The sequence below is a fragment of the Bidens hawaiensis genome, unplaced genomic scaffold, assembly GCF_021521415.1.
Source record: "Bidens hawaiensis isolate Kalapana, Puna unplaced genomic scaffold, B.hawaiensis_p1.1 tig00031098_1, whole genome shotgun sequence".
NCBI lineage: Eukaryota > Viridiplantae > Streptophyta > Magnoliopsida > Asterales > Asteraceae > Bidens > Bidens hawaiensis.
In genome coordinates this window covers 1666-73754 of record NW_027495208.1, presented here as the reverse complement: position 1 = coordinate 73754, position 72089 = coordinate 1666, and the positions used below count along the sequence as shown (strand labels likewise).

General features: G+C 40.1%; 4 protein-coding genes and 1 pseudogene across 5 annotated transcripts; 1 reads left to right on the top strand and 4 right to left on the bottom strand.

Moving 5' to 3' along the window:
• Positions 1 to 31881: 31881 nt before the first annotated feature.
• LOC143581552 (zinc finger CCCH domain-containing protein 48-like) lies at positions 31882 to 33912 on the top strand (annotated as a pseudogene). The gene is made up of 8 exons (XR_013143850.1): positions 31882 to 32268; positions 32349 to 32444; positions 32542 to 32631; positions 32717 to 32818; positions 32906 to 33051; positions 33137 to 33316; positions 33408 to 33505; positions 33583 to 33912. The product of XR_013143850.1 is annotated as a zinc finger CCCH domain-containing protein 48-like (transcript).
• Positions 33913 to 49353: 15441 nt separating this feature from the next.
• On the bottom strand, positions 49354 to 50355 carry LOC143581551 (uncharacterized). Its single transcript, XM_077064313.1, has one exon. It carries the CDS (start codon positions 50353 to 50355, stop codon positions 49354 to 49356), a length of 1002 nt encoding a protein of 333 aa, XP_076920428.1.
• Positions 50356 to 51105: 750 nt separating this feature from the next.
• Positions 51106 to 52107, bottom strand: LOC143581550 (uncharacterized). The gene has a single exon (XM_077064312.1). The coding sequence runs from the start codon at positions 52105 to 52107 to the stop codon at positions 51106 to 51108; it is 1002 nt and encodes a 333-aa protein (XP_076920427.1).
• A 2693-nt stretch (positions 52108 to 54800) lies between these two features.
• Positions 54801 to 55619, bottom strand: LOC143581549 (uncharacterized). The gene has a single exon (XM_077064311.1). It carries the CDS (start codon positions 55617 to 55619, stop codon positions 54801 to 54803), a length of 819 nt encoding a protein of 272 aa, XP_076920426.1.
• A 1343-nt stretch (positions 55620 to 56962) lies between these two features.
• LOC143581547 (uncharacterized) lies at positions 56963 to 57379 on the bottom strand. The gene has a single exon (XM_077064310.1). It carries the CDS (start codon positions 57377 to 57379, stop codon positions 56963 to 56965), a length of 417 nt encoding a protein of 138 aa, XP_076920425.1.
• Between the last annotated feature and the right edge of the window lie 14710 nt (positions 57380 to 72089).

Below are 72089 nucleotides of genomic sequence, written 5' to 3'. Positions count from 1 at the left end.
CCTACCTCGATAAATTCGTCATCGTGTTTATTGACGATATTTTGATATACTCGAAGAGTAAAGAAGAGCACGAGCAACACTTAAGATTAATTTTAGAGCTTCTAAATCAGGAGAAGTTGTATGCAAAATTCTCCAAGTGTAACTTCTGGTTACAAGAAGTGCAATTCCTTGGTCACGTTATAAACCATCAAGGAATACACGTTGATCCAAGTAAGGTGGAAGCAGTTAAGAATTGGCAAGCGCCTAAATCGCCAAAGGAAATCCGCCAATTCATGGGCTTAGCTGGATATTATCGTCGATTTAGAGAACTTTTACAGCATCGCCCAACCTTTAACCCTTCTGACCCAAAAGGATCGAAAGTATGAATGGGGTGAAGAGCATGAAACGGCGTTTCAAACGCTAACACAAAGATTGTGCCAAGCGCCGATCTTAAGTCTCCCCGACGGAGACGATGGTTTTGTCGTGTATTGTGACGCATCCCGGAGAGGGTTAGGATGCGTGTTGATGCAAAATAATAAGGTTATAGCCTATGCTTCTCGACAGTTAAAAATACACGAGAAAAATTACACAACTCATGACTTAGAACTGGGAGCAGTTATCTTCGCACTTAAAATCTGGAGACATTATCTCTACGGTACAAAGTGCACCATCTTCACCGATCATAAAAGTTTGCAACACATATTCGATCAGAAAGAACTGAATATGAGGCAACGAAGATGGGTCGAGTTGTTAAGCGACTATGACTGTGACATCCGTTATCACCCCGGCAAGGCTAACGTCGTAGCCGATGCCTTGAGTAGGAAGGATCGGGTTAAGCCATTGCGAGTGTGAGCACTGGAAATGATAGTCCAGTCGAACCTTTCGGACCTGGTTCGAGTCGCTCAACACGAGGCGTTGAAAGAGGAACAATTGGAAAAGGAGGGACTTTACGGTAACGAGAAGAATTTCGAACAGCGCGTGGACGAAAGTCTCTATTTCAAAAATCAGATTTGGATCCCGACCCTCCATGACCTTCGAGAATTAATCATGGACGAAGCGCATAAATCGAAATATTCCATACATCCGGGATCGGATAAGATGTACAAGGACGTGAAGGAGTTCTACTGGTACCCGGTATGAAAAAGGATATAGCCACATACGTCGGCAAGTGTACGACGTGTGCGAGGGTTAAGGCGGAGCACCAGAAACCCTCGGGGATGTTACAACAACCGGAAATTCCCGAATGGAAATGGGAGCAAATCACGATGGATTTTGTGACACATCTCCCTAAGACGTCCCGTGGACACGATGCAATTTGGGTAATCGTGGATCGACTAACCAAGTCGGCACATTTTATTCCGATTAGAAATAATTATAACACCGAAAGACTTGCGCAGATTTATATAAATGAAATTGTGTCTCGTCATGGGGTACCCATCTCAATCATCTCCGATCGAGATAGCCATTTCACCTCCAATCTTTGGCAAGCTGTACAAGAAGCACTGGGAACGCGTATTGATCTAAGCACAGCTTACCACCCTCAGACCGACGGTCAGTCTGAGAGGACCATCCAAACACTGGAGGATTTGCTTCGTGCATGCGTACTGGATTTTAAGGGAAATTGGGATCAACATCTCCCACTCGTTGAATTTTCCTATAATAAAAGTTACCATAGCAGTATAAAGGCAGCACCTTACGAAGCATTGTATGGACGGAAGTGCCGATCACCACTCTGCTGGACTGAAGTGGGCGACACACAGGTTATTAAATCAGATCTGGTCCAGGAAACGATCAGCAAAATCCTTGAAATTAAGAACAATCTGAAGGCCGCACGGGATCGGCAGAAGAGTTATGCCGATACCCGTAGAAAACCGTTATCATTTGAGAAAGGTGATAAAGTGTATTTGAAAGTATCACCTTGGAAAGGAGTAGTCAGATTTGGAAAGGCGGGGAAGTTAGCCCCTAGATACATTGGACCATTCGACATTACTGCAAAAATCGGTCCTGTAGCATACCGATTAGAACTGCCTGATGAATTAAGTGCAGTTCACAACGTGTTTCACCTGTCGAACTTGAAAAGGTGTCTGTCGGATGAGACATCGGTGTTACCACTAGAGGGTGTCCAATTAAACGATAAGCTTAATTTCGTAGAGGAACCCATAGAAATAGTGGACGGGAAAATCAAGCAACTTAGACACAATAAGATCTCGTTGGTCAAAGTTAGATGGAACTCGCAACGAGGCCCAGAATATACATGGGAACGAAAGGACGAATTTCGGAAGAAATACCCCCACCTATTTCCTCAAAAGGAAGTAGTTGACGCGTAAAATTTCGAGGACGAAATTTTTGTAACGGGGGGAGAATGTAACGATTCCGGCAAATTCAGGTATACCCTAGCCGGTATATACTATTTATGTTATTTAATACCGAATGTATGAATTATAATGTATTTATACGAGTATATAAGATTCACAGTACGAATTATACTCGAATGTACAGCTAGTCGTATTGGAATTACGATTAACCGATGAACGATTATTGAAACCCGAACGAATCGGGGATTACATTATAGACGAAATATATGATGTTTAGTAAGGTTTACGAAGTATTAAGGCTTCGGGATAAGTGAATTATTGCACAGAAAAAGGATTTCGATTTATTGGTACGTCGGTACGATAAACGAAACCTTTAACATCAAACCAAGCAAGAGAAGATCGATCAAGCCGAAAAAGATGCACAATGACCGACAATATGATGTGTTAAGTCAATAAATGTCATGGTTTAAGTTTTTAAAGTTTTTAAATCGGTTTTATATAAATTTTATTTTTAAGCCGAAAAACGACCGTTTTGGCCTCGTTTTGAGCGGAATTAAACGTTTACCCGAAAAACGAACTGAACCAGATTATCCACAACATTATCCGGATTACACAATCCGAATGTGTGGCCAAGATTTGAGATGTGGGCCCCACCCCACACCATAACATGGACCGATCGGTCCACTTTCCCCACTTTAACATTTCATTTTCTTTTTTTTTAACATTCCAACTCTCCAAATCCTCTCAACCCTTTACACATTCAACCAAAAACCTTTGATTTTTAAGAAGAACCACAAGGTATAAACATGTTGTTATGGTTTAATCTTGGTTTTTAATTCCAAAATCTTGAGAAAATGAGGTTTCAAGTGAAAAATGGGTGAAAACCCGAGATGAAACCGATTCTTGCATGATCAAGTGATGTATACAAGTTATACAAGGGATCTTGGTCCAAGAAAGGAGTTAAAAGAGTCAAAAACGAATTTTTACGGTTAATATCTTTGTTTTGATGTCTTAACCGAAACCATGAAAGAAATGGCTTGATTGTGGGTATAACTTGCTTGGTGTGGTGTTGTTGTGCTTGTAGGTGTTGTATCTAGTTGCTAGCAAAGGATAGAAAGCAAGATCTTTGCGATCTAAAGCTAGAAACACAAGGTAGTTCGGTTTTTTCGTATGATTTGTATGATTTGGACAGATTGTGGTAGATTTAGAGTTGGGTCATGAAATTTCACAGAGATGATCTACACATGAAAATATGAGATCGGTGAAAATTTGGTAATTTTGGATAAAGGATGAATATTTGGTGAATTTAATGCTCGGTTTTGGCTAAAAATGGTGTAAAATAGCTAAACATCATGACAAATTCTGGAAAAATTCATATAAGCTTTTTATAAAATATAAAAGTCACACACAAAATTTCAGGTCCATTGGTGAAGTCTAAGTAGGCTTTTCGGTAAAACGAGTTCTAGGGTTTTCTAGCTCGGTTTTGGTGAAAATGGCATGAAAAATGAGATTTTGGTTCTGGAAAAATTACAGGGAAGTATGTGGATGGCAGGGGTCATCCCAGAAAAATTTGGGATTTTTCTAAGGTCGTTTGGTATTTTCGACATATTTGGTGTTTAAATGACGTTTAAAAATAGATGAATAAATGTTAAATATAGAAATTAATTCTGGAAATATTTTTATAAAATTCCTTACTGTCAAAAACTGATTTGTGCAAAATTTCAAGATCCGAGACTAAGCGGATATTTATTTGTGCTAAAAAGAACATAAAAACAAACTTTTAAAGCTTAAAACGCGTAAACCGGTAAAGTTCGCCTAAGCGAGCTGACCGGTGTATAAAAACCTTAAAAATGGACTATTTTCATGAAACTAAGTTAATCAAGTAAAAATAAATCATCCGAAAATAATTCGGATGATTTGGGTATTTTTACCCGATTTAGCAGTTTCCGGTGTATTAAAGACGGAAACGGGCCCCGCGGCCAAACGGGGTGTCTAAACCGAGCTCTAATTTCACCACTTTAATTAAAATATCAGTAACAACTATTTTCGGGTCGTATGTGACCAAACTCATTTTTGAAAACATAAAGACGGATAACCGTGCTAGGCACGCAAAACGAGAAAACAAACTAATGGTAGTTTTGACTAAAGAACTCTAAGTGATATCACAATCTAAGTCCTGAGAAGTGTTTCGGGGTTAACATTGTTCCCGGATCGTGTACGGTACTGGGTTAACAGTGTCCCCAGACGTACCGGTTAACACGAATTTAAGTTATATTAATAGAAATTGTGTAGTAACGACTTAGGGATCGTATTACAGATCCGGACCGGTAGCCGCGCACAGTATTACATCTTTACTCACGAAAAGGTGAGTTTCGCGAGCCCCTTTTTACTGAACTGTTTTAAATATTTTCCCGGGGCGGAAAGCATGTTTTTTTTATCAAAGTGTTTAAGTACATGCCGATCACATGGAAATGAAAGTATTTATATAATGTTTATTGTACGGGAATCGTACGGTAATGTATTAAGATGGTAATTGTCTGAGTTGCTAATATTGTAAGGCCCGAAACAGTGTTCTGGGTTAACAGTGTCCCCAGAGGTTATTAAATGTATTTCTGGGTTAACAGTGTCCCCAGAGGTTATTAAATGTGTTTCTGGGTTAACAGTGTCCCCAGAGGTTATTAAATGTGTTTCTGGGTTAACAGTGTTCCCAGAGGTTATTAAATGTGTTTCTGGGTTAACAGTGTTCCCAGAGGTTATTAAATGTGTTTCTGGGTTAACAGTGTCCCCAGAGGTTATTAGATGTGTTTCTGGGTTAACAGAGGTTTCACTTGTAGACTCAGCATAATTACATCGCTAATTTATGATTATTATAATGATATGTCATGGTTCATTTAAATTAGTGAAACTCACCAACTATTCGTAGTTGACCCGTTTTCTTTACATGCTTTCTAGGTACACCCAAATTGGAATGAGTGATACGTGCTTGATGATGTGTGCTATTTTGTGGAAGCTTAAGGGTCTATATTTTGTATTAAACATGTTAAAGTACCATCGGTAAAACTTATGTGATAACGCCTAGACGGTAACGAAACTCGGAACAATGTAATACGTTTAAATTAATGTAGTGATGTTTTCTTTATAAGCAATGCTGTTGATATCAGATGTGTCTGTTGCATCCCGTTTACGTTTCCGCTGCGGTTACGGGGTGTTACACTTGCCAATTCTTAATTGCTTCAACCTTACTCGGATCAACGTGTATTCCTTGATGGTTTACAACGTGACCGAGGAATTGCACTTCTTGCAACCAGAAGTTACACTTAGAGAATTTTGCATACAACTTCTCCTGATTCAGAGGCTCTAAAGTTATTCTTAAGTGTTGCTCGTGCTCTTCTTTACTTTTCGAGTAGGTCCAAAATATCGTCAATAAACACGATGACGAATTTGTCGAGGTAGGGTTTACAGACTCGATTCATGAGGTCCATGAACACTGCCGGCGCATTTGTTAGCCCGAACGGCATAAATAAGAATTCATAATGACCGTAACGAGTCCGAAACGCTGTTGTTGCAACGTCCTCCTCTTGGATTTTTCACTTGGTCATAACTAAATCTAAGATCAATTTTCTAAAAATTAAATCGCCCCTTGCAGTTGGTTAAACAGATCATTTACTTCGAAGAAGTGAATACCTATTCTTGATCGTCACTTTAATCAATTCTCCCTAATCAATACATTTCCTAACACTTCCGTTCTTCATTTCCCAAATAACACTGGTGCACCCCATGGTGACTAACTAGGTCGTATAAAACCTTATCCAATAATTCTTGCATTTCAGTTGGTGCAAGTCGGTAGGGTGCTTTAGCAACAGGGCCAGCTTGAGGCATTAAATCGATTCTGAACTCGACCCGTCGGGTTGGCGGTAATCCAGGAAGTTCTTCTGGGAAAACTTGTGGAAATTCGCGTACCACCGGGATATCTTCTATATGTTTTCTTTTAAATCGTACACTTTTCTCTGTATCTACTCGCTTCATCGTCCGAAAGAGAGCTTCTAATCATCTTCTTTTCATATTTGATTTCAGCTTCATATTGAGTTAGCCAATCCATGTTAACTATTACGTCAAAACTTCTTAACTCTACTGGTCGTAGGTCAATAAGGAAAGGTTAATCGTTCAGAATAATAGGACAATTCCGAACAATTTAGTTAACCATTAGGGGTTTACCGTTAGCGATTCTACAGTATAGGGTTCTATAGTTTCACCAATCGGTATCTTTCCAAATGATAGGAGGTTAACAGGAACTAACTTCTATCGGCGACCGTAAAAATATCACTGAAGCCTATTGATTTAAAACTACAACATATTTAATACCATCTTTGGATCATGACGTGCTTTATTCGAATTACTCACAAAAGCACGGCTCCTTGCTTGATCAGAGGTTGATGCTTGTCATGAGGTTCGTCTTCCAACGACACATTGGTTCAACTTTGGGCGATTTCTCTTGAAACGTTATGTACTGCCACATTCATAGCAAGTACAACTGTTTGGCATAATTTGATTTTTTTGGATGGATTGTTATTGAAGCTGTTGGGTTCGGAGTGGTTGTACACGAATGGGTTGGGGTTGCCGGTTCACATGGCTTCAATTGGTTCTACAATTAGGGCATTACGTCCATCTTTACCACACCTGTGGCCTACTATCACTCGACATTCCTCTTCCTGCCGATAACCATATTTTCCACATTTAGGGAAGGACCCTTCATGCGGTTCATGTTTTCACACCAGAACTAGTCTTAGTATAATTCTGGGTTGTAGGACATACCTACTTATTCAAAAACCTATCTTGCACTATACCTTTATCATTTCTCTTCTTTAACACTCGACGTCTCACCTAACGTCCTTCCAGTCCGCTTCCCATAGAGTCAAATATATCAATGCTGGCTTGTGACACAACCCTTTCCAAAGGTTGTATATTTTACAGGATTGACTATACTCCTTATCGATGGAGTTAGTCCCCAATATAGCGCTCACTTCGCTTAGTTTCAGGAGTAAGTAGCCATGTTACCAGACATGACAATTCCTTCAAACGATTAGCGTGTTCTAAGTGATCAGCACGCAACATTTCTATCATCCATAGCTCAGTTCCCAATCTCTCAACTTAATCACTCGAATAAAAGTGTTCTAGCCCAAGAATTTTAAATTCCGACCATATCATCTGAGTAATAATTTTCTAACTATAATTTTGTACCATCGTGTTCCATCACGATACAACATAATCTACCAACATATCTGTAGCATATTTCACTACACAATGTTCTAGATTCTTACCAATATCCTTAATCATTTCGCTCTTTTCTATCCCCTCGCTAATCTATTCCTCCTCTTACCATCAGTAAACTATTAACAAATTCCTTAACACAACCAACAAACGTATCCTTCATACCGGATCTAATTCATTACGACTACTATTCATGTTTAGTTTATAACTAATACCTGTAGTCATAATAGTATTCGGTGGGACATTATCACTCTTAGTAATACCACTAAGAATTGAAATATTCATATTCATGTGATCGCTCGATCTATAATTCTGCGATCATATTTGCATCAACACTAGCAGTGATCTGTGATATGACATTCGGTATCATCATCTCCTATCTTTGAGCAATCAACTGAATCATATCAATCTCCATCATTGGAGTTACTCTTTTTATGTCATTCTGCCGTACCCATCCCGTACGCAGTAATCAATACTAATCTCACCGTATAACTCGTTACCATCTCAATCATAACAGCAGGTACACATACACACCAAATATTATCATACATATTACACATACCAGTATCTAGTATATATGTTCCACAAATATAATAACATATAGACTTAACCGGACGTCGGTTAACGTTTAAATATGTTTCATAACCCTTGTCACCAACTGGCATATAGATCTTTCTCAACAAAGATTAATGTTTAATATGCTTGATTTCAATATCCTTCTGCATGTCAGCATAACCGATACATGCTCACCTTGAGCACCAAACGATTACGTACCACGGAGTTATAATATCCGTGTCTATTTGTATATCCGGTATACACGGTATACCACCTACGAACGAATAACCAACTATGCTATAATGATTCCAACACCTCTTTGTGTATGGGTAATCATTCTATTCGAGTATACATGGATATAGGCATCTAACGGATGTAAGGATAACATAGGGAGTTGCAAGGTTCAAGGTAATCGCGCAACCCATGTTGCCTTCAAATATTATCAATTACTATTATGGGAAACTCTATCACTTGCTCAGTCAATGTCCTCGGGCGTTCTAGGTTCGCTAAAATCGGTAATTCTCGATCTGGAGGTGGTATGTCTCATATGTTTGAGAGTGAGAAATACACATTTTTTTTTTTGGAATAAGAATGGGTTCAGGTACAGGTCCGTCCGTACGTGAGGGTCGGCGGTTCGGGTGAACATAAGGGGTTATTAGGATATACGGTACCGGTGTTGGTAGGGTAAGGGATTTATCAATTTTGGTTGGGAGTGAAGGTTACTAGATATTTCTGGTTAATGTCAAACGGGATATCTAACTTGGTACTATCATAACTATGGCCCGATAAGTCAGACTTATCATCAACCGATGCTCTAGAAATTTCAGCATCCTCGGTACTTTTATTATTTCATCCCCCGATTCCTTATCCGGGTCCTATTTCTCAATACATGTACCCACAAGATATGCATATATATATATATACACATTAGCACACATAAATTATATTATATACTTTACACATATGTTGCCATTTTTACCTATTAATGTACCCCGTGACTTCCCCTGAATTCCCTCGTGCGGACAAGTCTGTTATTATGTTCCGGACCATAATAACTCACTTGTCCATCCAAGTTCATCCAGAACTCGTCACTATAAATTATTAGTTGATATTCAGATCCTATAATACTTGAGCTACTGGTTATATTTTAGGTATCTTTTAAAGACATCCTAAATCCTTATAACCAATGGCTCTGATACCAACTTCTGTAACACCCCGTAACCGCAGCGGAAACGTAACCGGGGCGCCACAGACACCTCTGATATCAACCACATTGTTTATAAAGAAAACTGATGTCACACCCGGCCCTGAGCGGCGGAATCAGCCGGGCGCGCACGAGTGGGGATTGATAATTAAGCACGGGCCATTGCAAAACATTCAAAGATTTTTATTGCGCATGAGGAGTTTAGTACAAACACATTACATCGTTCAAAGATTACAAAAAGAAACATCCAAGTATAAAACTGAAGATTTCCTCGCTATATCCCCTTGCGCGGCGGGTAACCGTGCACATCGAGGGGATAAAACCAAAATCTTCCAAAAAGCTTGTTTTAGATGTTCAGCGTGTGGTGCTCTAAGTGTGACTCCCTGCGCTACCTAGTTATCTCCTGAAAGACACGTAAAAACATTTGAATCAGTATAAACTGAGTGAGTTCACAAGTTTTAGTAACTTGATAAAATCATTCTGAAACATTTCTGGCAACATCATTAACATCTGCTTGGTAAAATCGTATTAACACATAATTCTGACAATATTCTGATAAAAATCGTTCCGCGGGTTACGCGTGAACAAATTCTGGATACGGTGCTCGTCTAAGTGGTGCAGCCACTACGAGCTAAAATAACGTAAAACCGTCCCGCGAGTTACGCGCAGACGTTTCTGGAAAACTATGCTCGTCTATGCAAAGAGGCATTGCCCCTACGAGCTAAGGATACCGTCCCGCGGGTTACGCGCGAACAATTCTGAGAAACTGTGCTCGTCCATGCAAAGAGGCATTGCCCCTACGAGCTAAGGATACCGTCCCGCGGGTTACGCGCAGACGTTGTGCCGGAAAACAAGGCGCTCGTCCATGCAAAGAGGCGCGACCCCTACGAGCGGGCTCAACCCCATAGTACTGCCCCATGCCAGGCACTCGTCCATGCAAAGAGGTGCGACCCCTACGAGTGGGCGGATCAAACCAGCAGTCCCTACCCTTAGAGTTCCAATGGTAAAGTGATCACTTACTCGAGTTCTAGCGCACATACATTGAAAACCTTAGATAACCGTTTGCATTGCTCATCATGAAACATAACTTAAACACATAATCGCTTTCATAGCTTGTAAGTATACCATGATAAAACATTATTTAAGTACGTGTCCCTCGCCCCGAAAGCAGTTTAAAGCAGTGAAAACAGTGAAAATAGGGGCTGTGAGACTCACCTGTGGTTCTTGTTAAGGGATTAATCGAGATTCGGGTTTTCTTGGTGTTGGCCTCGGAATCGAAGGTCTAGAATACGATTAAATAACAAGTATATATATTAAAATCAAGAAATAGGAGAATATAAGGGTTGGATAGTAGGTCTCAAGGTTATATTCTTGGCTTACCTAGTAACAGGATCGGAGCTGGAAACAACGGATGCTTGGGAAAGGATTAGTGCAAGTTTGTAGTTCTTTGAAGTGTGTTTTGGGTGATAATTTAGGCTACAAATTTATAGGCAAACTCAAGGGAACACAATCCCTTGCTTTAGGGGATTGAAATCTTTTCATATTTAAATGTAATGATGATAAAGTATAGAAGTTATTATTATTTACTTAAGAGTGGAGTGGTGGATAAAAGATTTTGATTTGATCTGGACAGAACATGCAGATCTGGGGTTGGTGAAAATAGGGTGGCTGACAGTTGACTTTTCATGTTACAGTGTGCTTTTTCAGGTACTTTTGTCAGTGTACAGTAAAAAGTGGAAAATCTCTGAAACACGCTACTGTTTCCTTTCGGGCGGGAGTAATCTCCTTAACTGGAGAATAGACCAAGTGTTCTGCGCGTATAACTTGGTGCGCATAGCTTTCTGCGTATAGGACATGTCTTTGCTGCGGGTAGGTGCGTAACCTTCTCGCAGTTAGGGACTTTTGAGTTTCATTTGTAGATTCTCCAGGTGGTCTTGGTATTTCAACATAGTGATCAGTCATGTTGAAGTCAATTCCATCTTGGAGCTTCAGACAAACTAGCTCTCAACGTTCCCGCCATGCGGGTAGGTTAGTTCCCTTCCGCACGCGCATAAACGATGTAGGATGCACCCGCCTTAGCATCATGCGGGATGGTCATCCCATAGACAACATAACTTTGAAGTTACATGAAAACATAAAGCCAAATTATTCACGCATGGCGCATATAACATATGCTCACGCTGGTTCTTAACATGGTGCGCTCGCGCAGGTTGCACATAACAAATGCACGCGCTTATCATTTACAATCACCTAATTATTAGGTTGATTACTTAGCTTATGGGTTTGGGAAATTACCGGTTGTCACATTCTCCCCTCGTTAAACGAATTTCGTCCCGAAATTTAGGAGACGTTGCTGGCAGAAGCCATGTTCTGAAAGAGGTGTGGGTATTTTGTGCGCATCTGGTCTTCTCTTTCCCAAGTGAATTCAGGCCCACGCCTCGAGTTCCACTGAACCTTTACTAACTTGATTTTGCTTCTGCGTAACTTTTGTTCTTTCCAATCGGTTACTGCTATGGGTTCTTCTACGAAGTGCAGCTGTTTGTCAATATGAATTTCTTCCAACGGTAAAATCAACGTTTCGTCAGATAAACACTTCTTGAGGTTGGATACGTGAAACGTATCATGAACTCCACTGAGTTCGGCGGTTAGACGGAGTCTATAAGCAACTGGACCGATCCTCTCCAGGATCTCAAATGGTCCAATGTAGCGCGGATTTAGCTTTCCTCGCTTACCGAAATGTGGGACTCCCTTCCATGGAGAGACTTTCAAAAGTACTTTATCCCCTACTTGAAACTCCAACGGTTTCCTTCTCATATCAGCATAACTTTTCTGTCTGTCGCGTGCTGCCTTAAGGCGATCCCTTATCTGAAAAATCTTGTCTGTTGTTTCTTGGATCACTTCTGGACCAGTCATTTGCTTGTCGCCCACTTCAGCCCAACACAGTGGGGATCTACACTTGCGCCCATATAACGCTTCAAACGGCGCTGCCTTGAGGCTTGTGTGATAACTGTTATTGTAAGAAAATTCAACCAACGGAAGGTGGGTATCCCAACTACCTCCAAAATCGATCGCGCATGCGCGCAGCATATCTTCCAATGTCTGGATCGTTCGTTCGCTTTGTCCATCCGTTTGGGGGTGATAAGCCGTACTCATGTCCAGTCGAGTACCTAACCCCTCTTGTAATGATCTCCAAAACCTTGAGGTGAACCGACTATCTCTATCCGAAATGATGGACACTGGGACTCCATGTTTTGAAACTACTTCTCGAATATATAGTCGGGCTAACTTTTCCATTTTATCAGTTTCTTTAATCGGCAGGAAGTGCGCTGACTTAGTTAGCCGATCTACAATAACCCATATCGTGTCGTAACCCCCAGGTGTCCTTGGTAGTTTGGTGATGAAATCCATGGAGATTTGTTCCCACTTCCACATGGGAATTTCTGGCTGTTGAAGTAACCCCGACGGCTTCTGGTATTCAGCCTTTACCTTTGAACACGTCAGGCACTTACTGACATGTGTCGCGATGGCGCCTTTAAGATTGGGCCACCAATACAACATTTTAACATCTTGGTACATCTTGTCTGCGCCAGGATGTACGGAATACCGCGTCTTGTGAGCTTCGTTTAATACCTGCTCGCGCAGTCCTCCCTTGAGAGGGACCCATATGCGGTTGGCAAAATATCGAGTGTTCCCTTTAAGTTCCAAATTCTTAATCATACCCCCAAGGGATTCAGTTTTAACAAACTCTGGTTTCAAGGCTTCTTGCTGAGCGTCTCGGATGCGCGTAGAGAGCTCTGCGTGAATTGTTAGCTTTAGGGCCTTGACCCGTAGTGTTTTTATTCGCTCCTTTCTGCTTAGCGCGTCTGCTACCACATTCGCTTTCCCCGGATGATACTTGATCTCGCAATCATAATCATTCAACAATTCAACCCATCTTCGTTGTCTCATGTTTAAATCCTTCTGATTGAATATATGTTGGAGGCTCTTATGATCCGTAAAGATTACACATTTCGTACCGTAGAGGTAATGGCGCCAAATCTTTAGCGCGAAGACAACCGCTCCAAGTTCTAAATCATGCGTTGTGTAGTTCTTTTCATTGGTCTTGAGTTGGCGCGAGGCATACGCTATAACTTTGTCTCGCTGCATAAGGACACATCCGAGTCCCTGGTGTGAAGCGTCGCAGTAAACGACGATGTCATCCGTCCCCTCTGGTAAAGATAAAATTGGCGCACTACATAACTTCTGTTTCAACATTTGAAATGCCGCTTCCTGATTCTCGCCCCAAATAAACACCTTGTCTTTCTGAGTTAGCGCGGTCAGAGGTAGAGCTATCTTGGAGAAGTTCTCAATGAAGCGTCGATAGTAGCCAGCTAGTCCAAGGAATTGCCTCACCTCAGTTGGGGTTTTTGGCGCTTCCCAGTTTTCGATGGCTTTAACCTTAGAAGGATCGACGTGTATTCCTTTCTCGTTTACAACGTGACCGAGAAAGTGAACCTCTCTAAGCCAAAACTCACATTTAGAAAACTTTGCATACAACCTTTCTTTCCTTAACAATTCCAAAATCAACCTCAAGTGTTGCTCATGCTCGGCCTTGGTTCGGGAGTAAATTAGAATATCATCTATAAACACAATCACAAACTTGTCCAAGTATGGTTTGCACACACGGTTCATCAGATCCATGAATATAGCCGGCGCATTAGTTAGCCCGAAAGGCATCACTAAGAACTCATAATGGCCATATCTGGTTCGGAAGGCTGTCTTTGGCGCGTCTTCCTCATGGACCCTAAGTTGGTGGTATCCTGACCGTAGATCTATCTTCGAATAATAACTGGATCCCTGCAACTGGTCAAATAAGTCATCAATCCTCGGTAAGGGGTACCGATTTTTGACTGTCAGCTTATTCAGCTCCCTGTAGTCAATACACATCCGGAACGAACCATCCTTCTTCTTAACAAACAGTACTGGAGCTCCCCAAGGTGAAAAGCTTGGGCGTATGAAACCCTTATCCAAAAGTTCCTGTAACTGATTGGATAGCTCTTGCATCTCAGATGGAGCTAATCGATAAGGCGCTCGGGCTACTGGCGCAGCTCCTGGGACCAAATCAATTCGAAACTCGATTTGTCGCGGGTGGCGGCAATCCGGGCAGATCTTTAGGAAAAACTTCTGGAAATTCGCGCACTACAGGTAAGTCTTCAATTCTTCGCTCATCTCCCTTCTCTATTACATGCGCCAGGAAGGCGTAGTACCCTTTCCTTAGGCACTTGCGCGCCTTTAGGCACGAAATCAGTTTCGTCGCAACTCCCTTTCTTTCCCCTTGAATCATCAAAGTTTCTCCGTTCAACAGTGGAATCCGAACCTGCTTCTCATGACAAACAATCTCCGCGAGATTCTCGACCAACCAATCCATACCTACCACAATATCGAAACTTCCCAAATCTATTGGCAACAAGTTTATATTGAACTCATGACCTCCCATGACTAATACACATTGCTCAGTCCTTTCATTCGCGCATAACTGCCTACCATTGGCTAGTTCTATAGTATAAGGTTTGTCTAGCCTACTGGTCGCTAAGCCCAGGGAGTTTTTAAACTCATGGGATATAAAACTTAGGTCAGCGCCAGTATCAAATAAGACAGATGCATAATGACCGTTAAGCAAAAACGTACCGGTTACCACATTCGGCTCTTCCTTTGCTTCACCCGCGCCGATCACAAAAGCTCTCCCGCGAGCTTGGTTTCCTTTCTGTGGGCAATCCCGACTGAAGTGTCCAGGCTTCCCGCATGCGTAGCAGCTGTCGCTCGATCCAGCTTCTCTGATGCGACAATTCATCGCCTTGTGTCCTGGTCTGCCACATTTGGCGCATTCGATTTTTGCGCATTCACCCTCGTGGTGATACTTGCATTTGCTGCACCATGGGCGAGGCCCGCTGTATCCTTTCCTTGATGGTTCCGCGGCTTGAATCGCGTAAACCCTTGTGCTTTCCTGCTTCTTGGGCGGTGGCTGCTTGAAGTCTGACCCTCGGTGGGAGTTCCATTTCCTCTTGGAGTCAGAGGTTCGCTGCTCGTTCAAGCGGGTGGTCAACATACCCGCACGAACCGTATCCCTTGTAAGGGTGATGGCTCGCGCAACCGCCTCGTCAAAGGTCGGAGGTGCGGCGGCGTTGAGCGGGACTCTAACGACAGGAGGTAACCCAAAGATGTACCTCTCGATTTTCTTTTCTTCTGTGTTTGCCATGTCTGGCACCAGCTGGCAAAGCTCGTTGAAACGATTGGTGTAGGCATCGATATCCGTTCCTACCATGGTGTGGTTCCAGAATTCTTGTTGCAAGCTCTGAATTTCTGCGCGTGAGCAGAACTTTCTCATCATCATTTCTTTCAATTCTTCCCAGGTCTTGTGAAGAGCAACTTCTCGCCCCAACGTCTTTACTTGGAGCTTCCACCAAGACGAAGCTGCTTCTTGGAACATGCAGGTCGCGTAAAGGACCTTCTGGTTTTCACTACATCCGCTGATGGAGAGAACGGTCTCCATCTTGTCAATCCAATTGTAGAGCCCAATGGCTCCTTCGGTGCCTTTGAACGGCCAAGGCCTACAGGCCATGAATGTTTTATAGGAGCATCCTTTGTTCAAGGCTCCTGATTCGGGTTCTGGGGTCTCGTTCTCTTGGCGACCCTGACTAGATTCGGCCTTGCTGGCCTCATGCGTTGCAATCGCCTGCGCGATTATTTCTGCGAGCTCCTCGGGTGTCATGGTAATTCCCTTGGCTCTGGTTGGAGGCATTCTTTTCATAAAAAGAAAATATAACAAACTTAGCGCATGTACTCAGAGCACATAATGTTCTTCTCTAGACACTGTGACCCGTGTTCCTAAGTGCGTGTGTGATTTTTCTTTTGAAAATATTCTTTTGAAAATATTCTTTGAAAAATATTTCATGCGATTCCCCAAAGGTTATAGTCTAGGTTAAAAACTTCTTTTCCTAGTTCGCTATAACCAGTGCTCTGATACCAATCTGTCACACCCGGCCCTGAGCGGCGGAATCAGCCGGGCGCGCACGAGTGGGGATTGATAATTAAGCACGGGCCATTGCAAAACATTCAAAGATTTTTATTGCGCATGAGGAGTTTAGTACAAACACATTACATCGTTCAAAGATTACAAAAAGAAACATCCAAGTATAAAACTGAAGATTTCCTCGCTATATCCCCTTGCGCGGCGGGTAACCGTGCACATCGAGGGGATAAAACCAAAATCTTCCAAAAAGCTTGTTTTAGATGTTCAGCGTGTGGTGCTCTAAGTGTGACTCCCTGCGCTACCTAGTTATCTCCTGAAAGACACGTAAAAACATTTGAATCAGTATAAACTGAGTGAGTTCACAAGTTTTAGTAACTTGATAAAATCATTCTGAAACATTTCTGGCAACATCATTAACATCTGCTTGGTAAAATCGTATTAACACATAATTCTGACAATATTCTGATAAAAATCGTTCCGCGGGTTACGCGTGAACAAATTCTGGATACGGTGCTCGTCTAAGTGGTGCAGCCACTACGAGCTAAAATAACGTAAAACCGTCCCGCGAGTTACGCGCAGACGTTTCTGGAAAACTATGCTCGTCTATGCAAAGAGGCATTGCCCCTACGAGCTAAGGATACCGTCCCGCGGGTTACGCGCGAACAATTCTGAGAAACTGTGCTCGTCCATGCAAAGAGGCATTGCCCCTACGAGCTAAGGATACCGTCCCGCGGGTTACGCGCAGACGTTGTGCCGGAAAACAAGGCGCTCGTCCATGCAAAGAGGCGCGACCCCTACGAGCGGGCTCAACCCCATAGTACTGCCCCATGCCAGGCACTCGTCCATGCAAAGAGGTGCGACCCCTACGAGTGGGCGGATCAAACCAGCAGTCCCTACCCTTAGAGTTCCAATGGTAAAGTGATCACTTACTCGAGTTCTAGCGCACATACATTGAAAACCTTAGATAACCGTTTGCATTGCTCATCATGAAACATAACTTAAACACATAATCGCTTTCATAGCTTGTAAGTATACCATGATAAAACATTATTTAAGTACGTGTCCCTCGCCCCGAAAGCAGTTTAAAGCAGTGAAAACAGTGAAAATAGGGGCTGTGAGACTCACCTGTGGTTCTTGTTAAGGGATTAATCGAGATTCGGGTTTTCTTGGTGTTGGCCTCGGAATCGAAGGTCTAGAATACGATTAAATAACAAGTATATATATTAAAATCAAGAAATAGGAGAATATAAGGGTTGGATAGTAGGTCTCAAGGTTATATTCTTGGCTTACCTAGTAACAGGATCGGAGCTGGAAACAACGGATGCTTGGGAAAGGATTAGTGCAAGTTTGTAGTTCTTTGAAGTGTGTTTTGGGTGATAATTTAGGCTACAAATTTATAGGCAAACTCAAGGGAACACAATCCCTTGATTTAGGGGATTGAAATCTTTTCATATTTAAATGTAATGATGATAAAGTATAGAAGTTATTATTATTTACTTAAGAGTGGAGTGGTGGATAAAAGATTTTGATTTGATCTGGACAGAACATGCAGATCTGGGGTTGGTGAAAATAGGGTGGCTGACAGTTGACTTTTCATGTTACAGTGTGCTTTTTCAGGTACTTTTGTCAGTGTACAGTAAAAAGTGGAAAATCTCTGAAACACGCTACTGTTTCCTTTCGGGCGGGAGTAATCTCCTTAACTGGAGAATAGACCAAGTGTTCTGCGCGTATAACTTGGTGCGCATAGCTTTCTGCGTATAGGACATGTCTTTGATGCGGGTAGGTGCGTAACCTTCTCGCAGTTAGGGACTTTTGAGTTTCATTTGTAGATTCTCCAGGTGGTCTTGGTATTTCAACATAGTGATCAGTCATGTTGAAGTCAATTCCATCTTGGAGCTTCAGACAAACTAGCTCTCAACGTTCCCGCCATGCGGGTAGGTTAGTTCCCTTCCGCACGCGCATAAACGATGTAGGATGCACCCGCCTTAGCATCATGCGGGATGGTCATCCCATAGACAACATAACTTTGAAGTTACATGAAAACATAAAGCCAAATTATTCACGCATGGCGCATATAACATATGCTCACGCTGGTTCTTAACATGGTGCGCTCGCGCAGGTTGCACATAACAAATGCACGCGCTTATCATTTACAATCACCTAATTATTAGGTTGATTACTTAGCTTATGGGTTTGGGAAATTACCGGTTGTCACAACTGAATACATTAATATACTTCAAATTACATTATCTCATATTTCATTACCGTCTAGGTGATACACACATCATACAATATGATACATAATTCTATTTAATATAATGTATCCTAACATTCCGCAGCAAATCTTACACACATCAAGCACTTAGCACGTAAGCAATCACTTCATCTTAATCGTACCTGAAAAGCATGTGAGAAAAACGGGTCAACTACGAATAGTTGGTGAGTTTCACAATTCGAGTAAACCATGATAAATCAATATCAAAATATAATATTATCGATGTAATTATGCTGAGCCCACAAGTGAAACCTCTGACTATCCACAAACAACCCCGTGGCATACTCCGCCCACGTACCTGCCCCAAACCGCTATGTCTAACATTACATAGCAAAATATATATAACAACAAAATAGACATGTGCAACTGGCTGGGAAACATCCGCAAATCCATGCCGGACCAGTTGGGTTTGTCAGACCAAAGTACTATCCACACTCTACCGGCTTTCAGTTAATCACTCGTGTTCCGGGGCCTTAGAATGTTAGCAACTCAGACAATTACCATCTTAGTACATTTCCGTACGATTCCCGTACAACAAAATATATATAAATCCACGCAAATCCATGCGTTCAGTATGTACTTAAACATTTCAGGAGTAACATGCTTCCGCCCCGGGAAAATATTTAAAAACAATTCAGAAAAAGGGGCTCGTGAAACTCACCTTAGCACATGCAAGCAGGTAACAACAATCTTTATTAGTTAACACGTCCAATCTGTAATATGATCCCTACGATCGTTACTATCCAATCACTATTAATACAACTTTAACCGTGTTAACCGGTACATCTGGGGACACTGTTAACCCAGTACTGTACCCATTCCGGGGGCAATGTTAACCCAGAAACACTTCTCCGGACTCAGATTGTGATATCGTTTAGAGTTTACTAGTCAAAATTACTGTTAGTCGTTTTTCCCGTTTTGCGTGTCTGGCACAGTTATCCGCTTTTACGTTTCAAAAATGAGTTTGGTCACACACGACCCGAAAATAGTGGTTGACTGATAATTTAATTAAAGTTGTGAAATCAGAGCTCGGTTTAGACGCCCAGATTGGCCGCGGGACCCGTTTCCGTCTTTAGTGTACCGGAAACTGTTTTATCGGATAAAATTACCCAAATCATCCGAATTATTTTCGGATGATTTATTTTTACTTGTTTAACTCAGTTATATGAAAATAGTTCATTTTTAGGGTTTTTATACACCAGTCAGTTCGTTTACCCGAACCTTGCTGGTTTACGCGTTTTATATTATAAAAGTTCACTTTTATTCCAAATAAATATCCGTTCATTCTCGGATCTTGAGATTTTGCACAAATAACATTTTGACAGTGGGGAAATTTATAAAAATATTTTCAGAATTAATTTTTATATTTAAAATTTATGTATCTATTTTTAAACACCATTTAAACACTAAATATGTCGTAAATACCAAACGACCTTAGAAAAATCCCAAATTTTTCCTGGATGACCCCTGCCATCTCCATAGTCCCCTGTAATTTTTCCAGAACCAGAATCCCTTTTTACATGCCATTTTCACTAAAACCGAGCTAGAAAACCCTAGAACTCGTTTAACCAAAAAGCCTACTTAGACTTCTCCAACTGACCTAAAATTTTGTGTGTGACTTTTACATGTTATAAAAAGCTTATCTGGAATTTTCCAGAATTTATCATGATATTTAACTATTTTTCACCATTTTTAGCCAAAACCGAGCATTAAATTCACCAAATATTCATCCTTTGTCCAAAAATTACCAAAAATTCACAGAACTCATATTTTCATGTATTTAAGACCTCTGTAAAATTTCATGACCTAACTCTAAACCTTCAACAATCAGTCCAAAACACAAACTTCATACAAAAACCGAATATACCTTTTGTTTTCCGCCACTACAAGCTACAAACTCGTCTTTCCGCCTTATCTACCACTAAATACAGAACCTACAACCAACATACCACAATACCAAGCAAGTTACACTCACAATCAAGCCTCTTACACTATAGTTTCGGTTATTGTTTCAAAACTAGAGTTTAAACCGTAAAAATTCGTTTTTGGTTCGTTTAACTCCTTTCTTGGACCAAGATCCCTTGTATAACCCGTATACATCACTTGATCATGCAAGAATCAGTTTTCATCTTTGAAACCTCATTTTCTTGCAAATAAACTCAAGAAACGAAGATGGAAACGTAAATAACTCGACTTTTACCTCGGTTTTCTTGCTAAAAACTCGGGTTTTTAGATGATGAAGTGGAAGGGAAGATGGAATGTTGCATTGGTTGTTTAGAAAAATAACAAATGAAGGGGTTACACCCTTATTATTTCCGATCGGAACTCATGGGAGGTGGGGTGGGACCCACCTTTCCATTTCTAGCCACATGTTTGGATTCTCGAAATCCGGATAATGTTTTGGATAATTTGGTTCAGTTTGTTTTCGGTTAAATGTCTAATTCGGCTTAAAACGGGGCTAAAACGGTCGTTTTCGGCTTAAAAAAATGAAATTTATATAAAACCGATTTAAAAACTTTAAAAACTTAAACCATAACATTTATTAACTTAAAACATCATATTATTAATTATTGCGCATCTTTTTCGGCTTGATTGATTGTCTCTTGCTCGGTTTGGTATTAAAGGTTTCGTTTAACGTACCGACGTACCATTAAATCGAAATTCTTTTTCTGTGCCGTACTTTTCTTATCCCGAAGCATTAATGCTTCGTAAAATCACTAAATATTATAGATATCGTCTATAATTGATCCCTCGATTCGTTCGGGTTTCAATAACTATCGATCGATTAATCGCATATTCAATACGATGAATTATATATTCACGTACAATCAATACAGTGAACCATGTATTCTCGTATAATTACTATGGTAATTCATGTACCCGACATTAACTATTGTCTACCGGTTAGGGTATTCCAGGTTTCGTCGGAATCGTTACAATATGAGACAGAGAAGATGGTTGGAGTTGATAAAGGACTACTATTGTGATATCAATATCATCCTGGTAAGGCTAATGTGGTCGCCGACGTGCTAAGCGGTAAGAATGAAGAAGTCATTACAACAATGAAGTCGTATAAGTTTATTTTAACTTAGATCTCTTCGAATAAATCATCAAGGCACAGTTTGAGGTGCTTGCAGATGAAAGGTTAATGAAGAAGGAAAGAATTGTCGGACAGTAAGACGAGGTGATGGAAAACACTCAAGGTGTTAAGATTAGGTTTAATCGTATGTGGATTCCACACCATGGGAATCTCAGAGGTCGAATCTTAGATGAAGCTCAGAATTCGAGATACTCGATTCATCCGGGATCCTCTAAGATGTATCAAGATTTGAAGAGAGACTATTGGTGGCCGGGAATGAAGAATAATGTTGTAGATTACGTCAGTAAGTGCTTAACTTGCTTACAAGTCAAAGCAGAGCATCAGAAGCCTTATGGGAAGATGCAGCCATTAGAAATACTAGAATGGAAATGGAAACACATTACCATGGATTTCATCACTAAGCTGCCACGTACAACTAAACATCATGATACCATTTGGGTGATTGTGGACCGTTTGACGAAAAGTGCTCACTTTCTGCCTATACGAGAAGCCATCTCGTCAGAAACTTTAGCAAATTTGATCATAAAAGAAGTTGTAACTAAGCATGGAGTGCCACTGTCGATCGTGTCTGATAGAGATAACCGTTTCACTTAAAAATATGGAAGAAGTTCCATGAATCTATGGGAACAAGATTGAACATCAGTACGGCGTATCATCCTCAAACCGATGGGCAGTCTGAAAGGACGATCCAAACCCTTGAGGATATGCTACGTGCTTGTGTTCTAGACTTTGGAGGAAGTTGGGATGATCATCTGCATCTGGCAGAGTTCTCCTATAACAACAGCTACCATTCAAGTATTGGTATGCCACTGTTTGAGATGTTTTATGGAAAACGATATAGAACTCTTGTATGTTGGGGGGATTCGTCAGAAAGAGATTGGGAGTCTAGAAGTTGTGCAAGAAACCTCTTCAAAGTTTGAATGAAAGCTGCTGAAGACAGACATAAGTCATATGCTGATAAACAGCGACGACCAATCGAGTTTAACGTTGGTGACAATGTGATGCTCAAGGTCTCGCTGTGGAAAGGGATTATTCGCTTTAGTAAAGAGGAAAGTTAAGTCCAAGGTACACTGGACCGCTTAAGATTTTAGATCGCGTGGGCGAAGTGGCTTACATGTTAGATTTGCCTGGAGAGTTAGAAGGAATTCATTCAATCTTTCATGTTTCTCACCTAAGGAAATGTCTAGCTGATGACACGTCTCATGTGCCATTGGTAGACATCGAGGTTGATGAACTGCTGAACTACATTGAGCAACCTAAAGAGATTGTTGACCGCAAGGAAAAGCAACTTCGTCATAAAGTTATCCCGTTGGTGAAAGTGATATGGAAGCATCGCAAGGGATCAGATGCCACTTGGGAAGTTGAGGAAGAAATGCGCAAGTTTTACCTAGATTTGTTTAAGTGATAGATAGATTTCGGGGACGAAACCTCTTTAAAGAGAGAAGACTTGTAACATCCTACTTTTTATAATATTAAATAAAAGGAAATGTGTTTGTTTAAAAGTGTGTTAATATTTAATTAAGTTAAATAAAAGAGTATGGATTTGGTTAATGAAAGATGGAATAAGGGGCGGTGATGGGCCTTAGGTCCATGGGCTTAAGAGAGTATAAATACTCCTTAAAACCTCCCTAAAACCCTAAAACCCTCATTCTTATCTTCTAGCCTCCTACACACTCAAAAAGACACATAAACACTCTCTAGTATTTTGGCCAAGGTTCAAGACCAAGAACCGAGCTTGGATTTTGATAGATCTTGACTATACAAGCAAGATACGAGTCCTAAGTTGCACATTCAAGCTAGTCGTAGCCTAAAAACGTAAAAAGGTTATGTTCTTTACACATAAAGATTATGTTCATAAGAACGGTTTTCTCTAAAACTTAGTGCTAAGGCAAATCGGGTGTGGTATTACCATAAAAATACAAACTTGACATTAAAAATGGAATTATTAAACCCGTTAGTATATACAGTTCACTTAGAAACCCTAGATCTAGCTCAAATACGTTTAAAAACCAATAAAGTTTCATGATTTATGGATAAACGGACTAGATCTTAGTTAAAAATGGAAATGGAAATGTTTAAAAGGTAAAATAATACTATGTTAGGATATTGAGTGTTAAAATATGTAGTAAGAATGATAAAGAGAGCTTGAGTACCCAACAGTGGGTGTATTCGAGTGAACGATTCGAATAGAAAGGGAAGAAAGAAAGAATACAAGTGTTCTATTCGAATACAAGTTCCAATCAAGTTCTATTCGAATACAAGGGGTATTCGAATATAATGGTGTTCATATACAAGAGTGTTCAAATGAGATGAACCATTCGAATACATGTTGTATTCGAATACATGTTGTATTCGAATATATGTCCATTCGAATACATGTTGTATTCGAATATATGTCCATTCGAATACATGTTGTAATCTAACACAAATTCTATTCGCATACAAACCTCAATTCGAATATAATCCCTTTGATCCCTTGGTTGCAACCCTATTCAAATACAAGGGTATTCAAATACAATGGTGGTTGAATAAGGTGGACCGTTGGAATACAATCTCAATTCGAATACATTTACCTTGAACACAATTCTATTCTAATACATGTCATATTCGAATACAGCCCTATTCGAACATAAAGGGTATTCGAATACACAGGTATTCGAATACAAGGGTGTTCAAAAAGTCAAATAAGAATACAATGCCCTTTGAATACAAAAGTATTCGAATACAATGGTATTCGAATACAGCCCTATTCGAACACAAAGGGTATTCGAATACACAGGTATTCGAATACAAGGGTGTTCAAATAGTCAAATAAGAATACAATGCCCTTTGAATACAAAAGTATTCGAATACAATGGTATACGAATACAAATGTATTCGAATGAAAAGGGGGCATTCAATGAGAATAGACCAGACTTAATCATTTATGGTGAAACTTAAATGGAGAATATAGGATTAGATAATTGATATACAGTTAGCCGTGCTCAATTAAGGAAGGGGATTACAATAAACTCAGAAAGAAATAGGAGACATGTGCATTTTTAGCCCCTTTTCCTTGTTATGTTTTCGGGGCTGTGTGCATACTCAATGTGAATGTTAATACACTTACCTTGAGTAGTAAGTGTATGCTATGACGATTGATGTGATAGTCTGTATGAATGTTATGAATTAATGCTTGTCGGTGCATGAACGATCTTCGGATATTGCATGTATTGACAAGGAAAGTAATATATAGAATACCTAGTAGGAGATATGTATATGTTTGAAAGTATGTAATAAAATGAGTATGTACGAAGGTATGATTATATAAAGAAAGGTATGGCATGGTTAAGAGGGAACATACGCAAATAATATGTGTGAATGTAGGGAACATACCCTAATAATATATGCGAATGTTGGGAACAGACCCTAATAATATCTGCGAATATAGGGAATAGGCCCTAATAATATATGTGAATGTAGGGAACACACCCTAACAATATCTGTGAAGGTTATAGGGCGGAATGATTTTTAAAACATATATAAATGAATGAAAGAATGTATGTATGTATGTATGTAAGAATGAAAGAATGAATGAATGTATGTATGTATGTATGTATGTAAGTAAAGATGAAGTTATGTATCTTCGGATATGTAATTACGTAAGTATGTTAATGAAATGTATGTTGCCTAATTAACTAGAACTCACTCAGCGTAGCTGACTTTTAGTATGCACGTAGGTGAGTAGGATGAGGCAGCTAGCTTGAGAATGACACATGGCAGATGAATAAGAAGCTGGCATCTGAAGACTTATAAAGTATTTATGACTACTGTTTTATTATGAAAGACAAAAGATGTTTGTTTAAGACATGTTTATGAAATGATTTGTAAAACCATGTTTATGAGTAAATCTGACATCAAAAGTGAGGCACCGGGACTGGGGCCTTACACATATTTATTGTTTCTCGGAATTTTTTAATCGTATACTTTAAAATATATATTGTGTTAGTAGTCTTTCAAAGCTTCGTATTGGAACTCTTACAGTAGAATACAACAAATTGTTGAAATTGTTGATATATGAACTTGATTGTCCAGATAAGGATATCTTACATGAATAATTTTTCTTTTAATGTCCTTAAAGTTGGATGTTTGACTTTTAAGCTTGGTCAAACATAGAGCAACCTCTTTCTTAGTGCCTTCTAGTCTGATCAATTTTCTTAGTTTTGTTTATGCCTTTGTTAATATACAATATGAATTTGTTGTTCATTTGAGGTCATGTTTTTATGGTTACATTTATGATACTTCTTTTTTAAAGGCATTTAATTAGGTGGCGTGAATGTTTACAGGCACACCCTTATAACAAAAATGGGCATCCTAATAAGCTCGTGTTGTGCAATGCGTGCAGGTCGTGTTGAAGAACGAAAGGTTCACTTTTAAACTACACTCCGCTTCACGCTCGCTCCAAGCTCGATGATTTTGAAGATCATCAGGTTAATAGAGTGAACCATATATCATAAGAACAAAGAGGCTGAATTATTATATATAAATTATGATAATGTTGCAGGCGGTGTGGGTTCAGTACTTATGACTAGGGATGTCCAAACTGCTCGCCGCTCGCTCAAAAAATGCTCGTTCGATTCGGCTCGGTTTGAAAGTGATTCGTTCGGCTCGGTTTGATTTAAAACCAAGCCAAGCACAAGTAAAGCCTTGCTCGGTTTGGTTCGGTTCATTTTGCTCAAATTATTTTTTATTTATTAGTTTTATATATAAATTTTATGTATGTGTGTGTGTGTGTGTATAAGTATATTATTTTTTTAAGTTTTTTTAAATTTATCTCTTTTGTGTTGACTTCAAAGTTTAAATTTAAACCCTAGACTCTCGTTTCATATATGTTTTGTTGTTAACTTTGAGCTTTAGACATTTTAAGTTGGAAGTTTATACATTTTAGAGTTAAAAGTCTTGAATTAATGATATTTTAAAGTTTTATAAATCTAACATTGAAAACGTTGTATGAAATCAAACAAAACTAAGCCGAACCAAGCCGCTTGGTTTCAAACCAAACCAAGTTCAAGCGTCAAAATATCGCTTGTTTCTTTAAATTCAATCCGCTCTCGGCTCACTTTCAAAGCAAACCAAGTATCAGCAAGCCTACATTCAGTTCGGCACGGTTCGTGAACAACCCAACTTACAACCACCACACCTGAGACTTCACAAAGGGTTTCTGATAGTTGTATACACCTTGTAACTATTTTTAATATGATTTTAGCATTCTCTATTATGTAAAAAAAATTAAATGTCAAAATTATCATAACCGTCATTGTAGTTTTATGGACAATGTTGATGTGTGAAAGGTGCTACACTTCTTCATTACACTACACTTACCACATCTTTATTGCTTATATAAATACTAGTTTCTTTGGTTGTAGTTTTTTGTATTTTTAAGAAGCTTCTTAATTCTTCTTTTTATTATTTTATTATTAATCACGAGTGATGGGCAATGAAGGTAATTTCACAATTACATGAAAAGAATATAAAAAACATTTCATATTTTGACAGAAAAATTCGGCTATGTTCCCTCAACTAAATACTTGCAACTCTCCCTTAATTGGGGCAATAATGCAGTTTAGTAATACAATTATAATCTATGTTACATTATTATTATTATTTATTATTATTATTATTATTATTTATAGTAATAGAGATGGACACCTTTCACCTTACTATGTCGACGTTATTCAGGCGTATAATTTTAGTTTAACATCAAATGTTTCACTCTTCAGTTTTTATATCCGTTTAATCTTTCTATGAATTGTGGGACCATTCAGTTTTAGACAATTCAATATCTTCAAGGCATTTCAGAAGAGTGTACTATTTATTTTAGGTTGATGCAACCCAGATTGTCGACCGGAGCTTCACCTGATTGTTGTTGTTTTAGATATTTATTTATTATCGTTTATGTAGAATTTAGGACTCTTGAGGTCAAATAAGAAGTTGGACTTTTTTATTTTATAGAATAAATTGCAAAGTCTGTCTGGTCAACACTTTGATGTTATCGATAATTTGACTCCAATGGTTAGGTGGAGAGTTTAAGTTATACGAGACCAACCAGGTAATTGAGAATAATGTGAATAATCATGAGTCATGCAAAATTCATTATGAAAATGCCTAAATATGTATGGTTGTTTTTTCTTTATATTACATTACATGTTACAATTCATGTGCACAAACGTATACTTTTGTCAACCTTAATACGTTTTTATTTACTTTTGCGCATATACATTCTTGGTGGTTGGATATTTTCTATGTGTTTTACTTAATGTTATTTGCTTCTGCCTATTATATCATTTGCCAGACGAATTTGATGAAATAGAAGCAAAGTGTTTTAAAGAGAGAGTAGTGCTGAAACTGAAATATACCACCACCTTATGAAAACTCTATTTTTATACTTTATTTTCACTACTGAATAGGCCTCACTTCGAAAGGTTAGCTACATGTCTATCAAGACCTTTTTACTTACATAAATATACATTGCATTTACTATGTCATTAAAAATTAGTATATGTGTTTGGGTTAACCGGTTAACACGGGTTATTCGGTTATAACCAGATTTAGATTTTTTTTTATTGTAAACCAAAACGAATATCTTCACATTTATAATAAAATGATCCGTTACAATAGAGAGGTATGTAAGCAGGCAACAAGCTACTTCGCTGCCCCAAATTAGTCATTTGGATACAATTTTAAAACAAATTGAATAAGAATTCAGTTCGGCTTTTTATCAGTTTCGGTCCAATTCAGTTTTTAGGTTATTTAGTTTCAAACTGAATAATGAGCCGAGCCGAGCCGAGCAAAGGTTATAAGAAGTTTGATAAAATGGAGTTACAAAAAGTTTGGTTCAGAAAAAACAATCCTGTTGATATCCATGGCTACTCCGAAAGATATGACCATAAATGCATATCATATAAGATTGTTGATCAGTTGGTTGAAGTACCTGATGGTACAAACAATAATAAATACACTAATGTGTAATTCATTATACTGGTAAGTAGGTTTTATTTTTATTGATACTTTTTTGTCTAGGTACCAACTTATTAACTATTAACATTTAATAATTTGATTTCAGATTGCTGATGTAATACAAGTTGATGCTGTTTAGCTGGGTTTAGGCAAGGAGTCCGAAATTCCAAAATTGTCAGATGCACTGGAGGCTAAAGGAATTATATTTGTTGACCCGCCTACTCTATCTATTACGGATTGGTGGCTTTAGGAGAGGTTGTCTGCATATTTTTTATTGTTTAATTTATCTTGAGATTGGGTTAGTTTAAGTTGAATTATTTCAATTGTTTGACTGATCAAGCATTAATATTAGTTTGACCTTGACAATAATTTGATTTGAATTTTATGATTTTGACTACAAAAATAGGCATAACTTAAAGAAGTCATAAAAATATATTTTATAAGTTAAATCATCCAACCTGAAGTGAAGACATGTCTCATTTGTTCATATATGTTCATAAACATTTAACTTATAAAATATATTTTTATGACTTCTTTTGTTATATATTTGAATGGGTTGACATGTTAAACTGATTAAACAGATTAGAGAAATCATCACAATTACTGGTGCTAAACAGACCGCGTTCACTAGTTATCTTGTTAAATATGTAATTAATTTTATTTTCTTTTTTAGACGGCTTCACAATAACTTCTTGGTAGGTCAGCTACAATTTTGCTTCATATTTCAGGTTGTTAACTGAGAATATTATTCAAGAATTTTGACGATCATAGTATTGTAAACGAAAACATATTCAGGTTAGTTAACATCTGTTTAATAGATATTTATGTTAAGATTTGTAGTTAAAATAATATGGTTGCGTGAATTATTTGTTTATTAATGGATCATAACAATTTAAATGAGAAAAAAAGGTTATTTTAAAAAAGACATATTTCAAAGGAAAGAGGGTTGTTAAAACTAGGACAACTAAATGGATAACGTCCGTGAGTTGGTAGGTTGAAACCGAAAGTTTTGAGTGAAGCCAACCACAACAGGAACCTGAAAATTGTGTGGCGCTTATGAAAACAACAAATTTATTCGTGGGTTGACACGAAAATAGCCCATTACATCACATGTAGGAACAACAAGTTAGGCGAGCCAACCTGCGAACGTATAGGGTTTACTCGAGCACTACCCATTTAGCTGAACATGCTCAAGGGCTAAACGCTAAATAGACCTGAACCTGTTTAGACTAATTCTAAACCCATAAGTTTCATTTTAGGTTTGTGTCATGCCCGAAAATTCTCTCTTAAACTTCAAAAGCCTTTTGATTAAGAGAAATAGTATTTAAACAATTAAAGAGTAACACTTGACCCGAGTGACCCATATCTTCAATATAAATATTTTTTATTACTTGTGGAAATATAAATTAAAATGTCCTATTTTTTTCAGTAACATAGTGATAAGTCTTTGGATCACTAATCATAGGAAGTAATTCAAAATGGGGAATTTAGTTTAGGAAGTTTAAAGCTTTATTCATTACAATTTGGAAACTTAATGCAAGATGGTGTAGTTTGTAGCAAGCGGGAACTATAAAGGGTGCATGTCATTTTTTTTGTTACTATCAGGAACTTGAAGTGATAAAAACTGCTAATTGACCTACTCAACAAAATGTGAAATGAACACAAATCCACAATTGGTAGTTTTCTCATGTTCTTAAAATTTTTATTTCGTCTTCTTTTTTTTTTTGGTTATTGAGGTTTAACTGAACTTATTTCCTAGATGATTTGGTGTATTTTTGTCGGAGAGCTGCCACAAAAGGACTCCTAATAATGTCACTCATGCTCCAACTAACTGCCTCGATGGATAATTCATTCATTCCGGTTCATATGCATATTTAGAGATGAGGTATATTTATATTTATGTTTTTTATTTGGATTTATAATCATGAGTAATTGTGATAAGGTATTTTGAAAATGTAGACAATGATGGTCAACCAAGTTTCATTGGCTTTCTACAAGACCATACTTGAAAACGTGACTAATTTATAAAGATTAGAAGAAATATTACTATTTTGCATCATACTCTTTATCTAAATTTTTGTTAAAAAAAAAGAAAGAAAGAAAGGAACAAAAGAAAAGAAAAGAAAAGAAAAGAAAAGAAAGAAAACTATATTCACTCATTATAAACGGTCATGTTTATGTTATGCTTTGATTTAACCCATTTAATGTTTATTTAGTGGACAAGCATTAAGGTAACATTTTTCTCTTTCTTATGTAAAGTGTCATTTTTCAAAATGTGGTGCCTAATTCTGATAAAGGCGGGGCTTCTAAGAGATCCTGTTCAACCATGTTCGTTAACTTGAAATACGTAATTCTGTTTAATATTTTTTTATGATAATGTTATTATTCGAATATTATACTTTTTATATTGTAATTAGCATAAAACATAAGTTTTGCTTGCCGCTCACATTGATAACCCAATACACACCACATCAAACACTATAAATCAATACGAGGGGATAATTTATGCGAACCGCGACAACGTGTTAGTACTTAGGCTAGTAATATATAAGAATACATTACAAGAAATAGGTAAATATTTTTTCTAAATAAAAATATTATAAAGACTTTAATATGTTGGTTTAAATGTAAAAGATGAATACAAAATAAATGAAAAACACTAGTTTGGACCGTTTGGTAAATTAAATAGATTTTAAAAAAAATACTAAAATAGTAAATATTTTTTTCACGAAAAAAACTTCATGCTTTTAAACCGTAAGTTTAAAAAACCAAGTGTGAAATTAAAGCTTAATTTGAAAATATATAGGGAAACTTAGGTTCCAAGTAAATTGGCTTTGAGAACCCAAAGCCACCTCGTAAAATCTACGCATCAAATAAAACCGTTCGTTGCCTATATATGTAACGGTAATTAACCCACACTCTCCTTTAACATTATAATAACTAACCTTGTCGTGAATTGATCTTACGCCTTTCATTAATCCACCGATTTACATTACCGCTTCTTTCTTTAACAGGTTTGTTCGATATTATTATTAGTATTATTCTGTTACCAGTTACCCTAGCAGCTAGTACTGTTTATTCTTTAATATACACAATAATATATGTTACTGAATCATATATCTATATTATAATCGTAGGGTTTATCCAGTTGTCGTTAATATTTGCCCTGTTTTATGTAGAATGGCATTGGTTGCTGCTAAGAGTAAGAGATCATCAATCAAGAGACTCGGAACGAGGACTCAACAAAATTTAATCACAACTGCTGCTGTCTGCAAGTATTGGTTGGAAGGAAGATGCACCCGAAACCCTTGCAGATTCTTGCACCCGAAACCACCCGGTCGTGTTTGGGAGAATCCCAACAGTTATAATAAGTTGAACAAAGAGAACGTAGACTGCAATCAGACTGTCATGAAGACAGAACAAAAGAAGGCCGGTCAAACGCAAACTAAACACATTACAAAGAAGACTGATGAAAACGTCGTCAAAGACGAAAAGTGCCGCAATTTGCGACCATGGTTTGGTGATAAGGGACTTTCAATGGTTGCCCAATTGGAAGGCCATTCAAAGGTGATATATAGCATGCCACCAAGTTTTCTTTTTGTTTATCATGAAACTGGTTTATTAATTGAAGTTTTTGTATGATGCAGGGTGTAACCGGGATTGTTTTACCGAGTGGATCCAACAAGCTTTACTGTGGCAGCAAAGACAAATCTCTTCGAGTTTGGGATTGTGGTAATGGACAGGTCGGTTTAAATCTTTTCGCCTCGTGAAACATTACTTTTATGCTTGTATGACCTGTCATGATGTTTATGATATTTTTTTTTTGTTTTGTTTTTGCAGTGTGTGGATGTAATTAACTTTGATCAAGAATGTGGGACTTTGGTTGAACAAGGTTCCTGGATTTTTGCTGGGCTACAAAATATGATCAAGGTACAGTCTTTTGTTCACCACTAATTTGTTCAATGTATCTGATGATTGTAGTTACTAATATTAATTTGGATCTTGATTTTGTTAGGCTTGGAACCGCGAAGCTCAAAATACAGTAGTTATAAGAGCAAGTGGTGGAATGGTTAACGCAATTAGCATGTATGAAGACACTCTCTTCGCCGGGATGGAGGTGAAATAAAAACTTAATCTTGGTGCTTTTAAATATTAATTAGTTTTTTTTCTTAAATCTAACACAGTTAATTATGTTTGTGTGCAGGATGGTAGCATATTATCATGGAAATCCACTTCTAAAAACAGTTTTTCTGAAGAAGCAACATGTTTAAGGGCCACACGGGGTCTGTACTTTCGCTAATCGTAGGAGCTAAACAGCTCTTCTCTGGCTCTGCTGACCGTGCCATTCGGGTATGTTTTTTTTAACATATAAAAAGATTTGTTTATTTGAAAATATTATCATCATGTTCATTAATTGTGGTTCTTTTTCTTGAAGGTATGGGATGCTGAATCTCTGAAGTGTACGCATGTGCTAAACGGGCATACGGCTGATGTGACGAGCGTTATATGTTGGGATGAGTACTTGTTGTCTGGTTCATTGGATAAGACGATCAAGGTTTGGGCTGCAACCGAAAGTGGCAGCATTGTGGAAGTTTATAAACATGATGTAGATAATGTAAGTTGTCACATTCATGTACTTCATTTTCTCTTTTGTGGACCACGATCATAACATATGATCTGATGGTTTTGTTTGTTGATTATTGCAGGGTGTTCTTGCATTTTATGGGACGCATGATGCAGAAAAAAAGCCGATATTGCTATGTTCGTGCAAAGACAATGGCGTTTGCATATATGATTTGCCCTCGTAAGTGTCACACTTTTATGCATAACTTTATGTTGTTGTTGGCTGCAAATATTGAATCTTTTTTTTTATATATATAGGTTTGCTGAAAGGGGGAGAATATCTTCGAGACACGATGTTAAAGCAATCCAAGATGGTCCTAAGGGCCTATTCTTTACCGGTGATGCAGCAGGGTTAGTTTCCGTATGGAAACCAAGCGGAGAATCTGTCAGCAAATCGAGACGAGAATGAGCTTTAGATAAAGCTAGTTATAGATTACTGTTATTGATTACTGAGTTGGTAGTGACCCCCTAGAGGGAGTAAATTGTATATTGACAATTAGTTGATTGAATGCAATTCAGATAGTATTCGTTTCATATTACTCATGATAAATTTTATGCTGGTTTTTCTCCTCCTGATCCCCTTTATTGTTTCATGTGCCCCTCTGTTTTGTTAATTTGATTGTTGAAACCTCATATCCCAAATAATCAATGTGTTTAACTTGAAATATCTAAAGCCTTATTTTCAAATTTTAACAATTCAAAGTTAACAACTTTTTTTAAGTCTAAATAAGACTAGTTGCTTTAAGCCCGCAATGGGAACCTGGGCGATATCGATTCGCTTTGTTACGATTCTGTCATTCGCTATAGTAAACAACGTGTGTTAACATGTCTAGACAGTCTAGTTTAGCATTTCAAGAACATCATAACTAGATCATGTCGGTTCTCTCGCTATGGTAAACGACGTGCGTAAAGAAATGAAAATGACTTACATAAAATTTAAATCAAAACTTAGGAATTCTGAAATTGACAAATTAGAACTTCAAAAAGAGAATAAAAATAAATTTTTCGTCACATACCACTGGAACCCAAAGATCCCTTAAACTTAATCTTAATCTTAATCAAGAAGCTGACCCCCAGACCAAAGGAAATTTTTTTTGTTAATCTTCCATGTCAATAAAACTGTTGGGTAAATAAAGCGGACACAAAATTTCAAAAATGCAGTTGGTCTTTTGGTTTGAAGGCATGAAGGTGATAGTTAACGTTTAGAATCTTATTATATCAGGTAAGTAACTTGATTCAGGAGGGTTTTCTCATATTGGTGAGTTTCCTCCTTAATGGCGTTTATAGGTGAGCGAGATCAAGACATCCAGTCTCAAAAAGACTCACTCGGGTATTGTTCCAAACACCGTCAAATTAACCCAATGTTATTTTCTCTTCCTTGTTGCTAAATCGATGGAACCACTTTGAAAACCTTTTGCATCCCCCTGTCTTGTAAACAAGAGGATGCTCGGTGTTTATCACAAAGCAAATTCAGACATGATGGCTTTTGAAACATAATAATCATATAGGCCAAAAGCCCAAAAGACATTATTTAGTTCATTTTATTTTTTTAAAAAAAAAAGACTTAAATTAGTTGCCAAAATTGGGGATTTTTTTATTGACAAAATGAGGAATTAATAGTACATAAATGCCATATAGCCATATCGAGTATACTAGTATAGAAAGAAAGATGTTACACCATAATTAAAAATTACACTTCAGTTTAGTTTAACACTTAATTCCAATTACGTGAAGAAAAAGAATTAACACATGTGATAGATAACAACACATTAGGTAAATGCACATGAATATTACTGTGATGTTGGCCAACCGAAGTTGATCATATGCTTTCTCTAGTAACTCTTTCATAATGATTCTAGATCGGATTTAGTTCATGATTTAGATTATTGTTTCGTTTTTAGATTTTTCTTTGTTATTGGTTTTATATATATATAGGGGTGGCAAATGTGAGGGTTTAATGACTTGTAATAAAATGTATACAATGGGTCATATTGGGTCAAATAAAAAAAGAAAATGATTGAAACAGATCAAAACGGGTTGACATCTCTCAAGGTTTTTTATTTTATTTTATTTTATTCTATTCTATGGAACGAGAAAAACGGAAGAAACATTTTAGTACTTTTACTTTTTTAGTTTTTGATTTATATTTCGAGTTATGATTTTTTTAATTATTTTTTTGAATTTTTTAATGTTGGGTTTTTGAAATCAAATTTCCTCCGTTTTTTTCGTCCCATAAAAAAAACCTCGAGAAATGGCAACCTGTTGACCTGTTTCAATCATTTTATTTTTTTAGTTTGATCTATTCTAACCCATTGTATACATTTTATTACAATATATTCAACCCAATGGATCACATTTGTCATCCTAGTTTTGTTGGTGCATGATGTCAGTAGTTCAATATCTTGTGTTTTGTATGTGTCTGTAATCGTTTTAGATTGTTTGTTTGGTTTCGAATATTGTTTTGTATAAGTTCGCCTGGGATGTAAGCGAACTTGTGAAGCGAAGTTATCACAACTTCGCCTAGTATGTTAGGTGAAGTTGTCGAGGTCTATTTAAACCTCCACTTCGGCTTGTTTAAAAAAAGTTTTTTGGAAGAACATGTTTTTGGTGATCTTGTGCATCACGTGTTGGCAATAGAAATACATCAAGTTCTCAAGTATTATCTCGTGTGTTTACATACTCATTTAACGTATTGCTTATCTTACATTCGTATCGTATTACGTGGGGATTCCGCACCCTCGTGTTACGAGATACTCCTGTGTAGATCCGGCTGGAAACCTACAATTGGTATCAGAGCCATTGCTCGTGATTGTGTGGTTCGGGATTATCACACGGGTGTTAAGATCGTTCCGTTTGACTATTCGCGGAACGAGTTTACGTTGAAATACTTTGTTTTTGTCGTTTGTCCATCTTCCCTCATCGAATATACCTCCAAATCACCCTCACGACCCTCGCAATAAACCTAACTATAACCTGCAAAACTCAGTTGTTCATCAAGCGAAGTTGCCGTCACAAAAGGTAGGGTTTAAGCGAACTTATAGGGTTTAAGCGAAGATATAATATTTGGCGAAGTTGTTCAGCGAACTTAAGCCCAAGCGATGTTAAGTAGCAGGCGAAGTTGTTAGGCTAGCGAAGTTGTAAAAATTTAAGGTTCAAGCGAAGTTATATTAAAGCGAAGTTATATTAAAGAAGTTAGATTGAAGCGAAGTTATATTAACTTCGCTATTGCTGTTCACAGAATTCTGTTTTTTGATTCTTTAATCTCTATTCTTCAACTATGACTTCGATAAACATCACAGAGCTGGTAAAGATGGAGGTTGAAGCCGGTTCAGCAACTAAAGCTCCAAAACTGCTTAAGGGTACCGATTTCGTTGCATGGAAAGATCGTTTTGAACAGTATGTGAAGTATCAAGATGCTAAGATGTGGGTTTGCATTCAAGACGGGTACATTCCACCAACATCCATGTTTGAAGGTCGTGAACAGATTAAGAAGTACAGTAAGATGGAAGAGGACGAAAAGAAAATGTATGAGGCAGAGAGTAAAGCTCATGCAGCTATAACAATGGCTCTTCCGCAAGAGATTCTTCATACCTTCAAGAAATACAAAACTGCTAGAGAGCTATGGGAAGAACTAGAAAATAGATATGAAGGTAATGTGGGGATACGTACTTCCAAGACAAAGCTGCTAATAACCCAATTCTCTGTATTCAAGTATTTGAAAAATGAATCACTTGATGATATCATCACACGATATTATCATTTGATGACCGAACTAAATAATTACTCCATTGAATACAAGGAAGAAGAGGTAGTAGAGAAACTTCTTGATGCTCTTCCACCGAAATGGGAAATGTACACTGTACTGATGAGAGAAGATAAAGATTTTGACAAGATCGATTTGAAAAAGTGGTCAATAAGTTACGAAATTTTGAACTTAACATGGTTCAAAAGGAGACACCAACTGATCAGGTTCAGGATCCGGGAATGTATGGTGCTAAAGTCACTCCGAGCTCAAGTTCAAAATTAGAATCCACTGCCTACTACTCTAAGGGGGAATCAAACTCCACTCCAGACAGTCATGTGATTCTCAATATGGATGGTGACGTATGTTTAGTAGTAGGAGGGAGTAATTCCTCAAAGCCTCAAACTACAACTGAAAATTTCTCATCCAATGCTCCAAACAATAACTACTCACAGATGCCTATGAGTGTGAAATCTGCTGAACAACAGTTTGCCCTCTATGCATCTTTCATTGCATCTTATGAGAACTATATCAAAGGTAAAATAGTAGACCCTGCAACTTTGGATGAAGACTATGATCAGATCGATGCTGATGATTTGGAAGAGATGGATCTGCAGTGGCAGATGGCTATGATAGTAAGAAGGGTAAAGAGATTCATGAAGAAAACGGGTAGAAAGTTCGTTGGAGAAAGACCAGGGTTTGATAAATCAAAGGTTCGATGTTACAACTGTCAACAAAATGGACACTTTGCTAAGGAATGTACAAATGAGAGAGTCGAACGAAGTCAAAACAGGCCTGCACAACAGAATGGGGGTGGTAGTGAAAATAGGGCTATGGTATCTCGACAGAATGGTGGATACAACTGGAATATACAAGTTGAGGAAGTGTTTGAACAGGCTAATTTGGTAAACATCGAAACTGGAGGAAGTGAGAGAGAGACGGGAGAAGATCAGGCATACATGGCAGAAGTGAACGATCAGCTCTCTGAGGTAAGTTCTGAACTTCATTGTGAACAATGTGAAAACCTGTCTGAACAATTGCAAACATTAACTGATCAGTTTGTTAGTTTGGACACACAATTTAAAACCTTAAAAGAAGATCATCACTATACTAAAACTAGAGAAAACAGTTACCCGGTAAAAATAAAAGCTAGTGAAAAGGATATCAGAAGTCTTAAAGCCACTCTAGCTGAAAAAATACAAGTAATTGATCTCAGTTATGAAGTTTTAGAAGAAAAGACCAAACTAATTGCTGAAAGAGATAAACAGATAGCTGATTACCAGGTAAAAGTGGTGAAACTGAATAGAAAAATTGAACAATTTAGAAATTCTTCTAATATGTTAGATCACATAATCAGTGTTCAACGTTCCCCGGTTAACAAAGGGGGAATTGGATTCTCTGAAGTTCTACCACCATACAACAATAACTATACTTATGATCCTAGTGATCAGCAATCTGCGAATGTTGAGATTAGTCAGACAGTTCCAATCAAAGTTTCTACTAAAGAAACTGAAGTTAATAAGAGCAAAACAAGTAAGTCAAGTTCTAATGTTGCGATTTATGTCCCTAACTCTGTCTCATCAAATTCGGACAAGCCATCCGAATTGGGTGAGATAAAAGAAGAGGTTGTGTTACTAAAACGTGGGGAGGAATATAAGCTCGATGAAAAGAAATCTTCCCTAAATCCGTTCGTCCCAACATATGTTAGACAAACGGGTAGTAACGCAACCTTGACATCTGCAACAACGGTTGAGACAAAATTTCAAAACAGAAGTTGTTTCAGATGCAATAAAGTAGGACACCTTGTTGCTGATTGTCCTCTAAAACAGAGAAAATTTAGAGGTATGAGGCCTCCGAAAACTGAGAATAAAATGAATACTAATTATGATGCTGGTAAGAATGTGAACACACCGACTTTCAGTCATTGGACTAATCCAAGATTTCAAAGAAATCAGTCTCGTTTTTCCCAGTAAACTACCAAACCAACAATTATAATTCAGTTAATTCACGAAGAGTTGGATGGCCTCATAGCCAGTCCTCTAGAAGGTTTCCGTTCAGAACTTACAGAAACTATCCTCAAACTGACTTTGGGCAATCAAGGTGCTGGATACCTGCTTACAGGTTTATTCAACCCAAGACCAGAAGGTCTTGGGTCCCCAGATTTTAATTTATTTCTTTAATTGTGCAGGAACAGTCAAACATGGTTGTAAACAATATGTGGGTTGTTGACAGTGGCTGTTCCCGGCACATGACTGGTAACAAGAAATTGTTACGTGACTGGAAATCTGTTCAAGGAGGAAGGGTTAGTTTCGCTGGAGAGAGTGGAGGAAGAATCATTGGTATTGAAACTGTGACGAATGGAAGAACAAAGTTAGAGAAGGTGAATTTTGTGGAAGAGTTGAAGCATAACTTGTTGAGTGTATCTCAGATTTGTGACAAAGAATACAAGGTGAATTTTACTAAAAATGAGGCAATCGTTCTTTAACCTGGTTTCAAGATACCAGAGGCCTGGGTTGTGATGAAAGCTCTGAGAGAAAAGAACACGTATGTAATGGATATGAGGTCAACTGAGATGACTACAGAAGAGTCATGTCTTCTGTCAAAGGCAACTGAGTCTGAGTCAGAGTTATGGCATCGAAGAATGGGACATATACATCTTCGCAAAATGAATTTCATTGTCAAGAATGGGCTGGTACTTGGGGTTCCCTTGAAGAATTTTAACTTTGAAGATCAATGCTTGTCGTGCAAGAAAGGGAAGCAACACAAAAAGCCTCATCACTCCAAGAAGGTTAACTCAATTGTCAGCACCCTAGACCACTTCACATGGATCTCTTTGGTCCTGTGAATATAAAGAGTCGAGGTGGAACGTCATACTGCTTGGTTGTAACCGATGATTACTCTCGATACTCTTGGGTATATTTTATAGAAGACAAAGGATGAGACAGTTCAGTTGGTAATTAACTTGATTACCAAGGTGGAAAATATTATTGGGAGGAAGGTTAAGTACATCAGGAGTGATAATGGGACAGAATTTAAGAACTATCAGATGGAGATGTTTTGTCTACAGAAAGGGATAGAGCATTAGTACAGTGCCCCATATACTCCACAACAAAATGGAGTAGCTGAAAGGAAGAATAGAACTCTAATCGAAGGCGCCAGGACCATGCTGGCAGATGCTAAACTTCCCGTGATGTTCTGGGCTGAGGCTGTGGCTACAGCTTGTTACATCCTTAATCGTGTTTAACTGTTAAAAGATTAAATAAAACCTGTTATGAACTTATGCATGGTAGAAAGCCAAACTTGAAAGGTCTTGAACTTTTTGGGTCCCCATGTTCGATATTAAAGACTAACTCTAAATTTGGTGAGAAAGCTGACGAAGGTATTTTAGTTGGCTATGTTGTTGGGACACCCAACAGAAGAGTCTTTAATCTATCGAACTGCAAGGTTGAGGTGATATGTAACACTGACATCACTAGTTACAGATCACCAAGGCCTAGCATGGGACCGGCAGAGGCTTTCGACTATGATAAACTATTCAAATCTTTTAATGTGCCTTACTTGGATTTTGCAGACACCGATGAGAAAATGGTCTCACATATACTGTATGACGAGGAGGAGACCATTATGCAGCATCCACAATATGATGAAAATCAATCAACTTCGTCAAATGCAGTCGAAACTCCTGCTGTCTCGAAGGAAGATGAATTCTATAATCCATTTCACACTCAACCTCAGTCTCAAACTGATGAACTTGCTACAAATCTTGAGAATAATCAGGAAGTCAGTCCGGTCCAGTCCACTAAAATTCACAAGAATCATCCTTTGGAAAATGTGATCGGTAATCCCTCTACGTGCTAGAAGAAGTTTGGATGAACACACATGTGTTTATGCAAGCTTTAAAGATACGGGTATTATAAATGAATGCTTGTACAACTGCTTCATCAGCCAGATTGAACCAAAGAATTATTAAATGGCACTGAAGGATAGCTCGTGGGTTGAAGCCATGCAGGAAGAACTGGCACAATTTGAGAAGATGGAAGTATGGCAGTTAGTTAAAAAACCGCAAGAAGTGAACGCTATCGGTACAAAATGGGTATTTAAATGTAAGAGATATGAGAAGGGGATAATCATACGGAACAAGGCAAGATTGGTAGTAAAAGGGTTTAACCAGCAAGAAGGAATCGGTTACAACGAAGTGTTTGCTCCTGTGGTAAGATTGGAGGCAATTCGATTATTTCTAGCATTTGCTGCACACAAAGAGATGAAAGTGTTCCAGTTAGATGTGAAAAGTGCCTTTCTTAATGGTAAATTCGATGAGGTGGTGTATGTTGAACAACCTCCGGGTTTCCCTGACCCAGATCTTCCTGATCATGTGTACAAACTGAGTAAAGCTTTATATGGGTTACATCAGGCTCCTCGTGCCTGGTACGCAATATTGTCAGACTACTTGCTAGAAAATGGGTTTGAAAGAGGAAAGATTGATAGTACGCTGTTTGTCAGGAGAAAAGGGGGAGAGTTTCTTCTCGTTCAGGTTTACGTGGACGACATCATTTTTGCTGCATCAAAAGTCACCATGTGTCAGGAATTTGAAGCGGTCATGACGAAGAGGTTTGAGATGAGCGCCATGGGCGAATTAACTTTCTTTTTGGGATTGCAGGTAGATCAGAAGAAAGATGGCATGTTTATTCATCAAACTAAATATGTCCATGATGTGCTCAAACGCTTCAAGATGGATGATAGTACCCCATTTGACACTCCAATCTGCGTCAACCACAAACTGGGTGCTGATTCCGACAGTGATGAAGATGTGGATCCCACTCAATATCGAGCAATCATAGGTTCCTTAATGTATCTAACCGCGTCTAGACCTGACATTATGTTTGCAGTTTGTCTTTGTGCTCGTTTTCAGGCAAGCCCGAAGGAATCTCACATGAAGGGAGTGAAGAGAATATTGCGGTATCTCAAAGGCAAGCCTAAGTTGGGATTGTGGTACACGAAAGGGGGAGAACTGGATTTGGTAGCTTACACAGATTCTGACTATGGAGGTTGCAATCAGAACAGGAAGTCAACAACCGGTGGATGTCAGTTTCTCGGAGGAAGATTGGTGTCGTGGCAATGCAAGAAGCAGACCTCAGTAGCCATTTCCACCTGCGAAGCAGAATACATGGCAGCATCAAACTGCTGCTCCCAGGTTCTATGGATACAACAGCAATTGCGCGATTATGGTCTGAATTTCACTCAAACTCCTATTTGCATTGATAACACTGCTGCAATCTCAGTAACTAACAATCCCGTTAAACACAGCAAAACTAAACATATTGACATTCGTCATCATTTTATACGGGATTGTGCTGAGAAGAAATTAATTGTGCTTGAAAAGGTTGACTCTTTGGATAATTTTGTCAATCTTTTTACTAAAGCGTTGACCGATCCCGTTTTCAAAATCTTGTTGAGCTTAATGGGATGATCAATCCCGAGTAACCTTGTTTTCCGTTTTATTTAAAAAAAAACTTCACTATCGCTTAAAATTATGTCGGTTGCTTAAGTTTGAAGGACACATCTTCGGATATGTTTGGTCCTTACTTCTACTAGTAGATTATGAGGATAGCCATTAACCAGATGACTGAAAGTGACCGGGGCGGTTTATGATGGGTTATTATTCTTTTGCTGAAAAATAGTCATTCATACTTAGTTAGAAGGACACATACTTGTATGTGGTCGGTCCAGCTGATCCATTGGATCTTCAGGATAGTCGTTTACTTGAAGACTTTGACTTGATCGGGGCGATAGAATTTAAATATTTTGTTTAGGGAGATGATACAATTTTTCAAGTCTATAACTTCGTAAGAAGTTTCAATACGATGTTTAAAAGAAAATTGATCCAACCTTGGAAAGTGATAGAAAAACTGATTCTGTGTGCTTAACTGGTGAAGTTATTAGGCCTAAAAGACTCTAGAACAGTCATTGTATGTTATGGTAGCTTTCTATGGTGCGTAAAAGTAGAAGTGAGACAAACTAAATCTCCTCGATTTAATGTGGAGAATCATTCTGAGTTGTGCATGTCTCCATATACATCTTTCCGAATGATAGGCAGAAAAGTGATTACCCAGTCATACACGAGCCCGTGAGTGTTCTGATTCCCGCGAAGAGAGTGTCAAGTACCTGCAGTGATCCAGATTCGGGACTTGCAGTTGTCTACAATTTGAAGTTGTATTAATGTCTTTTTTGTAAAAAAAAACGTGTATATTGTTAAGCCTTCTGAAGCTTATGTTGTTTCAAATATCAAAAAAGAGGCAAGAAAGAATATTTCAAGCATAAGAAAGAACGGGAAGAAGACTCTAAAGATAGATGTGTGCACATTGTTTAATCAGACACTACGGGTCGAAGTCAACTCGGGGTGACTTGGGGAAAGCCAAATACGCTTTGAGAATAGATAGGAGGCATCACAATCTCTCATGTGATGTCCATCTAAATTTTGAGCTTAATTTAACCTAATTCGTATCACCGAAGCGATGAAAACCATACTAAGTTTTATACATGCCTACAACCTGTTTCTTTATGTCATAATACCGCTGAACACGGATCTGAGTGACAGCCGCTTAATCCGTATGATTCCTGTTCGGATCTTTTCTTAAAAAAGCAGGCTCGTCAAGACTGAAATTTGATCCCGTCTATTCTATTTTACTCAAATTTTCGTTTTGTATTTCGCTTTATGGTTTACATTTAAATAACTTGGTTACTTGGTTCCTTGATCGTCAAGTATAAATTTTTACCGGAAATTTTAAACAGCAAAGTGCTCCTTGTGTAAAGGTTCGGTCTTAAAATGGGCGACGTTTTGTTTGTAATTCTCAAATTTTTATGAACCAGCGATGTTAACTAAATGGCGAAGTTCACTTATAAGCAACACAGGCGAAGTTGACCAGCCTTTGACTTGGCGAAGTTAGGTGAGCTGCAAGGGTGATCAGTTGAAAACCAAAACGAGGCAAGACAGAGACGATGATCCCAATGCATCGGAAGGTGCAGGTGGTGAGTTGCCAAGAACTGAACAAACTCTTGGGACTTCCACATCTCAGGGGGAGTCTGCTGGTCAGTCGGGCGGTACGGGTGGTGAGAATGTGGTAGTTGTAGATGATGAGGAAGCGTTGGGTAATGATGATGAGTTAGGAGGTGTGGTGTTAACAATTGATGAGATTGAAAAGATAGGGGAACAAATTGAGATTGATAGTGAGTTAGAAGAAGGGGAGATTGTGGATGATGGTGTAGAACATGATATTCCAGATGTTGACAAGGTGAACGTGAGCCAAGATGCAAATGTGTCAGATGAGTCCGAGTCGGAAGAACAGCCGAGATGGAAAGAAGGTTGTGCTCAGTGGTTCTTCAAGAAAAAGAAGCCTGCAGTTCCAACAATGTTTAAGAAGAGTTACAACATCAAGGGGTACGCTGAGTCCAAGAAAGGTATCATCTGCTGGTTGTATGACGAAAAATTGAAGTTGTTTGTGATCAAGCGTTATGATGGAATTCAGTATTTTAAGAAGGCTTTGAGATCTCTCAACACCTTGCCTGAGTGTGAGGTGAAAGATTTGGCTCGTTTGAGATTGATTAATAGGAGTGATGAAGATATTGCAAGAATAATTGGAAAGATAGTATGGAAGGAAGCTATTAAGGAGAAAAAGTTTGAACTTCTTAAGCCTCAGAAAGGAAGGTTGGTTGAAGATAAGGAACGGGGAATGAGGGATGATGGTAAACCTTGGATGGTGATGAAGTATAAGCCGATTCGGTGTTTGAAAGAAGTGCCGATGAAGATGATGCCCAAAGATGTTTTAAAGAGTCTCAATTGGTGGTATGTTGATTGTCAGACAGCTGAAGCTGTTATGGAAGACGAGGACGAACAGGAGATTCTGAGAGTGTATGATCCCATGCACTTGGTAAATTTGTCTCAAGATGATTTGCTGGTACTGAACGATAAGAAGATATTCTACATTCCTGCATGGAAAGATGAAGCCAAGAAGTACCAGAGGGTGGTCTCTGTCTGTGTGAGACAGGGCTTGAAGACGGGTGGCACGAGATTTTTTGATTACAAGACACGAGAAAGAAGATAGAGATATGAAGCTACTGCCAAGGGGGAGTCTGTTGGTGCATGATGTCAGTAGTTCAGTATCTTGTGTTTTGTATGTGTCTGTAATCGTTTTAGATTGTTTGTTTTGTATAAGTTCGCCTGGGATGTAAGCGAACTTGTGAAGCGAAGTTATCACAACTTCGCCTAGTATGTTAGGCGAAGTTGTCGAGGTCTATTTAAACCTCCACTTCGGCTTGTTTAAAAAACGTTTTTTGGAAGAACGTGTTTTTGGTGATCTTGTGCATCACGTGTTGGCAATAGAAATACATCAAGTTCTCAAGTATTATCTCGTGTGTTTACATACTCATTTAACGTATTGCTTATCTTACACTCGTATCGTATTACGTGGGGATTCCGCACCCTCGTGTTACGAGATACTCCTGTGTAGATCCGGCTGGGAAACTACAAGTTTTACACAACTTAAACCAATTTGTTGTCTACACTTCACAATAATATGAATGTGTTCCATGGGAAAATAGTGGTGGCAAAGACTCTTTATAGTGGTGGTGGTAGTAAATTTGTTAGAAAAGATCGACAACGTTTAAGGGCGTTAATTTTATTTAACATGAAAAAAATATATACAACTCATCTGAAGAAACACGGATCTACTCCCCACTAATGGGTCCTAGATCCAATGAGTCAACAGGGTAGGATACGGTTAACTGTCGATACGATGTGAACACAATTCCCAAAAGTCCAATGACGTGAACCTGTAAAACAGACACCGTGAGCTCGTTACGGGAAGGACAAGAGGGGGGGTCTTCCCGTAACCACCCTCCGGCATGAGAATAAGTATTGTTCTGACGAGAGTAAAGCACTTAAGTAAATTAAGAGAGTACAGTGGGAGTGAATAAATACCTTATGATGATTGAGAGGGTATTTATAGCCGAAGGGTGTGGGGAAGTGATTGGGCCAGCTGTTCCTTTAGAAGATGCTTTCATAACCGTCTGGACACGTGTCCTCGCATGATAGGTTTAGCCTATACGTTGCATGTGCATGTATAACAAGCTGGACACGTGTCTCTATAACATTGGTTAATGGGGTAATATTGGCCATGTGCATGATTATAACGACCTTGCCAGGTGTCATTAGTTGATTAGTCAAGGGATCACGTATTTCTCAAGAAAGCATCTTAATAAATCTTCTAGAAGGTTATTAGTTGTTGACAGCTGTCCCGAAGCATTTCCTCGTGGTCGTTTACGCGGGAGGGTATTCCCTCTTGCGGATGACCTTTGAGGGTGCCAGGATGCTTCCGCATGTGTCATGAGGGTGTTTCTTCCTCAGATGATTTATGCGGATGGTTCATATGTCCCGCGGGTGACTTGTGACATGCTCTTGGTTGACCCACGTGTGTCACTTAAGGGTATTTGGGTCTTTTTAGTACCCTACCTCTATAAGTCCCCCGAGTCCAGTGTTTTTTCCGTGTGAAGTATCTTATGTGGGTGAAATTCTGGACTTAATGTGTATTTGGGTTTTTTTTTTAATTCTGCAAGCTGCTGAGAAATATCTTTTGTTGTTGTGGATAATCATGAAAAAGGACAAGTTGACCACTCGCAGGCGCGTGTGTCAGAAGATGTGACGTTTATGCCGGCTGTCACTGTACCCGACTGTTCGCCTTTTTCTCTTTTTCGAATTTCCTGCGTGACGTGGCGCTTGCCTACTGGGTGATGTTTCTTCTCTCTACTGTTCATATCTCATCGCATTAGTTGCGATGGGTATAAATAGTGGAGTCTAACTTCTTATTGAAGTTTTATTGCCTTAGAATTCTGAATATTATCTTGCATTATTTCTTGAAAACCATCGATTATTTATTCAATTTTTCTTAAAATTACCTGGTACTTGATCGACTTTCATTATAATGACTAATAAACAGTCTGAAATTGACGAAATAGAGGTCCAGTGGGACCAAACTGAGTATCAGAAACTCCTTGACCAGATTGTTCTTTTAACTTTTTTATTTGGTCTCGGAGTCTGGAACTCGACCCTTGGTAATTGCTTTTGGTTGCTGTACCCTAGTGTTTTTTCGGTTCTTGCAAACAACTTAGCTGCTGTCATGATTTCGTCCCAGGATTCGGGCATTCCGTCTTTTCCAGTTAGCGTGCGAATTAAGGAGTCACTATGGACATTTTTACGGAATGCTCCTCTCAGCATGTCTTCACTAACCCCAACGATATTAAGGCTCTCGTTATTAAAACGAGTAATGAAGTCCTCAATGGATTCGTTATTTCGCCTTTCAACATCCAGTATTTCTGAAGGATCACGCGTATGTTTTCTTTGTTGGTTGAAGTGTTGAGAGAATTTTTCTATAAAATCTTTCCAACCTTTAATCTGTCCACATGGTAATTTCTTAAACCATTCCCGCGCCACCACGGTGAATGTTAGTGCAAACATGTGACACCAATATGGAAGAGTCCAACCACTAACTCCTCCAACTGCTTCAAACCTTAACAGATGATAACTAGGATCAGTCATTCCATTATATGTTCCAACAGATGTTGGAATCTTTGCGTTAATCGGTAATGGAGCTGTCGCAATGCTTGAAATAAATTTTGATTTTTCAGCGAAAGATTCCGGGCGATATGGTTGGGAAAAATCATACTCAGCATTACTGTGATACTGCGCATGGCGGACAGCTGGCCGCGGATAGCTATTGTCAGGTCATCCGGCACATCAAGGGGAGTCCTGAATTAACTGACTGTTTTGTGAACTTGATGACCGCTTCCGAGGGGGTTTGCCGGATGAAAGGCTTTAATGAGGGGATGACGTTTGCTCTGTCCGGACAATCTATTGAAAGCCATCCACTTCACGATCTCGATGCAAAACGGTATTGCATCGAACTGCTTCGATTGATCTGTGGTCGGTTGTAGCCTTGACCAGATTGTTCCTTTAGCTTGTTTATTTGGTCTCGGAGTCTGGAACTCGACCCTTGGTAATTGCTTCTAGTTGTTGGACCCTAGTGTTTTTTCGGTTCTTGCTAACACCTTAGCTGTTGTCATGATTTCGTCCTAGGATTCGGGTATTCCGTCTTTTCCAGTTATCGTGCGAATAAAGGCGTCACTAGGGACATTATGGACATTTTTACGGAATGATCCTCTCAGCATGTCTTCACTAACCCCTCCGATATTAAGGCTCTCGTTATTAAAACGAGTAATGAAGTCCTCAATGGATTCGTTATTTCGCCTTTCAACATCCAGTAGTTCTGAAGGATCACGCGTATGTTTTCTTTGTTGGCTGAAGTGTTGAGAGAATTTTGTTACAAAATCTTTCCAACCTTTAATCTGTCCACATGGTAATTTCTCAAACCACTCCCGCGCCGCCCTGGTGAATATTAGAGAAAACATGTGACACCAATATGGAAGAGTCCAACCACTGACACCTCCAACTGCTTCAAACCTTAACAGATGATCACTAGGATCAGTCATTCCATTATATGTTCCAACAGATGTTGGAATCTTTGCGTTAATCGGTAATGGAGCTTTCGCAATGCTTGAAATAAATTTTGATTTTTCAGCGAAAGATTCCGGGCGATATGGTTGGGAAAAATCATACTCAGCATTACTGTGATACTGCGCATGGCGGACAGCTTGCCGCGGATAGCTATTGTCAGGTCATCCAGCACATCAAGGGGAGTCCTGAATTAACTGACTGTTTTTTGAACTTGATGACCGCTTTCGAGGGGTTTGGCGGATGAAAGGCTTTAATGAGGGGATGACGTTTGCTCAGTCCGGACAATCTATTGAAAGCCATCCACTTCACGGTCTCAATGCAAAACAGGAGTATGATATACGGGTTAAAGAGTATGATACTCTTGTTCTTTCGCTGCAGAACATGCTTCCTGAATTCGCATTAGCTGAAGACGGCGTGAAGCAGTTGCCGGTGTACCTAGATGATGAATCTGAGGACGAAGAGTCTGAGGATGCTTCTCCACAAGCCCCGGAACACACATCAACTCCTAACCCATAGATGTAGTTTATATGGCTTGTAATTTTTTCTTTGTAATTTTGTAATCTCCCTTTTGAGTATTAATGAAAAAAACTTTTATGCCTTGTTGACTGTGTTCTTTTAAGATAATATCTTTGCAAGATATTTTTAACTTTTGGATTTTTCAACTTGGATGATGTTGACGACGTGGCAGGGAAAGAAATTTTAAGCGACGGCTGATGGGACACCTTTAGACAGTCTGTACACGCTTTTTTCTCTTACCATTGATCTGCTGGCCACCCTGAATCATGTGGACGTTGAGATCTATTATTTGCCTTTTGGCCGAGCCCTGGTTATCCTTTGCGGGAGGTTTACCAGCCCATGGTCTTACACTTTTGACCAAATGATCTAACTTCCCGTTCTTTACAGCCGCCTCTATTTCATTCCTTAGGGCCACACACTCGTTTGTGTTGTGCCCTATATCATTGTGATACATGCAATGTTTTTTATTATCGAGGAATGATTTCCTTGGTAACGGTTGAGGCTTGCGGAAAGTTAAATTCTCCGTTTTGAGGATTTCGGAAGGAGTTTTTGGCAACTGAGTCCAACTGCTGTTGGAAGATTGTGTTGGAAAGTTACGCTTGTTTTTGTTGCCAATCAACGATATTGCATCGAACTGCTTCGGTTGCTCTGTGGTCGGTTGCAGACTTGACCAGATTGTTCCTTTAGCTTGTTTATTTGGTCTCGTTGTCTGGAACTCGACCCTTGGTAATTGCTTCTGGTTGCTGGACCCTAGTGTTTTTTCGGTTCTTGCAAACAACTTAGGTGTTGTCATGATTTCGTCCCAGGATTCGGGCATTCCGTCTTTTCCAGTTAGCGTGCGAATTAAGGCGTCACTATGGACATTTTTACGGAATGCTCCTCTCAGCATGTCTTCACTAACCTCTCCGATATTAAGGCTCTCGTTATTAAAACGAGTAATGAAGTCCTCAATGGATTCATTATTTCGCCTTTCAACATCCATTATTTCTGAAATATCACGCGTATGTTTTCTTTGTTGGTTGAAGTGTTGAGAGAATTTTTCTATAAAATCTTTCCAACCTTTAATCTGTCCACATGGTAATTTCTTAAACCATTCCCGCGCCACCCCGGTGAATGTTAGTGCAAACATGTGACACCAATATGGAAGAGTCCAACCACTAACTCCTCCAACTGCTTCAAACCTTAACAGATGATCACTAGGATCAGTCATTCCATTATATGTTCCAACAGATGTTGGAATCTTTGCGTTAATCGGTAATGGAGCTGTCGCAATGCTTGAAATAAATTTTGATTTTTCAGCGAAAGATTCCGGGCGATATGGTTGGGAAAAATCATACTCAGCATTACTGTGATACTGCGCATGGCGGACAGCTGGCCGCGGATAGCTATTGTCAGGTCATCCGGCACATCAAGGGGAGTCCTGAATTAACTGACTGTTTTGTGAACTTGATGACCGCTTCCGAGGGGGTTTGCCGGATGAAAGGCTTTAATGAGGGGATGACGTTTGCTCAGTCCGGACAATCTATTGAAAGCCATCCACTTCACGATCTCGATGCAAAACAGGAGTATGATATGCGGGTTAAAGAGTATGATACTCTTGTTCTTTCGCTGCAGGACATGCTTCCTGAATTCGCATCAGCTGAAGACGGCGTGAAGCAGTTGCCGGTGTACCTAGATGATGAATCTGAGGACGAAGAGTCTGAGGATGCTTCTCCATAAGCCCCGGAACACACATCAACTCCTAACCCATAGATGTAGTTTATATGGCTTGTAATTTTTTCTTTGTAATTTTGTAATCTCCCTTTTGAGTATTAATGAAAAAAACTTTTATGCCTTGCTAACTGTGTTCTTTTAAGATAATATTTTTGCAAGATATTTTTAACTTTTGGATTTTTCAACTTGGATGATGTTGACGACGTGGCAGGGAAAGAAATTTTAAGCGACGGCTGATGGGACACCTTTAGACAGTCTGTACACGCTTTTTTCTCTTACCATTGATCTGCTGGCCACCCTGAATCATGTGGACGTTGAGATCTATTATTTGCCTTTTGGCCGAGCCCTGGTTATCCTTTGCGGGGGGTTTACCAGCCCATGGTCTTACACTTTTGACCAAATGATCTAACTTCCCGTTCTTTACAGCAGCCTCTATTTCATTCCTTAGGACCACACACTCGTTTGTATTGTGCCCTATATCATTGTGATACGTGCAATGTTTTTTATTATCGAGGAATGATTTCCTTGGTAACGGTTGAGGCTTGCGGAAAGTTAAATTCTCCGTTTTGAGGATTTCGGAAGGAGTTTTTGGCAACTGAGTCCAACTGCTGTTGGAAGATTGTGTTGGAAAGTTACTCTTGTTTTTGTTGCCAATCAACGATATTGCATCGAATTGCTTCGGTTGCTCTGTGGTCGGTTGCAGACTTGACCAGATTGTTCCTTTAGCTTGTTTATTTGGTCTCGTTGTCTGGAACTCGACCCTTGGTAATTTCTTCTGGTTGCTGGACCCTAGTGTTTTTTCGGTTCTTGCAAACAACTTAGGTGTTGTTATGATTTCGTCCCAGGATTCGGGCATTCCGTCTTTTCCAGTTAGCGTGCGAATTAAGGCGTCACTATGGACATTTTTACGGAATGCTCCTCTCAGCATGTCTTCACTAACCTCTCCGATATTAAGGCTCTCGTTATTAAAACGAGTAATGAAGTCCTCAATGGATTCATTATTTCGCCTTTCAGCATCCATTATTTCTGAAAGATCACGCGTATGTTTTCTTTGTTGGTTCAAGTGTTGAGAGAATTTTTCTATAAAATCTTTCCAACCTTTAATCTGTCCACATGGTAATTTCTTAAACCATTCCCGCGCCACCCCGGTGAATGTTAGTGTAAACATATGACACCAATATGGAAGAGTCCAACCACTAACTCCTCCAACTGCTTCAAACCTTAACAGATGATCACTAGGATCAGTCATTCCATTATATGTTCCAACAGATGTTGGAATCTTTGCGTTAATCGGTAATGGAGCTGTCGCAATGCTTGAAATAAATTTTGATTTTTCAGCGAAAGATTCCGGGCGATATGGTTGGGAAAAATCATACTCAGCATTACTGTGATACTCCACATGGCGGACAGCTGGCCGCGGACAGATATTGTCAGGTCATCCGGCACATCAAGGGGAGTCCTGAAATAACTGACTGTTTTGTGAACTTGATGACCGCTTCCGAGGAGGTTTGCCGGATGAAAGGCTTTAATGAGGGGATGACGTTTGCTCAGTCCGGACAATCTATTGAAAGCCATCCACTTCACGGTCTCGATGCAAAACAGGAGTATGATATGCGGGTTAAAGAGTATGATACTCTTGTTCTTTCGCTGCAGAACATGCTTCCTGAATTCGCATCTGCTGAAGACGGCGTGAAGCAGTTGCCGGTGTACCTAGATGATGAATCTGAGGACGAAGAGTCTGAGGATGCTTCTCCACAAGCCCCGGAACACACATCAACTCCTAACCAATAGATGTAGTTTATATGGCTTGTAATTTTTTCTTTGTAATTTTGTAATCTCCCTTTTGAGTATTAATGAAAAAACCTTTTATGCCTTGCTGACTGTGTTCTTTTAAGATAATATTTTTGCAAGATATTTTTAACTTTTGGATTTTTCAACTTGGATGATGTTGACGACGTGGCAGGGAAAGAAATTTTAAGCGACGGCTGATGGGACACCTTTTGGCAGTCTGTACACGCTTTTTTCTCTTACCATTGATCTGCTGGCCACCCTTAATCATGTGGACGTTGAGATCTATTATTTGCCTTTTGGCCGAGCCCTGGTTATCCTTTACGGGAGGTTTACCAGCCCATGGTCTTACACTTTTGACCAAATGATCTAACTTCCCGTTCTTTACAGCTACCTCTATTTTATTCCTTAGGGCCACACACTCGTTTGTATTGTGCCCTATATCATTGTGATAGGTGCTATGTTTTTTATTATCGAGGAATGATTTCCTTGGTAACGGTTGAGGCTTGCGAAAAGTTAAATTCTTCGTTGTGAGGATTTGGGAAGGAGTTTTTGACAACTGAGTCCAACTGCAGTTGGAAGATCGTGTTGGAAAGTTACACTTGTTTTCGTTGCCAATCAACGGTATTGCATCGAACTGCTTCGATTGATCTGTGGTCGGTTGTAGCCTTGACCAGATTGTTCCTTTAGCTTGTTTATTTGGTCTCGGAGTCTGGAACTCGACCCTTGGTAATTGCTTCTGGTTGCTGGACCCTAGTGTTTTTTCGGTTCTTGCTAACACCTTAGCTGTTGTCATGATTTCGTCCTAGGATTCGGGTATTCCGTCTTTTCCAGTTAGCGTGCGAATAAAGGCGTCACTAGGGACATTATGGACATTTTTACGGAATGATCCTCTCAGCATGTCTTCACTAACCCCTCCGATATTAAGGCTCTCGTTATTAAAACGACTAATGAAGTCCTCAATGGATTCGTTATTTCGCCTTTCAACATCCAGTATTTCTGAAGGATCACGCGTATGTTTTCTTTGTTGGCTGAAGTGTTGAGATAATTTTGTTAAAAAATCTTTCCAACCTTTAATCTGTCCACATGGTAATTTCTCAAACCACTCCCGCGCCGCCCTGGTGAATATTAGAGAAAACATGTGACACCAATATGGAAGAGTCCAACCACTGACACCTCCAACTGCTTCAAACCTTAACAGATGATCACTAGGATCAGTCATTCCATTATATGTTCCAACAGATGTTGGAATCTTTGCGTTAATCGGTAATGGAGCTTTCGCAATGCTTGAAATAAATTTTGATTTTTCAGCGAAAGATTCCGGGCGATATGGTTGGGAAAAATCATACTCAGCATTACTGTGATACTGCCCATGGCGGACAGCTTGCCGCGGATAGCTATTGTCAGGTCATCCAGCACATCAAGGGGAGTCCTGAATTAACTGACTGTTTTTTGAACTTGATGACCGCTTTCGAGGGGTTTGGCGGATGAAAGGCTTTAATGAGGGGATGACGTTTGCTCAGTCCGGACAATCTATTGAAAGCCATCCACTTCACGGTCTCAATGCAAAACAGGAGTATGATATACGGGTTAAAGAGTATGATACTCTTGTTCTTTCGCTGCAGAACATGCTTCCTGAATTAGCATCAGCTGAAGACGGCGTGAAGCAGTTGCCGGTGTACCTAGATGATGAATCTGAGGACGGAGAGTCTTAGGATGCTTCTCCACAATCCCCGCAACACACATCAACTCCTAACCCATAGATGTAGTTTATATGGCTTGTAATTTTTTCTTTGTAATTTTGTAATCTCCCTTTTGAGTATTAATGAAAAAAACTTTTATGCCTTGTTGACTGTGTTCTTTTAAGATAATATCTTTGCAAGATATTTTTAACTTTTGGATTTTTCAACTTGGATGATGTTGACGACGTGGCAGGGAAAGAAATTTTAAGCGACGGCTGATGGGACACCTTTAGACAATCTGTACACGCTTTTTTCTCTTACCATTGATCTGCTGGCCACCCTGAATCATGTGGACGTTGAGATCTATTATTTGCCTTTTGGCCGAGCCCTGGTTATCCTTTGCGGGAGGTTTACCAGCCCATGGTCTTACACTTTTGACCAAATGATCTAACTTCCCGTTCTTTACAGCCGCCTATATTTCATTCCTTAGGGCCACACACTCGTTTGTATTGTGCCCTATATCATTGTGATACGTGCAATGTTTTTTATTATCGAGGAATGATTTCCTTGGTAACGGTTGAGGCTTGCGGAAAGTTAAATTCTCCGTTTTGAGGATTTCGGAAGGAGTTTTTGGCAACTGAGTCCAACTGCTGTTGGAAGATTGTGTTGGAAAGTTACGCTTGTTTTTGTTGCCAATCAACGATATTGCATCGAACTGCTTCGGTTGCTCTGTGGTCGGTTGCAGACTTGACCAGATTGTTCCTTTAGCTTGTTTATTTGGTCTCGTTGTCTGGAACTCGACCCTTGGTAATTGCTTCTGGTTGCTGGACCCTAGTGTTTTTTCGGTTCTTGCAAACAACTTAGGTGTTGTCATGATTTCGTCCCAGGATTCGGGCATTCCGTCTTTTCCAGTTAGCGTGCGAATTAAGGCTTCACTATGGACATTTTTACGGAATGCTCCTCTCAGCATGTCTTCACTAACCTCTCCGATATTAAGGCTCTCGTTATTAAAACGAGTAATGAAGTCCTCAATGGATTCATTATTTCGCCTTTCAACATCCATTATTTCTGAAAGATCACGCGTATGTTTTCTTTGTTGGTTGAAGTGTTGAGAGAATTTTTCTATAAAATCTTTCCAACCTTTAATCTGTCCACATGGTAATTTCTTAAACCATTCCCGCGCCACCCCGGTGAATGTTAGTGCAAACATGTGACACCAATATGGAAGAGTCCAACCACTAACTCCTCCAACTGCTTCAAACCTTAACAGATGATCACTAGGATCAGTCATTCCATTATATGTTCCAACAGATGTTGGAATCTTTGCGTTAATCGGTAATGGAGCTGTCGCAATGCTTGAAATAAATTTTGATTTTTCAGCGAAAGATTCCGGGCGATATGGTTGGGAAAAATCATACTCAGCATTACTGTGATACTGCGCATGGCGGACAGCTGGCCGCGGATAGATATTGTCAGGTCATCCGGCACATCAAGGGGAGTCCTGAAATAACTGACTGTTTTGTGAACTTGATGACCGCTTCCGAGGAGGTTTGCCGGATGAAAGACTTTAATGAGGGGATGACGTTTGCTCAGTCCGGACAATCTATTGAAAGCCATCCACTTCACGGTCTCGATGCAAAACAGGAGTATGATTTGCGGGTTAAAGAGTATGATACTCTTGTTCTTTCGCTGCAGAACATGCTTCCTGAATTCGCATCTGCTGAAGACGGCGTGAAGCAGTTACCGGTGTAACTAGATGATGAATCTGAGGACGAAGAGTCTGAGGATGCTTCTCCACAAGCCCCGTAACACACATCAACTCCTAACCCATAGATGTAGTTTATATGGCTTGAAATTTTTTCTTTGTAATTTTGTAATCTCCCTTTTGAGTATTAATGAAAAAAACTTTTATGCCTTGCTGACTTTGTTCTTTTAAGATAATATCTTTGCAAGATATTTTTAACTTTAGGATTTTTCAACTTGGATGATGTTGACGACGTGGCAGGGAAAGAAATTTTAAGCGACGGCTGATGGGACACCTTTTGACAGTCTGTACACGCTTTTTTCTCTTACCATTGATCTGCTGGCCACCCTGAATCATGTGGACGTTGAGATCTTTTATTTGCCTTCTGGCCGGCCCTGGTTATCCTTTGCGGGAGGTTTATCAGCCCATGGTCTTACACTTTTGACCAAATGATCTAACTTCCCGTTCTTTACAGCTGCCTCTATTTCATTCCTTAGGATCACACACTCGTTTGTTTTGTGCCCTATATCATTGTGATACGTGTAATGTTTTTTATTATCGAGGAATGATTTCCTTGGTAACGGTTGAGGCATGCGGAATGTTAAATTCTCCGTTATGAGGATTTCGGAAGGAGTTTTTGACAACTGAGTCCAACTGCTGTTGGAAGATCGTGTTGGAAAGTTACGCTTGTTTTTGTTGCCAATCAACGATATTGCATCGAACTGCTTCGGTTGCTCTGTGGTCGGTTGCAGACTTGACCAGATTGTTTCTTTAGCTTGTTTATTTGGTCTCGGAGTCTGGAACTCGACCCTTGGTAATTGCTTCTGGTTGCTGGACCCTAGTGTTTTTTCGGTTCTTGCAAACAACTTAGCTGCTGTCATGATTTCATCTCAGGATTCGGGCATTCCGTATTTTCCAGCTAGCGTGCGAATTAAGGCGTCACTATGGACATTATGGACATTTTTACAGAATGCTCCTCTCAGCATGTCTTCACTAACCCCTCCGATATTAAGGCTCTCGTTATTAAAACGAGTAATGAAGTCCTCAATGGATTCGTTATTTCGCCTTTCAACATCCAGTATTTCTGAAGGATCACGCGTATGTTTTCTTTGTTGGTTGAAGTGTTGAGAGAATTTTTCTATAAAATCTTTCCAACCTTTAATCTGTCCACATGGTAATTTCTTAAACCATTCCCGCGCCACCCCAGTGAATGTTAGTGCTAACATGTGACACCAATATGGAAGAGTCCAACCACTAACTCCTCCAACTGCTTCAAACCTTAACAGATGATCACTAGGATCAGTCATTCCATTATATGTTCCAACAGATGTTGGAATCTTTGCGTTAATCGGTAATGGAGCTGTCGCAATGCTTGAAATAAATTTTGATTTTTCAGCGAAAGATTCCGGGCGATATGGTTGGGAAAAATCATACTCAGCATTACTGTGATACTACGCATGGCGGACAGCTGGCCGCGGATAGCTATTGTCAGGTCATCCGGCACATCAAGGGGAGTCCTGAATTAACTGACTGTTTTGTGAACTTGATGACCGCTTCTGAGGGGGTTTGCCGGATGAAAGGCTTTAATGAGGGGATGACGTTTGCTCAGTCCGGACAATCTATTGAAAGACATCCACTTCACGGTCTCGATGCAAAACAGGAGTATGATATGCGGGTTAAAGAGTATGATACTCTTGTTCTTTCGCTGCAGAACATGCTTCCTGAATTCGCATCTGCTGAAGACGGCGTGAAGCAGTTGCCGGTGTACCTAGATGATGAATCTGAGGACGAAGAGTCTGAGGATGCTTCTCCACAAGCCCCGGAACACACATCAACTCCTAACCAATAGATGTAGTTTATATGGCTTGTAATTTTTTCTTTGTAATTTTGTAATCTCCCTTTTGAGTATTAATGAAAAAAACTTTTATGCCTTGCTGACTGTGTTCTTTTAAGATAATATTTTTGCAAGATATTTTTAACTTTTGGATTTTTCAACTTGGATGATGTTGACGACGTGGCAGGGAAAGAAATTTTAAGCGACGGCTGATGGGACACCTTTTGGCAGTCTGTACACGCTTTTTTCTCTTACCATTGATCTGCTAGCCACCCTGAATCATGTGGACGTTGAGATCTATTATTTGCCTTTTGGCCGAGCCCTGGTTATCCTTTGCGGGAGGTTTACCAGCCCATGGTCTTACACTTTTGACCAAATGATCTAACTTCCCGTTCTTTACAGCTACCTCTATTTTATTCCTTAGGGCCACACACTCGTTTGTATTGTGCCCTATATCATTGTGATAGGTGCTATGTTTTTTATTATCGAGGAATGATTTCCTTGGTAACGGTTGAGACTTGCGAAAAGTTAAATTCTCCGTTGTGAGGATTTGGGAAGGAGTTTTTGACAACTGAGTCCAACTGCAGTTGGAAGATCGTGTTGGAAAGTTACACTTGTTTTCATTACCAATCAACAGTATTGCATCGAACTGCTTCGATTGATCTGTGGTCGGTTGTAGCCTTGACCAGATTGTTCCTTTAGCCTGTTTATTTGGTCTCGAAGTCTGGAATTCGACCCATGGTAATTTCTTCTGGTTGCTGGACCCTAGTGTTTTTTCGGTTCTTGCAAACAACTTAGCTGCTGTCATGATTCCGTCCCAGGATTCGGGCATTCCGTCTTTTCCAGTTAGCGTGCGAATTAAGGTGTCACTATGGACATTTTTACGGAATGCTCCTCTCAGCATTTCTTCACTAACCCCTCTTATATTAAGGCTCTCGTTATTAGAACGAGTAATGAAGTCCTCAATAGATTCATTATTTCGCCTTTCAACATCCAGTATTTCTGAAAGATCACGCATATGTTTTCTTTGTTGGCTGAAGTGTTGAGAGAATTTTGCTACAAAATCTTTCCAACCTTTAATCTGTCCACATGGTAATTTCTCAAACCACTCCCGCGCCGCCCCGGTGAATGTTAGTGCAAACATGTGACACCAATATGGAAGAGTCCAACCACTGACTCCTCCAACTGCTTCAAACCTTAACAGATGATCACTAGGATCAGTCATTCCACTATATGTTCCAGCAGATGTTGAAATCTTTGCGTTAATCGGTAATGGAGCTGTCGCAATGCTTGACATAAATTTTGATTTTTCAACGAAAGATTCCGGACGATATGGTTGGGAAAAATCATACTCAACATTACTGTGATACTCCGCATGGCGGATAGTTATTGTCTGGTCATCCGGCACATCAAGGGGAGTCCCGAATTAACTGACTGTTTTGTGAACTTGATGACCGTTTCCGAGGGGGTTGGCCGGATGAAAGGCTTTAATGAGGGGATGACGTTTGCTCAGTCCGGCAATCTATTGAAAGCCATCCACTTCACGGTCTCGATGCAAAACAGGAGTATGATATGCGGGTTAAAGAGTATGATACTTTTGTTATTTCGCTGTAGAACAAGCTTCCTGAATTCGCATCTGCTGAAGACGGCGTGAAGCAGTTGCCGGTGTACCTAGATGATGAATCTGAGGACGAAGAGTCTGAGGATGCTTCTCCACAATCCCCGCAACACACATCAACTCCTAACCCATAGATGTAGTTTATATGGCTTGTAATTTTTTCTTTGTAATTTTGTAATCTTCCTTTTGAGTATTAATGTAAAGAACTTTTATGCCTTGCTGACTGTGTTCTTTTAAGATAATATCTTTGCAAGATATTTTTAACTTTAGGATTTTTCAACTTGGATGATGTTGACGACGTGGCAGGGAAAGAAATTTTAAGCGACGGCTGATGGGACACCTTTTGACAGTCTGTACGCGCTTTTTTCTCTTACCATTGTTCTGATGGCCACCCTGAATCATGTGGACGTTGAGATCTTTTATTTGCCTTTTGGCCGGGCCCTGGTTATCCTTTGTGGGAGGTTTACCAGCCCATGGTCTTACACTTTTGACCAAATGATCTAACTTCCCATTCTTTACAGCTGCCTCTATTTCATTCCTTAGAGACATACATTCGTTTGTATTGTGCCCTATATCATTGTGATACGTGCAATGTTTTTTATTATCGAGGAATGATTTCCTTGGTAAAGGTTGAGGCTTGCGAAAAGTTAAATTCTCCGTTGTGAGGATTTCTAAAAGAGTTTTTGATAACTGAGTCCAACTGCTGTTGGAAGATCGTGTTGGAAAGTTACGCTTGTTTTTGTTTCCAATCAACGATAATGCATCGAACTGCTTCGGTTGCTCTGTGGTCGGTTGCGGCCTTGACCAGGTTGTTCCTTTAGCTTGTTTATTTGGTCTCGGAGTTTGGAACTCGACCCTTGGTAATTGCTTCTGGTTGCTATACCCTAGTGTTTTTTCGGTTCTTGCAAACAACTTAGCTGCTGTCATGATTTCGTCCCTGGATTCAGGCATTCCGTCTTTTCTAGTTAGCGTGCGAATTAAGGCGTCACTATGGACATTTTTACGGAATGCTCCTCTCAGCATGTCTTCACTAACCCCTCCGATATTAAGGCTCTCGTTATTAAAACGAGTAATGAAGTCCTCAATGGATTCATTATTTCGCCTTTCAACATCCAGTATTTCTGAAGGATCACGCGTATGTTTTCTTTTGACAGTCTGTACACGCTTTTTTCTCTTACCATTGATCTGATGGCCACCCTGAATCATGTGGACGTTGAGATCTTTTATTTGCCTTTTGGCCGGGCCCTGGTTATCCTTTGTGGGAGGTTTACCAGCCCATGGTCTTACACTTTTAACCAAATGATCTAACTTCCCATTCTTTACAGCTGCCTCTATTTCATTCCTTAGAGACATACATTCGTTTGTATTGTGCCCTATATCATTGTGATAGGTGCTATGTTTTTTATTATCGAGGAATGATTTCCTTGGTAACGGTTGAGGCTTGCGCAAAGTTAAATTCTCCGTTGTAAGGATTTCGGAAGGAGTTTTAGACAACTGAGTCCAACTGCTGTTGGAAGATCGTGTTGGAAAGTTAAGCTTGTTTTTGTTACCAATCAACGGTATTGCATCGAACTGCTTCGGTTGCTCTGTGGTCGGTTGTAGCCTTGGCCAGATTGTTCCTTTAGCTTGTTTATTTGGTCTCGGAGTCTGGAATTCGACCCTTGGTAATTGCTTCTGGTTGCTGGACCCTAGTGTTTTTTCGGTTCTTGCAAACAACTTAGCTGCTGTCATGATTTCGTCCCAGGATTCGGGCATTCCGTCTTTTCCAGTTAGCGTGCGAATTAAGGTGTCACTATGGACATTTTTACGGAATGCTCCTCTCAGCATTTCTTTACTAACCCCTCTTATATTAAGGCTCTCGTTATTAAAACGAGTAATGAAGTCCTCAATGGATTCATTATTTCGCCTTTCAACATCCAGTATTTCTGAAAGATCACGCGTATGTTTTCTTTGTTGGCTGAAGTGTTGAGAGAATTTTGCTACAAAATCTTTCCAACCTTTAATCTGTCCACATGGTAATTTCTCAAACCACTCCCGCGCCGCCCCGGTGAATGTTAGTGCAAACATGTGACACCAATATGGAAGAGTCCAAACAATAACTCCTCCAACTCCTTCAAACCTTAACAGATGATCACTAGGATCAGTCATTACATTATATGTTCCAACAAATGTTGGAATCTTTGCGTTAATCGGTAATGGAGCTGTAGCAATGATTGAAATAAATTTTGATTTTTCTGGAATGATTCCGGGCGATATGGTTAGGAAAAATCATACTCGGCATTATTGTGATACTCCGTATGGCGGACAGGTGGTCGCGGATAGCTAGTCCCTCTGTACGAAGGGAGGCGACTATCCCCGCTGTAGTAACTACCTTCCGGATGATAAGTTGAGTCGTATCCGTCCAATTCATCCTCATAAGATGGTACCCGCATATCTATGCGAGGACGAGGACGTAACCTCCGGATCACTCATGCATTCTGTTCCGGTGGTTGACTATATTGGATGTGGCTTCCCCTTATGGGAGGAGAAATAGATCTCCTAAGAGGCTCATCATACGTCAGGGTACGGCCATGAAAACGCTCATTCCGAACCCTACGTTTATACTCTGCTTTCAAACTATCTTGTTGAACACGAAGCCATTCGTCCGGAGACAAAAGTCCTTCGGTTCTGAAGCTATGACGGTGAGCTCTTCTTGGGTTAGAATCACCAGAATCTTCCTCCAAACCTAACTCTGATTGAGTTCGGTGAGTTTCTCTCGTAATCCGCTCTAGATTTCCCAAATTAGAACCACCTGGGGCTGTGACATGCCCTAACTCAGTAGTTGGTGTAACGACATTCCCAGCATTTACCGGAGTAGTATCTTCTAATGGAGTGAAATGTCCCGAGCCGCTGAACCACCTAAGGTAAAACCTCCAGGGTTCACGGCATCAGTTCGTGGAGCAGAGTTTTTGATTCTAGCAAAAATGGATGTTGCTCCTTCACGCGATTCAATATTGAGATCTCGTGGAGGTTGCAATTGATTCTTCGTCGGCCCTTTAGGTAAATGATTCATATCGTAAAGAGAACGGAAAATTATTTTCGCTGTTCTAACAAAAGCACGGATGGCGCCAATGAAGAAACACGGATCTACTCCCCACTAATGGGTCCTAGATCCAATGAGTCAACAAGGTAGGATACGGTTAACTGCCGATACGATATGAACACAATTCCCCAAAGTCCAATGACGTGAACCTGCAAAACAGACACCGTGAGCTCGTTACGGGAAGGACAAGAGGGGGGGTCTTCCCATAACCACCCTCCGGCGTTAGAATAAGTACTGTTCTGACGAGAGTAAAGCACTTAAGTAAATTGAGAGAGTACAGTGGGAGTGAATGAATACCTTATGATGATTGAGAGGGTATTTATAGCAGAAGGGTGTGGGGAAGTGATTGGGCCAGCTGTCCCTTTAGAAGATGCTTTCATAACCGTCTAGACACGTGTCCTCACATGATAGGTTTAGCCTATACGTTGCATGTGCATGTATAACAACCTGGACACGTGTCTCTATAACATTGGTTAATGGGGTAATATTGGCCATGTGCACGATTATAACGACCTTAACAGGTGTCATTACTTGATTAGCCAAGGGATCACGTATTGCTCAAGAAAGCATCTTAATAAATCTTCTAGAAGGTTATTAGTTGTTGACAACTGTCCCGAAGCATTTCCTCATGGTTGTTTACGCGGGAGGGTATTCCCTCTTGCGGATGACCTTTGAGGGTGCCAGGATGCTTCCGCATGTGTCATGAGGGTGTTTCTTCCTCAGATGATTTATGCGGATGGTTCATATGTCCCGCGGGTGACTTGTGACGTGCTCTTGGTTGACCCGCGGGTGTCACTTAAGGGTATTTGGGTCTTTTTAGTACCCTACCTCTGTATCATCAAAAATTAAAACCACCGAAAATTACAACCAACGCAATCAATAGCACGGGTCTAAACTTGTTTTGTATTATCACACAACTAAAATATTCATTGAGCAACTTCAACCATCCCACATGCACATGTATAACCGTAACCGGTAAAATGAAGTTGCTTATAATAGAAAATAATATCTTTCTTGATATAAAAAAATCAAATTTTTCTAGGTTTGTTAAAAAACTACAACACGTTAGCGTTTCAAAAAAAATTGAAATTGACTCTAATATCATTGTAAGTTTTTGAATGTCTCTTTTATAAATTATTTTAGTAGTAAAGAGTTTAAATACAACGATATGTGCTAAAAGCTATCACATCTTCTAGAATGGTAAACTTACTAGTAATTAAGAAATGTTAACAAGTCTATAAGTCTTTAAAAAAACAACCTTTTAGAGTTTTTAGCTTATGTTTTGAAGTGGATGATTAGATCTTCAAATATTTTTCTAATGGTATCTACACACGAGGCAACCTATATCCAAGAAGTGCTAGTCAACAACACAAAAGCTTTAAGATCTAAGCGTGTTGAAAGTAAAACCGACACGATATTTTTAGAGTTTAATGTGTTAAATGGTACAAATGGACTAATACGATATTTGCAATAATAAATTATATGTGCTGAAAGCTATCACATATCTCCTACAGTGGTAAAATTGCTATTAGTTAAGAAACGTTAATAAGTCTGCGTGTCTTTAAAAACCCAACCTTTTAGAGTTTTGAAACATGTTTCGAAGTGGATGATTAGATCTTCAAAGCTTTCTCTAATGGTATCTACAAACGAAATTAGAGCATCAAGATCTAAGCTTGTTGAAAGTGAAACCGATATTGCATTTTTGTAGAGTTGGGCGCAATTTTTAGAGTTCGGTATGTTGGATGGTGAAAATGGACTGGGTATCTCCGATACCCAAACCATATAAATGAAAATTAATCTTTGAAACCTAAACAAAATATTTAAAAAGTTTGATAAAGATGATTATTTAAAAATCATAGCTTAAACAATCATTTATTATTGCAAATATCATATCAAACATTATATTTTCAATGGAGTTTTGACTTAAAACTAAGCCATCCGGCCTATCAATCATCAATATCTTATATCCGAATTCATGCTCTAACACAAAATTTCAACTATGTATTATTTGAACCCATAACCACCCTAAAACAAAACTCATAAGAAAAAATTCCTTACCACCATACCAAAGGCTCATAACATACGTATCTAAGTTAGTTACAAGTTCCATAAGTAAAATTGATATATTTTGTAGTTTTTTTTCTTTTATATCTAGTAATCATTCTACTATATATTAAAGGAAAATGAATTGATACAGGCGCCCACCTCCAAGAGATGGCGGAAGGCCAGAAAAGAAAATCAAAGACCTTCACGCCAGCATGATCTCAGGCAACGCGCAATCCAAGAAACGAAGGCAAACAGAATATGCGGCCTGGAAGGAAGAACAAGTCGTCTTCCCAAGAGTGAAAGGAGGTGCGAACAAGAAAGCACCTCTAGTAATCACAGCTGTATTCGGTCACTACCGAACACCGCGCTTTTTCATCGATGCGGGGGCAACGTCGAACATCATGTATCACCAATGTTTTGACCTACTGGAAGATAAAGATAGACAGCAGTTAACGCCAGTCAATGCTCCAATCACGGGCTTCAATCAAAGTATCGAATACCCGCTAGGACAGCTGACATTCCAGGTTGAATTGAGTGACGGAGTTCATTCATGAACGGAAGACGTAGACTTCCTAGTGATGGAAACACCTCACTCACATTATGACATAATTTTGGGAAGAGAAGCAATTGGCGATTTCAACGCTAATCCCTCAACAGCCCAACGAATATTGGGTACCAACTCCAACGGGGATAGCAATGATCTACGCCAACAAAGAATGCAATGTGGCGGAAAGGAAGACACCGCTACAAAAGATACCAAAGACCAAAAATCGAGAGGCGGAAAAATGGGTGCTCAACAAAGAGTTCCCCGAGTAAAGCATAACCATTGGACCGACCATCTCCGAAGTAGCACGGGCGGCACTCAAGAGACTGTTAATCAAAAGCATTGATGTATTCGCTTGGACTCTAGCAGACAAGACAGGGGTCCCGTGAAACAAGGCGGAACATGAATTAAAAGTTAATTCAGCCTTTGTCCCAGTAGTGCAGAAAAGAAGGAGAATGGGGACAGATCAAGCGAAAGCCTGCGATGAACAAGTCCAACAGCTGGTAGATGGGGCATAATCCATGAAATTCAATACCAAACATGGGTAGCCGACCCAGTGATGGTACCCAAAGAAAACGGTCAATGGCGCATGTGCATCGACTTTAAAGATCTCAACAAAGCATGCCCAAAAGACTGTTACCCTATACCGGAAATCGATCTTAAAGTAGACGCACTGGTACCCTTTCAGTTAAAATGTTTTTTAGACGCATACAAAGGGTACCACCAGATCCACATGGCGGTAAAGACCAAGACAAGACGGCGTTCCGAACAAACAACGGAACGTATTGTTATAAGATGATGCCATTTGGCCTCAAGAACGTCGGATCTACCTACCAGCAGTTGATGGACAAAGAATTCAAGCCTCGGATCGGAAGGAATTTGGAAGTCTACATGGATGATTTGACCATAGAAAGCAAGACGGAGGCAACCACGTTGAAGGATATTGCGGAGACCTTCAAAACTTTAAGGTCAATTAGCATGAAGCTCAACCCAGGAAAATGTTCCTACGGCATGGAAGAAGGGAAATTCCTGGGAGTGATCGTAACGAATGGTGGCTTCAAATCCAACCCAGAAAAACTGGAAGCCGTGCGAAAAATGTCTTCACCAAAATCTGTCAAGCAAGTACAAACAATCAACGGCCGGTTAGTCGCGCTGAACAGATTTTTGTCTAGTCATGCTGAAAGATCTTTTCCATTCGTCTCAACCTTGAGAAACTGCCTCAAGAAATCTCAGTTCCGATGGACGGAAGAAGCAGAAACAGCGTTCCAAGAAATCAAGTCGCGCCTAGCAGAACTACCAACGCTAACAGCCCCTAAAGCTGGAGAACCGTTGATAGTATACTTGGCAGCATCAGAAAGAACAGTCAGCGCAGTCTTAATGGTGGAAAGAAATGGCATTCAAATGCCCATTTATTACATAATCCGCACCCTAGCAGATGCGGAAACAAGATACTCCACCTTGGAAAAGCTGGCTTATCCCTGGTTCAGACGGCGCGGCGTTTGAGAAGGTACTTTCAAGGCAATCCAATACATGTTCTCACCAACTTTCGCTTACAAAATGTACTGTGCAAGCCAGAATTGTCTGGGAGGCTTGCAAAATGGGGGATAGAATTGGGAGAACATGCCATTGAGTATAAACCAAGGCCAGCGATCAAAGGCCAGGTTTTGGCTAATTTCATCACGGAAATTCCTCAAGAAAAAAAGGAAGAGTGCAGAAGAGAGATCGAACCCCCTATTGATCAAAGAAAAGATGAAGTCTGGAAGTTGTTTATAGACGGAGCTTCTAATGATGAAGGTGCAGGCGCGGGCCTAAGAATAACCAACTCGGAAGGACAACACTTCACGTACGCGATTCGCCTAGAATTCAAAAGTACAAACAATGAGGCGGAGTATGAAGCGTTGTTGGCAGGGTTAAGAATCGCGAAAAAATTAGGAGACCAACACTTAGAAGCGCACGTGGATTCAATGCTAGTGGCAAACCAGATTGAAGGATCCTACGATGCAAAAGACGACAAGATGGCGTCGTACTTAGCACAAGCCAAAGTGCTAATGATGACCTTCACTTCATGTAAGGTGAAGCACATCAAACGAAGCGAGAACAAACAGGCGGATGCCTTAAGCAAATTGGCGTCGGTTGGGTTCGAACATCCTACAAAAGACGTCCGCATAGAAGTTCTGAAAACACCTTCAACAATGAACAGAGAATTTTTCATGTGTTCAGCGGCTGAAACAACTTGGATGACACCAATCATCCACTACCTCGAGAGGGGTACTATGCTAGAAAAGAAAGCAGAAGCTCAAAAGATCCGCCATAAAGCCCTGAACTACACAATCCAAGATGGCATCCTGTACAGGCGATCATACTTAGAACCACTTCTCAGATGCGTAGATCCGCAAGAGGCAAATTATCTGTTGAGGGAAATTCACGAAGGAATATGTGGTGTACATGCGGGTCCAAGAATGGTGGTCGCCAAAATAATGAATACGGGATACTATTGGCCGGGTATGCATGTAGATGCAGAGAAAGAACTAAGGAAATGTAGCGCGTGTCAACGTCATGCACCAAACACCCTACGCTCGAAAAACGCCATGATCCCAGTAACAGCCTCTTGGCCATTCCAGAAATGGGCAATTGACATAACGGGACCATTTCCAGAGGCGCCAGGGCGGGTGAAGTTTCTCATTGTGGCAATCGGTTATTTCACAAAATGGGTTAAAGCAAAGCCGGTAGCAACAATCAACGCAGTCAGCGTTAAAAAATTCATATGGGAGTTCATCATCTGTCGTTTCGGACTACCCATGAATCTGGTAAGCGATAACGGAACACAATTTGCGGATCAACACATTCAACGATGGCTAAAAGAGCTCAATATCACGCAAACGTTTACTTCCGTCGCTCACCCACAGGGAAATGGTGAGGTGGAACGCGCCAACAGAACTATTGTGGGCGGAATCAAGAAAAGGTTGGCAAATCACAAGTCAGGATGGGTTGATCAAATACCCCACGTCCTATGGGCCATACAAACCCAAAGAAATACAAGCAACGCAAAAACGCCGTTCAGCCTAACGTATGGTACTAAGGCAATGATTCCCGCCGAGATCGGCGTTCCTTCACCAAGGGTCACAGTGCAAAAAGACAATGAGGCGGAAAGGCGCCTAGATTTAATGCTCTTAGAGGAGCGTCAAAAGTTGGCTGCAATCAGAGAGCAAAATTACTAACGCCAACTGCAGAAATACTACGACGCAAAAGTCAAAATTTGTAAGTTCAATGCTGGAGATTACGTCCTTCGCAACAACGAGGCATCAAGAGCGCATGCGCAAGGCAAGTTAACGCCTTCTTGGGAAGGCCCTTATCAAATTAAAAAAAGTATTAGGAAAAGGTGCCTATATCCTGATGCAACTCGATGGCTCAACAATTCCTAGAACATGGAATGCAGCGCAATTGCGAAAATGTTATATGTAAATCGATTCCAAAGTTGAAAACACAGGCCAAGGGTCAAACAAGTTTGAATGGAAACGATACTCCGCATTTGTCACAAAACAAAAAGTTCATTTATATACAAATAATTACAAGCAGGTACCAACACCCACGAAATAAAAAGAAAAAAGAGTTACAACTATACAACAGAGATAGACTAGTCAACGTCGTTAATGCTGTTCCCGGACTGGTCAACAGCATACGCGCTATCTCCGTGGTCGCCATCAGACGGGGCGGACAGACCAACCAACGAAGGCTCCAGCAGCTTCCTTAGCAACTGCACGCAGTTTTCTTCCTTAGCATACCCAGCAACCGCCAAAAGAATGGGAAAGGTAAGAGCATCATACTCCGCCTCGGCGGCGGCATACTCCGCTTCCACATCAATAGCTTGAAGAACGTAAGCTTCAGGAGGAAGATTATCATGCAGATGCGTCACCGCATCCTGAAAGCCGGTCTTATGTCCAAGTTGTCGGGAAGCGGTAACAAGGGCGCCAACGCACCGCGTCAAGTCATCATCGGTGATGATCCGCTGTGCAACCTATATAATAAAGACGACAATAAAATGCAAGTAAAAGTAAGAACATATTTACAGCATAGCTTGAAGATGGCGTGTTTCAACAACCAATCGCGGTCGGCAGTGGCAGCAACACACTCAGTAGATATGGCTTTAATGGTCTCCTCATTAGAAACCAATGTGTCAGCCAGCTTTCCCGCATCCGCCTTCCTTGACTCAGCTTCCGCCTCCAACTCTTCAATACGCTTGCGAAAAGCAGCGTTTTCACTTTAGAGTTTGGCGGAAGCTTCTTTGGAAGAAAGAGCACGGTTGCGTGCTTCCGCAAGATCAGCGTTAGACTTCTTGCAAGCAACCTCAAACCCCTTATAACGAGCAGCCCGCTCGCGGACAGATTCCGCCAAATCTGCCTCAACCTTCGCCAATTTGGCTTCAGCATCAATCAAAGCTTGGCGTTGCTCCGACGACTCTTTAGCCGCATTCCAGGCGGCAACCTCAGCATCTTTCACCAGTTGCTCCATCTCTCTCGTCCGGGCACTTGCATCGATCTTCTCCTCATGAAGAGCACGGTTCTTGCGCAACAGCTCGACGAAACTGGAGAAAGCTTGGACTTGGTGAAAAGCAGCATCAGAATACAAACTATTCCGAGGCTGGATTTTGCGAGCAATCCGCTCGCCAGGAGGAACAACATGCTCCAAAAAATCTGTACAAATGGCCGGGTCTTCAAAATTGGCGTCGCAAGTAACCTTCCATCGAGGGCGAAAAACTTGATTCGCCTCCATGGAATCGCCGGGATCCATATCTACATTCAGTACCCCGCCACTCAAACCGCCAGTCTACCTGCCACTGCTACCACCAGGGAAGTCAAAAAATTTACCTTGTACCGTCGCACCAATAGTAAAAGGTGGCGGCGGCACAACCTCATCACCATCAAGAATGTAACCCTTGTCCGGTGAAGACTGCCTTAACTTCATGAGATCGGCAAAAGAAATACCGGCCGAGTCAAGACCAACCTTGGGCGATTCGTACACAATCGCCTTCATCGGTCGAACAGACGACGTGGGCTGAGAAACGAACGGAATAGAAGATTCCGTCGATGCGCGTACAGTCGTCACAATGGTTTCGGCCTCAGACGGGCCAACCACACCCATTATCATTGGTAAACTCAGCATCTACAGAAGGCGTCGCCTCCGACAAGCCGCCAACACCTGTTATCATTGGCAAACTGCCAAAAACAGTCGCCAGTGAAGATGCAGCGGCAGGACCAGCAGTCGATGAAGAAATCTCCAAAGTACCTAAAACACGGATTAAATGCAAATTAAAGGGGGCCGCGTCAAAATAATTTCAATATCAGTTACAAAAATCGTACCTGGCAACTTAACAAGACTGCTCCCCTTCACAAAACTGCCAAGCCGAGGTTTTTGAAGAGGTGGTGTACCTCTTCATCATCTTCATTAATCACAGGGGTGGTTCCCGTATTGTGTGGAACAGTCAACGCCCCACCCGCTGCGGAGGAAGAAGAAGATGAACTGGTAGATACGAACTTCGTATCCACAACAGTTCCAGAAGCTGCAGCTGCAGAAGACACAAGATCTGTCGCCACCAAAATTGGAGCAGCGACAGAATGACTTGTGCCCAAGACAGACACAGCAGTCACAGGCTATAAAACTGAAGGCAAGGAGAAGCCAACAGAAATCTGTGCGGAGGTGGTTGGGGAAGACACCACAGCATCACTCGGACCGAGTGCCTCAAGCAATGATGCGGGCGAAGATACTGGATTCCCAAATGGGACCGCGGAGATGAGCACGACATCGTCGTCATCATCCACGAAGTCTCTCGCGACGGTATCTATCGGAGACGCAACAGCCTCCCCACCACTGCGTTGGGTTTTCCTACTACTGCACTTAGGAACACGCACAACGTTAGGTCGTCTACTGAAAACAAGGTGGAAAGTTAGCAAAAGAAATAAATAAAGAACTATGTTCAATAAGCAGCAGGAAAAACTTACCCCCCTAAGGGTTAACAAAGCTAGGAGGCGGGCAGCGGTCGCGGAGCAAGTGATTGCCCCATAGGAAGAGGAAACAAAAAGTTCGGGGCGGTCCAAGTAAGGATCGATTCCTTGCGAGGACCCAGCTCCCTCCGCCTCAACAATTTCACGCCCTTAGCCGCGGGCTGCAAAAGGAGCATGCGGTCGTCCACCTCTGAAAAAAGGAATATGGGTTATTGTTATATACAAATACTTAAGAAAAAAATAAATAATAAAATACGATACTAACCCTGACCGCCGTTATGGATGACCGGCACCATTTGGGCATCCTCCCAGATGCGACTCATCCCAAACAACACCAGCGCACGCTCATAATAGTGACGGAGTGGGGAAAGGCTAGCCTGTAAAGTGGTGAACCAGTCCGAACCAGAATACGGAGCCACCTTTGGCTCAGCAAGCTCCTTCACATCCGTAAAATGCATATAATGAGGCACCACGCGCGTAGAGACGTAGAAGAACAAACTCTTCCACTCGTGCAGACTCTGCGGTGCATCCAAAGCAATCTCTTTGGCATTAGAGCGGGTAAACAAATTATTCCACCCCTGGGAGAAACGCCACCGGTAAAATGCCGATAACTTGTCAGCTGTAGGCGTGATGCCAAGGCAGTGACAAGTATACTCAAAATGGCGAAGACGAGCCATTCCAAGTGGATGAATCTGGCTGAGGTGTAGCCCAAAAGCATCCAACACATCCAACAAGAAGCGAGTAAGGGGCAATCGAAAGTTGCCCATGAAAAAGTACTCCCCGTACACGGCAATCTTGCCGACGGGAGCCTTCCGAGCCGTCTTTTCAGACGCAGGCAATTCAGGCTCATACTCAGGGCCAAGGTTATAAACCTTGACTATATTATTGAAGTCG

Bases quoted from the DNA above. Each gene is read 5' to 3' on its own strand.
- LOC143581551 (XM_077064313.1), bottom strand. From the start codon at position 50,355: ATGACTGATCCTAGTGATCATCTGTTAAGGTTTGAAGCAGTTGGAGGA.
- LOC143581550 (XM_077064312.1), bottom strand. From the start codon at position 52,107: ATGACTGATCCTAGTGATCATCTGTTAAGGTTTGAAGCAGTTGGAGGA.
- LOC143581549 (XM_077064311.1), bottom strand. From the start codon at position 55,619: ATGACTGATCCTAGTGATCATCTGTTAAGGTTTGAAGCAGTTGGAGGA.
- LOC143581547 (XM_077064310.1), bottom strand. From the start codon at position 57,379: ATGACTGATCCTAGTGATCATCTGTTAAGGTTTGAAGCAGTTGGAGGA.